Raw genomic sequence first — 72089 nt, 5'->3', positions numbered from 1 at the left:
TGCTGCTAGCATTCTTGAGTAGATTAAGCTACAGGAGCCTGTAGTTTGGTATCCATGCTACATTGAGTGCCTATTTCGAGGCGCTCGGGACTTTGTCGCGCCGTCCTGAAAAGTTCAACTTATTGTCACGGAAAACCTATCTCCTCCTACAGTTTTTAAGCTACAGCAATGAGACATATACCATTCGATTTGTAATAAAAATATCTATCGAACTGATGATCACTTTTTTGAATTTCAGTCTGGTTCGTTTTTTATATGGGGGAGAAGGGGGGGGAGGGGGGAAAAATGAGAAAAAAATGAGAAAAATTGGAAAAACGCGTATAAAAGATAAACTAAGGGGAAAATGAGAAAAGTGATCATCAAATCTCTAGGTATGGTCTTTACAAACCGAATGATACGTGTCTCGATGTTTTAGGATGATATTTGTAGGAGGAGATAGATTTTCTAAAGTACCCCCTTTTAGCCGTTTTCTATGAATTTCACGTTTTCTATATATTTTTTCGAAAAATTCATACGAGCAAAATGTTCTTATATTTACATTTTGCATATGTATGCGAAGTTTCATGATGATCGGATAATAACTGTAGAAGTTTTTCCGGAGGTTAGCCGGTCCCCTTAAGCTGTTTATTTTTTTATCTTGAAGAAGAGCATCTCAGATGATTGGTATGTACTTTCCCATTAACCTAATTTGAAATGATATCCAATATGAAATGATTTGTTTGTGTTCTCCTCCACCAGTTGATATAAATCTATTGATGAAATATCTTAATTGTTTTTCCTCCATCTTTTATTCAGTATTGTAAGAATAACAGTTGTACCTATCTCTTGATAGCTTTTTGATGAAAACTACCTATATCAATAGAAATAAGTTTAAGTAACTATTTAATTGAAATTATATATACAGGGGTTGGACAAAATAAGGGAAACACCTTATGAACACAAAGTATATTTTAGTATGGCGTATGTCCATCTTTTGTGGCAAATACAGCCTCAATTCTCCAAGGCATTTATTCTTACACTTTGTGAATTATTTCCAAAGTAATTTTAGCATATTTTTCAATTAAACCCTCTTATACCCTTTTTCAGTTTGATACCAGTTTAACCCTCTTTTGGTCTTTTTAGCGAATTTTCTCATTTATGGAAAAAATGCACTATTGTGCTTGCCATATCCAGCCGTCCGTCTGTCTGTCTGTCCGTGACCTCAAGTTTTTGTAGACGAGAAAATGCGCTCTCTGTCACTCACTGCAGTGAGTACTGAGTTATATTTTTTTTTCTTAACCCTCTTTCTTAACCCTCTCCCAATGTACACTCGGCCAGAGGTTAGAAATAAGGTGAACAAAGACTTCTCGGAGAAAATAACATTTTATCACTGCTTGCAGGACAAATTCTGGAGGTTTTTACCCCACTCTAAACGATATAAATTGCTTTGTTCTGTTAGATGATAGTTGCATCTTAAAAATGCCTGGTCACATCACTTGTGTGTATTCCAATTGAATCACATATAATACCACCGGTACCTATATTAGATTGGAGTCAAGTAATGCTTTCATATATATGTTTTGTATTCCAGGTTCCAGTATCGATTGCGTCCTGAGTGTGGGAATCTCTCAGTGAGACGAGAAACTTGTCACTTAATTTGGCAAACTACTCAAGCAAAGCAAATTTTAGGTATGTCAGCATAAGCCTTTTTATTTATCTTGTAGGTACTATCAATAGCCAAGCTGGGAAATGAGGCAACTTGCATGCCTGTCTGTGTGGTACACCTTTGGGGTGTTTTGTTACCAATTTAATTACTGTCACATTTTTCATGATCTTCCGATCCAGCTGACACTAATTTATCAATCCTACTGAACTCTATTTGGAGAGTTTTTTCTAACTATATTCTAGCATGAAAATTCTGAGTTTCCATTGCCAGCATTAGCGCATATGCTTCAGTCATTATAAATATTTTATCAAATCTTCCAATGTATTGCCTATACTTTGTATCTTTTCATATGCATTTTCGGCTATAAAAATCCCTCATTGACCAGTTATGAATTTTCTGGAATAAACATTGCCAATTTGATGCATCTTGTGTTTTGTTGAAACCAGCAATTTATAGAATTACTTTCTGAGCAATGTTGTTAATATAACAAAAAACGATGCACCAAAATTGATCTTTTTTCTATTTTTTCTATTTCCAGCTTCCTTGCTTGAAGTGAAGGACATCAAAAGAGGCAAAAATTCCAAGGATTTTGAGAAGTGGCCTGATGAGAGCCAGCGCCACAGCCCAAGCAAATGTTTTGTGCTGTCGTACACGACTGAATTCAAGTACAAAACTCTTTCGCTGGCGGGTGAGGTCCAACTGTAAGACATGAGTTCATTGAGGCATGAGCTTTTGATAACAATTTTGGCTTTATTATTGGAAAATATTGATTATGTAAATTGAAGTGTTTAGGCTAGGAAATATTGCCCTCTATATGCTTTTTAGTGTCTACTCTTATTTTGAGTGGAGTTTCAATTTGCAAGTACCTATTAGGATTTTGGTGATGGCCCAGAGTGATGAATTGTCCTTCAAGATAACCTGGGTTGTGCCACCCAACCATTGAGGGAAGGTAGGAACAAATTACTCTAAAAAGTTGCAACAAATTATTCACACCTGCACACACAGTTAATTTCCTTTTATGCTTGCTAATCCTTTGACAGTGATGGCCTACAAAAATGGGTCTTAACTTGACACTATGTCACACTCCTTTATTCTATACAAAATGGTGGAAATGGTATAGGATTTATGTTTTATTTTCTGGAATTGGGGTGTGTTGTGACCTTTGGTCATGACCTTTAAATTGGTCATGCACGCTACATAAAAAAACTTTTACTAGCATCAGAAAATTAAAAGTTCACACTCGCATGTTAACAAAAAAGTTCAATTAAACCATATTCACAGCAGTCCTTAGAAAAAAAATTCTTTTTCTTATTTTTGAGTTGGTGAATGGTGCATAATTAATATTGATATTTCATATGGCAGCGCTGTCAGAGCCAGAGTGCCAGGACTGGCTGGTGGGCATACAGTTCCTAGTGCAGGAGGCCAGGGAAGCAAGTCACAACACGCGTCTCGAGCGTCTCCTCAGGACCGACTTCTACACACTTCAGAATCAAAACTTCAAGTAAGGCTCCAGCTACTCAGTTTAGTGTTATACTGTGTTATTCTCATTCTCTTGTGAACGATGAACATCGTTCACTAATATTTATTGCTCGATTAATCCTAACACTTGTTCTCATGCGCATTTTGTTACTAAATTATTCTGTAGCGTCTGGCGAAGCTGCGCCAGTAACATTAGAGTCAGACCTTACTGCAGTTGGAACGACGTAGTACAAGGTCAGGTCTGAGCGGCTGTGAGTCAGTTAGTAAGTCGTGTCCCGCCTTCCCTTCAGCGAGGTTCTCGCCTTGACTCACCTCGCTCCGTTGCTCCACTAGCAAACTTGTTCCTCAACGCTAGTTTATGTGGCTGTGCTCTAAAAGTTTCGTCTGGCAGTGTGATGTCTCTTGTGCTTGTTGTACTATTTTATTCAACGTATCGCTTTTAAGTGTTCTTTTCTGTAATAAAAGTCGAGTTTTATCCTTGAAAACTAAAGCATTAATCAACGACCTCCCAGTATAATTCAACGTTCATCAAAGTCATCTTATTTTAACAAGATAAATTCCTCGTTTGGCCATAAGGCTTGAGACATTCTGACAAGATAACAGGTTGCGGTAAAACGTTCGGTGACACTCTGGCTTATGGCTAGATATTTTTTTCGACTGGGTATCGCCAGCTAATGTTTCTGGTAAAGTGAAGAAAATCTTTGAAACGTACTGAAAAGAAACGAGTTAATCGTTTATTTACAGAAATATTTAAGTAAATTCCTAACTCCAAGCACCCGAGCACGCAAGTATCATCGCCGATGTGAAGTTTTTTCCTCAAAATGATTTGGAATTGAAGCTTGGAATATAGTTTGGCCTGGATAAGAAACTCGCATGCTCCTTAAAACTGCAGGCGGCGACCTGTACAGTAATTCATGGTCTGGAAGAGTACAAGATAGTCACAAAAAGCTTAACATAGAAACATTTTAAATATTAGCAAGTGTTTCAGGGTGGGAGTGCGCGAGGTACGGCAGCTGATCGCGCGTCTGCACCACAAGGAGCGCGAGCCTCGCCTGCGGCAGCTCATGCAGGCGGCGGACCCCAACCTGCGCGGAGACCTCATCAACTTCGACCAGTTCTGTGACCTGGTCAAGCTATTCATCTGGGAGGAGCAGGTCGATAATTTATCACTGTAACTTATATTAACATCCCCCAGGTAACAGGTACTCAGAGTGTTCAGGGATAATAATCTAAGGTCATGCTCTGAAAACATCACCTTTTGACCGCGACCAGATGCCGTCCGCCAGCAATAACGAGAAATGAGTGAACAATGAAATGCGCATTGTTCTTTTGTACGCATTGTTCTCTGCACTATAGACCTATACTAGGACTAGGAGAACACATGTGCATTAGTCCAACTCTGGGAGGAGTAGGTTGAGAATTTATCAATGTAACTTGCCTTTTCCACGAGATATATGGGCAAACATCTGTTCGTTACTAACAAAAATTCTGAACCTCATTTTTTTCACCTATTCTATTTCTTTTGCCAATTCATAGTAACGATTTCAAAATTCGCTCTTGTGCATACATTACTGATATCCTCTGTAGCCGCACTTCAAATTGTCGCCATTCACACTTCAAGAACTTAGACACCAGAGTGCTTTAGCTGATGCTTGTTTTAGTTGTAACAGGAACTACTAGATAGATTTCATGCAACACAATTTGTAGCAGAGTGTTGAGTCTTGGTCATTTGTTTGTAACGCGTTATACAATCTTCTCGTCATCCAAGTCTGCTATGTGTGTAGCGAGACTGTTTGCGCGTTTTTACTTGATTCGGTAAGAAAAATTCCATGATGACGTTGTCATTGATAATTGATGTTATTTTTGGCATCATAATTAATTTTCATGACGAGGATAATGATGTATTAAATTTAAAGTGAAGTAATCAATTTTATTCAGAAGTTTTTATTCACCAAAGATAACACTATAAGCTTCATTGGTAGAACTCCTGATATATGCTTAAGAGAGAGGGTAAAATTATTTATATGCGTGCTCAGTTGTTTACATATTAACTTTACTCTCACTGTTTTATTTACTAATCATCCGAATCCGAAACTCTCGTTATTATAGCTAAAATTGTCAGCATAATTTGCGAAGAATTCGTCAAGAATCAACTGTCATCTTCATTACAGGTGTTATCCTATTGCTTAACTTTGTGTTTTGTAAATGTGCAGCGGCAAATACTGGAGCACTGCCACGACCTGTCCAAGTACTACAAGAAGCAGGGCCACTGTTCCCTGCAGCAGTTCCAGAACTTTCTGGTCGAGCAGCAGAACCAGGACCCGTTGACGGCAGCACAGATCATCCGCGACGCTGTGGACGACAGGGAGCGAGATCTGGCGCAGCCCTACCTACAGCCCGACGAGGTGTGTTGTGGTCTGGCGCAGCCCTACCTCCAGCCCGACGAGGTGTGTTATGATCTGGCACAGCCCTACCTCCAGCCCGACGAGGTGTGTTGTGATCTGGCACAGCCCTACCTCCAGCCCGACGAGGTGTGTTGTGATCTGGCACAGCCCTACCTCCAGCCCGACGAGGTGTGTTGCGATCTGGCACAGCCCTACCTCCAGCCCGACGAGGTGTGTTGCGATCTGGCACAGCCCTACCTCCAGCCCGACGAGGTGTGTTGTGATCTGGCGCAGCCCTACCTCCAGCCCGACAGCGCTGTGAACGCCTCCAATATTACCTCAGAAAATAATAGCTAAAGCAACTCTCCTTCAATTGTTGACCGTTCCTTTCCTCACTCGGCTAACGCTGTTAAAATAAAGGTCTTCTTAGCCTAGTACTCCATTAATTTATATCCTATGCAAAGTTTATCCTAATCACAGGATAGACATCACCAGAAGCGCATACATACGTACGTGGTATACCGCACATACCTTGAAGTATGTCTAATTGATATCCAAAAACCAATTATACATGCAAGTCTGATGGTATTTCTGTTTTTCCAGTTTTTGCAGTATCTATTTTCTCGGGAGAACCAAATTTTCCAGCGGAATGAGCCACAAGACATGACCAGGCCTCTTTCTCACTACTTCATAGCTTCGTCGCACAATACGTCAGTAGCTTATTATTTTGTATTCTTTATGCTAATGATAGAATTCTTCATCATATTTATAACATATTGACTCTTAATTTACTCTTATGACAAGTGCTAGAATGTCAATTCTTTCCATTTAGCTTTTTCGTGCACGGTAAGTTTAAAGACATATTGGGACACGCAAATGACCGCTTCCACCTGAAATATCCAGTCACTTTCAACACGATAATTAGCTTGATGACGCTCCCATCTGCTGACGCAGGTACCTGGTGGGGAAGCAGATAGGGGACGAGTCGTCAGTTGAGGCGTACGCCCGAGCGCTGCGGCAAGGCTGCCGCTGCATAGAGCTGGACACGTGGCCAGAGAAGGACGGCAAGATCTATATATACCACGGCTACGCCTTCACCACCAAGATTCTCCTTAGTGACGTACTCAAATGCATCAGGGACAACGCTTTCTTCTCCTCCCCGTATGTGGTGACCTTGTCTTTTATCCATGTCTTATGTGTATATGTGGTGACTTCCTTGTCTCTTATCCATGCCGTCTTATGCTTGCTTGTAACTTCAGATTAGAGTAAGTCGTTAGTTACACACCTTGATCGTCAGTCAGAACGCTAAGACTTACGAATGTTTGTGAGAAATTTACGATAATTTTTTCAAACCGTAGTTATAAGCATGATTCCTATACAACTCGTGCGAACGTAAAAAGTTACCTCGAAATTTCTCACACACGCTTCATGTATCTTGCATCGAGGCATTAATAATATTTGTAATTTCCCTAATGGCTGAGTGTGAAAACACTTGAGGCAAGGGAAAACTGCTACTACCCTCATTCACTGAACTAATTTGTGCATTTGTGCAGCTACCCCGTAATATTGTCCATTGAAGATCACTGCACACTTCCGCATCAGCGGGAGATGGCCCGCCTCCTGCGGGAGGTGTTCGGGTCTGACCTGGTAACAGAGCCCCTGGTGCCAGGGGAGACTCTGGCACCTTCTCCTCAGGACCTCAGGAGAAAAATTCTTCTGAAGCACCGCAAGCTTCCTGACGGAGGTCACGAGAACGGGGCAGTGGCAGCCTCGCCGCCCTCTGATGACTGTACGTTGTTGCTGGGTGGCCCTTGAAGATTACGGTGACCATTCATTTCTGGCTTTCCTCTTGATGAATGGGTTTCTAGATTATGGAAGAGCTGAATTATAAAATTTTTAAGTACCTATCTGATGTTATGAGTAATTATATTGTTAGCATTTGTGTTAAATAAAATCAAGTTACTTCTTCTGACTGATCACAGCATATGAAGCAGTTAAGTTATCATTGACTGGAAATATGCACCAATGATAAATTACGGTTTCAAGGTAGAAAGTTTGTGTCTTTTACGATTAATTTGCAAGCTAAAAATTGAAGCAATTTCAACTTTACCTGAACGTGTGTGTTTGTAAACTCCATTAACTAAAAACATGCCTTTATTGCGCTCTGCAAACTTTGCTCATATGTTCAGCATTCGTGAGTGCGAACAGAAATTTGAGGCATTTTATCATGCGTTTCTTATTAAGTGAAGATGATGTTGTTCAGTGGGTCTCCACGACGCTGTGCGCCGCGGCCTGCTGTACAGACGCCACCCGGTGTGTCCAGCGCAGTGGCTGCAGCATTACTTCGTGCTCTCCTCCACACGCCTCTACTACAGCCACGCCTGCGACGACAGCGACGACGAACAGGACAACAACTGCGCTTCTGAGGCTCAGGTAGCTGCTCCTCCGAGGATCAGGTAGCTGCTCCTCCGAGGCTCAGGTAGCTGCTCCTCCGAGGATCAGGTAGCTGCTCCTCCGAGGCTCAGGTAGCTGCTCCTCCGAGGCTCAGGTAGCTGCTCCTCCGAGGCTCAGGTAGCTGCTCCTCCGAGGCTCAGGTAGCTGCTCCTCCAAGACTCGGAGTAATTCTTTATAATCATCGGCTATTTGTTCTCCATACTATGACCAACAATTATCTCTTTACTTGCAATACGTTATTCACTAAATTCTCAAGCAATTATCACAATTCTGAAGCAAGTAACTTTTTTTGCTTCTGCCTTTCTCGAGGTCATGGTTTGTATTTTTATGCGTTCACTTAATAAAGATGCAGAATAATGTTGTGGCAAAATTGGGACATTGATTGCGATGTACAATATATAATGAAAAACTGAACGATAATTACTAGTATTAGTGACGATTAGTTAATAAAAATAATTGAGGTATAATCATCATCCTATCACCCTTAATATCCTTGAGCCCTTGACGTACCTACCCTGCAAATAAAGTGGTCATTTTCTTATTAAAAATCAGCGACAATGTCGTTAAAAAGCGGATAATAAAAGTAACTGGTCTGCCGCGGCTGTTACAGGCAGACAAGTCCCCCGAACTGCGGCACGAGAATGAGGTTTGGTTCCACGGGCGTAGTAACGTGACGCGCGACGCTGCTGAGGAGCTCCTGAAGAAACACAGGAGCCTCGGCGACGGCACCTTCCTCGTCAGGAAGAGTGAGAACTTCGTCGGGGACTACACCCTCTCCTTCTGGTGAGTGGTACTCTCTGCTTCATTCATTAGCATCCATTAAATCAATGCTCCTGATAACTAATAGTGTTTATATTACTTCTTCTCCCTGGTACATTCGTATTTATTATCCTTTCAATATGATGAAATTTTACTTCAAAACCTGTTTCTGTTGCGTGCATAAGGAAACAATTTCTAAACAGCGTGGTAATTATTTTGTTTATACTTATGATAGATTGATTGAATAGGTGTACTTACGGTTTTGAACTCTTTTCGTCAATCTTTTATTCTTATTTGCTGAAAAGCATTCATCATTAATAACCGGACTCTCTTCACCCCGGGTGGTCTTACTTATGCAATGTATACAATATATGTATACCTCTCATTTCGACCTCTATGGCTTATGTTATAGGAGTGATACTCTTTCTTTTTATCTTCTATATCATATCCCCATGTTTACTAGTCAACAGTCTGAGTAAACATGGAAGAAGATTACAGCTTACTTATTCATGTGTTCGACGTGCGCGACATCCTTGAGCAAACGTCACGTCTGCCACGCCGCACCCTAGCCTTTCTTCTCAATGAAATCGCCGGATTTGTCGCTCAGAGATTTCAAAAGCAGCCGGCATTTATTTCTGCCAACTTCTTGTGCTCAGTATATTCTTGACCTCCTCTGAGGCCATCTGCCATGTCTAGTAAATTTCCTAATCTTTCAATCTCGCAGATTCATTCTTATTCATTTGGGATTAAAATATCGCTCGTTAATATCGGCTGCGTATCTGCCTCGAGACAGTCAATAAAGCGCTTTTTCGCCAAATGGCTCGCTAGAATTTCTTGCTACTAATGTAGTAACTAGGAGTCGAAATGAAACGCTTTGGCATTTAAAATTAAACTGCGGAAAATCAAGGCACATAACGCGAATAAAATCATTCGTTGCAGAAATAAGACATGTAAATAAATCCAGAACTTGACGTTTATCTCTAAGGAAAATCACTCTTAATTCTTAAGCGCAGAATTGAATAAACAGCTTCGAAATTAAAAGTCTCCACCTGCTGTTCGAACTTTCCTACTTAGCCGAACAACGTTGTTGCATGCTGCGATCCCGTCGAGTGGTACGGTTGCTATGCCGTGACTGTATCGATCACGAGTGTTGTCTGCCGTGATGACGGTCGTATCATTTCAAGCAGCTGTACTGCGGTTATAGTCCTGTAGCTGTAAATATATAGGCACGTCTTTTCGAAAATTATCTAAAGTTCTGCATGGCCGTAGAATTGTTGACAGCTATACTCCGAAATGGCTGTGATGGCGTTCACTCTAGTGATATTGCTCTGAGCTCGTGGCCGTACTATACCCGCTGTGCTCTCAACCATACTTGAATAATCGTGTTGTCGGCTTCATAATCGTTTCACGTCGGATTACGTCTCGTATGACTATTTTCATACAATCGTTATTCAATTATAGGCAGTGATGCAAGATAAACTTCAGAAACTTTTATTGGCAAGAGAATTGACTTGAATAGAGTTCTTGAGGGCCTGCATTCTCGCAGCCGAGGAACGGAATCTCTTCATCATATTGGTAAATCAATTTGATATGAGGGCTGGAACCGCGTCTAGAGACGAACTGCTGCAAAAGTTGGCATGGAAGCGGCCGAGTCACCACCAGCTACACACCAGCTTGTAGTTCATACTGTCAAGAATGGATTTTACGTAAATTTTCAGTATATTAAAAATAAATGCGGAACATTAGCAAGAGCGGAAAGCAGTGAATTCAATTAGTTGGTGGCAAATAAAATGTAATCACCTGAGATAATATTGCCGCTCAGTGTGCTAACGCACTCTTAGGGAAGAGTTGAATTTAAGGAAAAAATAAGAAATCAGTAGAAGGAGGATGCTTCAGACGGAAAGACAGTTAGTAAAGTTGAAGATTGGATGGTTTGAAGTAAGATTAAAGTTAAAGCGACTTGGCATAAACTCCACGACAGAGCTTTAGTTAGAGCCTCGTCAACTCAAGTTAACAATTAAATTTGAATAAATAAGATAATTGAAGTCTGAAGCATCTCACACGAAAATTAAGCATTGGCCTCTAGCGAACTTAACAAAATGAAAGAAAATCGGGCACGCAAACCAAGGAATAGACAAATCACAGTTCTAGGGAGATGATTAGACTTAGGGTTGAAAATTGCTGATGATGTATATATAGCGGCGGCTGACGACAGGTAGTTTGTAGGTTCACAAAAAAGGTCTTAATGCCGCGGAGTCCCAGTTCGAACTTCTGACTTCGGAATCCCGGCCCTGAATTAAACTCCCTAACAATAAACTTACCCTAGATTGAACGCAACAATAATCTTATTCTAATGAAACAAAGTAAAAGAAATTAACAAACTAAGTAACTGTGGGTAATTTCCCACACTCGTGCTGTCTTGGCATAGAGTCACGGCCGGCGTGTTCGTTGCGTTATTTTGGCCGTGCAGAAATGTGGCTAAGTCGTCGCTGCCACTTGTAGGTTATTGATGCTCTTACTGGAGTGGTATTTGTATCTACGATTCATTGCTTCTCGCGCATCTTAATATTTGTACATGGACGTAAGGCCGGCCCGTGGACGCTACAGCTATCACGTCTGCTAAGCAGTTGTGGATTTCCTCGTCAATGTTCGATGTAAACACGTTCGGTCTCACGGTCTCGAAACAATCCCGTCTTATACATACTACATCACTTCAACCCTCATTCCTTACCATCTCAACAACTGTACCCTAACTTTCATTTGAATTTATTCCTATAGTCATTTATTCATTGTTTTCAATATTAACCACAAATCGATATGGTCCGATTCTGATGGTGCAAACCGATTCTGATGGTGCGCATGGGACGAATGGACGGAGCTGCTGCAACACGGCTTTGGGTCGCAGTAGCATCGGCAGGCGTGTTTAAAAATGCAGTGCTATAATGGCTTCATATACCTGGCACATAGCCCTAGTTGTGCCGTGCATCATAAAAGTGAATGCGTTATAACGAGCCGACATTTTAAGCCTACTTTTACAGAAAATTAGTTCACTTAGTACGAGTCGAAACAACACAAATATAATTAATCCCAGTAATCGATCACAATTGCGGATTGTGTCGACTAATGAGCTTGTTGAATTTTTAACAATGATAATAGCTGTGTCAGCATTGATTAGGCCATGTTGGCCTGCTGCCGATTCTTCATCGCCCCGCCTTCTCGCTGAATTGACCAAAACTGTTGCGGGAAGCTGGGATCGAACCCGCACCTCAATTCTCAGGTCCTGATATTCTAGAATCTAGACTGTAGACACTGGCCGGGCCGCCCTGACCAACGATTACTACAATTTACTTCCTAGTAAATGTCGTTTGGTTTAGTGACTTGTTCGGTGTGATTAGGTTTAAATTGTGCCAGGAATGCCGGGAAATTCTACATATTCTGAAGGTTTTGTTGCTCTGAGTTTTTGTCAGCTAACCCTGTTGACCACATCGTTCTAATTAAACGTACAGCTACCAGCGGAAGGACTTAGAGCTCGAAAGCTATCCATTCACAGCTTAATGGAATGACGTGCAGGAGACAAATAATAAAAGCTCCCTGCTCATGAGCTAAGACATTCCCATATTATTTTAATTGTATTCCCTCCTAATGGCTCTTCCGGCCCCTGCCTTCTTAATATATACTCTTCTCGCTACCTCTGGATTATTGATTTAATGTATGAGAATTAAAATATCAGCGAAAAATTTCCTTATCGGACCTTTTTATTTCAATTTATTTCTACGTTGCATTTTGTAATTGTTGCTTCAAGGTAAGCATTGACTGTGCGCAGGTTCCGCGGCCAGTGCCATCACTGCCGCATTCACAGCAACCAGGGCGCGGACTCTACGCGCTACTTCCTCAAAGAAAACGAACTCTTCGACACGCTTTACGATCTGGTGCAGCACTACAAGATAAACCCCATAAAGCCTGTCCATTCTCAGGTCTGCTTTCCCTTGCATATATCAGTAGCTTTATTTGAGGAGTGTAAATATTGAGAAGTTAGAATGGCACTGGTGATGCTATAGATGTTCTGCTCTGAAAATAGGTCCTGAAGTTATAATTGTAAATTTAATTTTATCAGTGTCACTTTTTTTTAATTCCACTTCGTAATGTTAGGAACTGAAGGTATAAAGCATGCGACACGTTTACAGCACCAGACAGTGAAATTCGTTGTAACTCTTTCTTAATTTCACTGTTATTAATTTTGAAATGAACGATTGTAATTTATTGTAGATGATTCTAAATTTCAAAAATATAAAGAAACTAGCAGGATAGCCCGGCATTGCTTGCTATAGTTTATCTCTTAAATTTCAAGAATCTGCTTATTCTGAATCTCGTCATTTCTAATCCTGTTAATAATAGACCAATTGTTTGCTAAGGAAGACAGTTCAAGCATTTTACCTATACTGAGAATGCAAAACGCAACAAAATTTCCATGTAAAAAAGTTGAGTTTGAATGTTTCTGACAAAAGTTTCACCAAGTTACAAGTTTTCATGAACTGGCATCTTCGTTGGATTTTCCACCCTAGGAACATGTTATATGCGTGACTTTCAAGTTAATACGCATTGTTCTTTGTAGCCTTTCGCACGGCCTCGATTCTTCAGGCGAGTCTTCAGTATGAAAGATATGTACTTGCGAGTTAAAACGCATTAACTTGGTCGAAATGAATTTAATTTGACACGTTTGTTGATTTTTCTAACGAGCACTATTTCAGTGTTCTTATTGTTGTTTCAATGTTGCATTTGTCACTGGTGCAGAACATCGTGACGACTCTGACATCGTCGGTGCCGCAGCCAGACAGCCACGAGCGCATGCCGTGGTTCCATCGTAACGTCAACCGCCGCGCCGCGGAGCTCTGCCTCCACCGCCTCTGCAGAGACGGCGTCTTCCTCGTACGCCCCAGCACCAAACGCGCCGGCCAGTTCGCCATCACATTCAGGTATAGCGCTTCTCACTTATCAAATGTACAGCGAATGGCTTGCAATAAATTGTTTCTCTTCATTGCATCACGAGTTTCTTGCAATATGACTACGGCAACTCCGTACATTATATATACTCGTGTGATACAATCGGCAACACACGCCTATTTAAATCTTTTGCTTATTCTCTTTTGATCAAAAGCTTTATTGCCCAAAATCAATCTACACTGCTTCGTCATTCACGTCTGCATGGGTATATACCGAAAATGAGGTTAAATTGGACTATTTTTAGCGCTTTCGTATTCGAGTTGTGAAGGAATGTTTCTGAAGTTTTTTCTGCGTGAATATAATTGTAAGGCAGCACCAGACATGTTGCAGGGTGAATATAATTGTAAGGCAGCACCAGACATGTTGCAGGGTGAATATAATTGTAAGGCAGCACCAGACATGTTGCAGGGTGTGCGAGGAAATAAGACACTGCCGCGTGCAGCGGGAGGAGGGCGGGTCGTTCTCGCTGGGCAGCTCAGTGTTCGAGTCCCTGACGGAGCTGGTGCGTCACTACGGCCGCCACAGCCTCTTCAGGAACACCAAGCTGCGCTACCCTGTGCCTGCGTCCGTCCTGCAGAGCGTCCTCAGGATGGTAGTGTGCACTGCATGGGCTTGCTCATACAACTTCTTCTGTATTTATGTTTATATCAAACTCTGCATGAAATGATAAGGAAAACACGTTGATTGGTTTTTTGTTTTCGTTTTTTTTTTTTTGTGTGAAATTCTGTAGGCACTACTAAAAGTGGTTTGTTTGTTAAATAATATTTGATCTTTTAGGTGAAGATAATTCCTCAGAGCCTGAGGATAAGAGCCTCACTGACGGTGAGGCTCACGGGCGGTTCCATTTCTAATAAATAAATAGGCCGATGAATTTAATATTTTATTAACTCCACTCGCATGTAAATTGTCTTGGAATTTGTATTTTTAGTTCCCTTATTATTGCATCAAATAACCATGATAAAAAACCGTTGCCGACGCTCCTAGTTAGGTACCCCGAAGCCAATTGTTCCCTTGTAACATAAACCGTGTTGGCAATGAATGCTCTCAGAACTGCCTCATATCCTACAGGATCCTATGGAGTGTGCGGAACCGCGTGAATCCGACTACATCAGCAACGTGAGTTTTGTGCGGTATTTTTATCTTGAAAGCCTACTGTTTTATTAGACTGGCTTAAGATTAAAGAGGACAGCTTGATTTTGAGCTAGCTTTTATACTTGTTTTCTAGTGATAATATCTGATCACCACTTTGATTCTGTTCTCTCTTTATTGCTCGTATTCTGATGGGAATTCCTTAATTTAGTCGTATTGTGGTGTAGCATTGACTGATAGTCTGTGAATATCTCGACGAATCAGTTTCAAATCTAAAAAATTCTACTAAACTTACATCACGAAATCAGTTTATGAATTCATAATTGTGGAAAATGATCTCAGTTTTCAACTATAAAATCGTTTAAGTGTTAGTAAACCAGGTAGTCGAGCTAATTCGATGTAAAATTACTGTTCGTCTCTTTGACATGACGGCAGACTCCCTGAAGTACCAACTTCGTTATTTATTCTAATCTTGTCGCAAAATACTGCTCTTCTCGGTTCAAAACGTACACCTAATAATTTCTTACATTTGTTACCTGAAGTTATAATTAGCTGCTGAAACGTGCAGATCCGCGTGAAGGCGCTGAAGGAGTACAGCGCGCGCAAGGACGACGAGCTCACGTTTGTCAAGCACGCCATCATAGACAACGTGAACCAAGTGTACGATGAATGGTGGAAGGGTGACTATGGCGGTCGCATCCAGGCCTTCTTCCCTGCCAGCCATGTTGTCGTCCTGCCGCCTGATGCGCCCCATGAAAGTGTATGTTCGCACACTTACATTGTCGCCTAACACGCTGCATGAAGTGTAGTTTATCACACTTACATTACCGCGTGACACGCTGCATGAAAGTGTATGTTCTCTCACTTTACATTGCCGCCTGACGCGCGGCACGAAAGTGCAGCTCAATCTCTTAGCTCAATTGACTGTTTAAGTTGTAGTCATTATCAATCTAGAGCATTGTTGTTCTCTAGAAATGTATTATACTCTTATCCGCGTTTTAACGATGTTATGGGAAGAATCTTCACATGTTATCTTTCAACCTCCACACGTTATCAGTCCTATCGATTTGATCAACTATGTATGCCATGATTTAGTTTCAACCAACAATCTATCAGGCTAGATTCGTTGAAATAAACGCGTTCAGCGGTGATGGCCGGCAGAACGCTGTCATTGCTGTGCGTGTCGTCTGGAACATTTAATTTGTCATGCGAGCAAGTCTTACCTGTCTACGATAAAGTATTTGTCACGTACGCTATGCTTCAGTTCTGCTTTGCAATCGACTGTGATACAATTGAGGCTCTGACAAGAGCCTGCATCAACAGGCTTTCACTTTTTATTCTTTTTAAGCTTGATAACAGACTTCAGCGCTGTGGGCGGGTGTGGTCAAAATATAACGTGTGTTGAAACTTTTGAAGTTCATTTGCTGCTTTGAAATTAGGTAGTATAAAAATTAAGCGGTAGTAAAGTTTTTTACCATAATTTATCTATAGTACTTTTGTACTGAAGAAAATTTATTACGTTTTCTTTCATGAGACCCAACTTTCCGTAGAATTGGTACATTCAAATGCCACAAGTAACCGAGATCGCTAGATGCTGCTTTGAGAGATCACGCAGAGTAGACTCTGATTGCAAGGATGCAATGGCATGGAAGCTTTTACATAGCATTGCATATCTTTTGTAATATTTAAATTCTATTGAATCTCTTGAAAAGACCTAATCATCTAAATTGAGCAAAAAAATATTCTAAATTTTGCATCTTTAATGCAGTATTGTTTTGATATCCAATTGATTATGTATGACGTTGAATTTAGGTGGACCAGCATCTCCTGGGCACGCTGCAGCAGGGCTCTATAGAACTCCTGGGGGCGTCATCCTCCCTCGTGCACACCGCCTCCTCAGGACCTGTTCAGGCCGTCATCAAGTGAGAGACACGAGAGAACAGCTACCTCGCTGTTCGTTGTAGTCAAGTGAGAGACACCAGAGAACAGCTACCGAGTGAGACCGAGACGCGGTACAAAAGTTGCTGCGCTGTTAGTTGCTTGGTTACGTTTTCCTTCCCGCGTTTTGAGGATTCTGATATCAAAAATTGAAACTACTTTTATTGAAGCTAATAATTATTTATCTTTAGTACAGATATTCTTACATTACGAGTTTGTTCTATTCTATTCAATGAAACGGTATACGGCTTGTGAAAACAGAAAAATAGATGCCGCAAATTCATACTCCAAAAATAGGTGAACAAATAATGAAGTAATGACACATTATTATGAATGAATTATTACAGCATTCAAAGTGTATTCGTAACCCTCACCGTCTAGTGGGAGCAAGTGCTTGCCATGAGTTGGAGGCACGATATTTGACCCTCGTAGACTAGAGAAGGATTAATTCTACCCCAGAACCTTTCAGTGATTCCTACTGTATTGTATTTACCTTAAATATTCTTAGGACCATTAATGACTGACATTAATTTCACATGTTAATTCCATTTAAAATTCTTAGCTTAGGTTCAAATGTGCTTTTAATTTTTATGCATTTTCTATGTTGTTATTTCTTGTTTTTTTATGAAGATCTCTCGTGACTTGCGATATTATTGCCACTCTGAATTATGTTGAATTTAACGTTACAGAATTGTGTCTGGCCTGAGTGTGCTGGAAGTGGGATTCGAAAGTCAAGCGGAAGCGACGGAGTGGCTGCAGGACATCCGATCGCTGGCCACCAGAGACGACCCCATCGACCTGGTCAGTGTCGGTGCCACAGGCAGGACATGCGGCAAGAGTTCTTGTTTTGGTGTTTAGCAACACTTACGATAATGGGGCTAGCGTGAGGGTCGTCTGCACAATGTTGATGGAGGGACCTGAGTGAGGCAATTTCGTGAGTGTTTTTTTTTCTGGTATAGAAGCCTGCGGCATCAGTTTTACATGGAATGATCCAATGTTAATTGTGAAACTAAAATTTAACATCGCACATGTTTTCTATACTATATTGGAGCGTCAGTCTCCGCCTCGCTTTGACCATTGGTTTTTAATTTATATTGTGCCTGTTATTTGGTTCGTATTTAATTTACGGCGGAAAACTTTTTCAATTCGCTATTTCAGTTGCTTTATTACCTGCATTCATTTAATGTTCATTTGTCCCTTAAGTATGTAACGGAAGTTCAGTTTTTCAGCCGCGTCTGTTTCAACCAGTTTGGGAACATAAGAGTTAGCGACTACAGAAACAATCAAGTTGCTTGAGGTCTTCATACAGGGAAGTCTTCCTGAGCTCACTCTTTGCTCTATTGCTCCTGCAATGACTTTGTGCATCTCTCTACAATATAATTTCTTCAGTCGTCTCGAAGTATCTTATCGTAATTTGTATACAATCACGTCAGGATAATGTCAAGCTTTGCTACTGTTCTTGTCATGAGGTTCGTTAAGATCCATTGAGAAAAAGATTCCTTTAATTCAGCATTTTCTTTAAATATTCTGTATGATCTTTCAATTGAATTTATCCACGGGCCGACATATTTGTAACGACCAACGACCAGTAGGTATGTGTGCTTTAATCTGACGGCCCAGGTGGCAGTAATGTTCCAACAAAGACCAAGCCGGCTGATCTGCTTAAATAGGTATTTTTTAACGTAGGTTTGCCATGTGCATGGAATGGAATTTTGCTTCAAGATAGTTAGGAATTCCATGAAATCGAAAAATCGCGCGAGAATTTTAATCGAACTTCCGAGGCTAAGTATAGTAACCCAAGAGTGCATGATAAAGTGCGTCTGAGAGCTTATTCGGAAACGATGCTAATTGCTTGAATATGTAAGCAAATTCACGCACAGCATTATTGTCGCCATCTTAATAAGGTCCCCCAAGCGCTTGTTAGGACTCCATTCAGCTTTATTGCCTATAGCGCTCTTTGCACTACTAAACGGCATTTAAACCTTTAATTGCCTAGTCTAAAGAGAAAATATTTCCTCTGTAAATTGTAACTTTAAACTTAATTTAAATTAACTTAATACTATTGGCTTGTTATCAAGTATATGGACTTAGCGTTTATGTTTGCTCAGCACGTGCGCGCTCGTGAGCGCCAGCAAGACGTGGCGCGCCAGATGAGCGACTTGGTCGTGTACTTCGAGGCGGTGATCTTCAACAGCGACCAGGCGTTCACGCGGGGCGGCGTGCACAACCAAGTGTCTTCGCACAGCGAGCTCAAGATCGAGCGCTTCATGTCCACCAACCCCCAGAAGCTACTTCAGTTCCATAAGGTTATTTCCACCTTACTGCTTGTCTATCAGTTTATCCTTACGCTGCTGTAGTCTTGTTAGGGGACTATCGCTTAAATGCAGCTTACTATCGCATGATGTAACCCCTTTGGTGCTTAGCGTTGTGTCGCACGGAGAGGAACACGGACCTTTCACCTACTCCTTACACTGTAAAGAAACAAAAGCTGCGTCTCCCTACAGAAGTGCAGTACTTTTTTTTATTCTTCTCTGCTCTATGTTTTCGTATAAATCATTTCAAATTTTTCTGGTCGTATCCCATTGTACTTGCTACCAAGGACCTACTTACAAATCACTGTCTGATATCTTAGCAATATCGTGTTTTCAGTGCCACTTTTGTGAACCCTTTTGAGAAAAAGAACATGCATGTGAACAAGCATACTGCCGACTGAGCTTTGAATAGACGCCAGAACATTGGTCTGATTGAAATATCCCAATTTTTTTTTTTCGACTGAAGCATGTTTAAGTGGCTGAAATTAGAGAGTTTACGCCCAACTGGGCACTGCTTCATGGCTATAGCAGTTTCAGTTCCGTTCAGTAATGTCGCACAAGATAATCTAGAAGCTGGTGCTTCGCCTTTTGCATGTACACGTACAACCGTTCAGCGATTATTCATATGCTGCGTTCGTCATATTAACTGATATTAATCGAAAACAAGTGTCAAGTTGGCAATTCGTTCTGTAGCTTCATGGTCGACAACGATGATTATTTTGGTGTGTCAAAAATGTTTTTTTTAATTGAATCCGTAGAGTTTATTGAAGCAGGTTCCAATCTTTTGTTATGCTTGTAAATTTTATCTACTGGAAATAAGTAACTCATCCATTTGTAGGTTGGCTTTAGCCGCGTGTACCCTAAGAACACACGTGTGGACTCCAGCAACTTCCTGCCCATGCCCATGTGGTGTCATGGCGTGCAGCTCGTCGCACTCAACTACCAGACCGGGGGTAATAATTTCCCTGCACATGTACATAAGACTTATTCTTTCGCGTGAGCAACCATTTTGATGCAAAATAGCAAAAATTATAAACAAAACGTTTGTGAGCTACTCAATACAGTGTGATTCGCAGAAACTTCCTGACTTGAAAGCTCAATAAAAATGAACTAGTAAAGATATCGATGATATATAATTTTATTGGAAAAGATGTTACCTGAATTTTTGTATCACTTAGTTTTAAAGATGAATTAAAAATAAATGATGGCCCCCATTGCCAATGTATTCAGTTAGTCGATTTTTGAGGTTCCGTTCAACTCGCTGAAGCATATTGACGAGTATGTTGGCGATAGCTTGGCGTATGTTGTTCTTCAATTGAGTCAAGAGTCCTTGACAGTCATTGTAAACAATTGATTTATGATAACTCCATAAAAAAATACTCTGAGCCAAATAGTTGAATCGGGCCGGCCAAGGAAGGCAACCTCTCAAGGAGTAGTAATAATGTAACAGCCGCTAGAAAATTACGCCTCGACAGCAAACGCACGCTGCTCACTTGTTCAATGCTTAGTGGCAACTGACTAGGCGAAACACAAAACTTCATGTCCTTGCCTTTCATATGAAAGAATCCCCGCCCTTTTCCTACAACATCTGGCTGCTTGGTGCGAAATAATAAACAAAAAGTTTCCGTGAATCACCCTGTATGTTAATGTGATCTAATAATGATCTTATTTGATTTCCTCATAATTTCGAGATCGTATCAATACGAAACTTCATTGTTTCGTATTGACCTTCCACAGCACGGGTCACAGTTAAAAGATTAATTTACTAATTGGTTCGACACCTTGCGATTTCCTTCTATTTCCCTCTAGTGCATGCCACCGACGTATCGTATGGCGTTTTTGTTGTTGTACCCGTGTTCATATTCGTCGCTCTGTAACGTGGACGCTGTTTACTTCATACCTTATTCAGCTCGCTGTCAAATGAGGTCTTCCGTCACGTGTTGATGTATAATTGTTATTTAGGAAATTGCCATCCGCTTATCAAGAATCATTAATTGATTTCCCTTTGTACATAGAACGCATTATTTGCAGACAAAGGCATGCAGTTGAACCACGGCATGTTCCTACAAAACGACAACTGTGGCTACGTGCTGCGGCCAGACTGCCACTTCGACGACAAGTACAATCCTGCGGACCCGTCGACCCTGCGCGGCGTCGCGCCTTACGACATCACCATCCGGGTGAGCCAGGCGCATCGAGCACTTGTCTTTTGCGACTATTGTGATATTAATAAATGTATATGCCTGGAACTAGGTTACTGCATATTTATCTATCGTTTCGATAGGTTTATCTATTTGTTGTTTGATCTCAGTATATCGTATACAAGCACTAAAATTCATTTCTTTTTTTAACATGAATGCTGTAGGACTTATTTTACCCTTAATTGCAGTCGCATCAATGTGACTACTTGGGCGTCATTGAGAGTGAGTGAAATCTGCTTTAAATTGACAAGCTGTTATTAAAAATTCATTAACCGTTCATTTCCCATGTATGAGTGCCTTTATTTTTATTATTTTTGAGTGGTCAGTGACTGACGTAGTTGAATACTTAACTTGGGTATGTGCGGTGCCCTGAATTGACTGAGATTATTGTGATGTTTCAACAGGTGCTCGGCGCTCGTCACCTGACGAGGAGCAGACGAGGGATCATCACACCAATAGTGGAGGTTGAGGTCATCGGCTGCGAGTACGAGACCAACACGCGCTTCACCACCGTCAACAACGGTGAGCTCAGCAGGGGCACGCGCTTCACCACCGTCAACAACGGTGAGCTGCGCTTCACCACCCTCAACAACGGTGAGCTCAGCCAGCAGCACGCGCTTCACCACCCTCAACAACGGTGAGCTCAGCCAGCAGCACGCGCTTCACCACCCTCAACAACGGTGAGCTCAGCAGGGGCACGCGCTTCTCCCCCGTCAACAACGGTGAGCTCAGCCAGCAGTATACACTTGCTTCTGAATGCTTCCAAGGTTTAATATGAGGTACCGTTATGCATTCATACACGTTACGAATTTTTGTATAGTTCTAACTCAGTATGAAAATTTCGAATACATATTGGGCGGGTAAATGATCGGTTTTGACTTTTGAATCACCTAACGTTATTTTTGAATGAAATGCTTGCAGTGAGCAACGGGCTTTGTCCTTCCTGGAATGAAGTGTTCCAGTTCCGCGTAATGAATCCGTCGTTGGCGCTGCTGCGCTTCGTCGTCTACGAGGAGGAGGTCTTCTCAGAGCAGATGCAGATTGCTCAGGCCACTTTCCCGGTAAGATTGCTTACGATCTAACCTTAAATATTGCCTGCCCATTACCATTTTCAAATCCTCTATTTTATTGTCAGACCCTAACGTGCTGTGACACGGTATCATCATATAACTTTTGAGCCAGCATCCAGTTGAACTTATAAGACTCCATGTGTGATCACAACACGAATCCCGATCACTCCACTGTTTTTAGCGCATTTTCTCATTTATGGAAAAAATGCACTATTGTGCTCGCCATGTCTGTCTGTCTGTCTGTCTGTCCGTGACCTCAAATTTTCGTCGACGAGAAAATGCGCTCTCTGTCACTCACTGCAGTGAGTAGTGAGTTATATTTTTTTACTCTTTATGTGCACGAAATTCAGCCATTGCTCTGATATAGCAAGAAAAGCAAATTCTCATGGAATGGCAAATAATAGGCAATCTGGGCCTCGAAGTTGACGTAAATGCGCTACTCTTGAAGGATGTTGTGCTACCTTGTGGGTATCCGCACATGACTTCAGCAGCCTTTCTTCTTTGCAAATCCGAACCGCCCTCAAACAGTACCTTTGTTACCAGATTGAAACCCGTCCCATTGCAATGTTAGGAGTGTGTACTTTAAGAGCAGGCACTGTCTCCACCATTACCTATATCACTTCACCATTACCTATATGTCTACTAACACGTGTTCAACAGAGAACCACCGGAATTTCAACTCAAATCCAGCGTGCTTGCTTTCTTACACACACCTTACAGTACATACACTTGAATGTCCCAAGCCAGTAAAATACATGAACAATCTTCTTAAGTTGTCCAACTATATCCACGACTTCGTTCAATGTGACATGCCATCTAGTGTGAGATCTGTGTCAGTATTACCTGCTATTCTCTCATAATTGACAATGAATAATGTAATTCTGAATATCCTTCATTGTATGCAGATCACCTGCCTTCGCACGGGCTACCGCAGCGTGCCTCTGAAGAACAACTTCTCTGAGGACCTGGAGCTCGCTTCTCTGCTAGTCCACTATTCCTTTAAATCTGAGGTGATGATCTGTAAACTAGAGACTCTTTGTAGCTCGGAAGTATTAGAGTTAACATATCCATATCTGTGAATTATTATCACCACTCACCGCCCGACTGCTGCTCAGTGTTGCAACTTGCAATGCACAAGACGCTCAGTATGGAAGAACCTGTAGTGCAGACAATCCAGACCAGTGATGCACTGATTCATTCAATCACACGTACTGTGGCGTAAATTCGTTCGAAATTTAACTTCAAGGTTGAACATGGTTCTGTCATATTCCAAATATAGTCACCTAGCAACTGTGAAGCTCAAGTTTCAGAATCAAATTTCATGCCGACGATTTTGGTATATTTTCCGGCAAGTTCTCATTTTATTATACTGACCAGGTAATTGAAACAAAATGCCAATCATCCTGATTCTCATCGAGAAATTTAGAGTTCTAAAAGCTCCAGCTTGTCTACTTGATATTTTAGCTTGAATACACATTACACAATGTACATCGCGCAGTACTTGAGTATTTTTCGTACATTTCACACTAACTCAAAGATGCAACGACCGCAGGCACCGCCGGAGCTTTCGAGCAGCGACGCTGCGACGCACTAGAGCAGCGCAGCACTCCAGCAGCGCAGCACTCCAGCAGCGCAGCACTCCAGCAGCGCAGCACTCCAGCAGCGCGGCACTCCAGCAGTGCGGCACTCCTGCAGCGCAGCACTCCAGCAGCGCGGCACTCCAGCAGCGCGGCACTCCAGCAGCGCGGCACTCCAGCAGCGCGGCACTCCAGCAGCGCAGCACTCCAGCAGCGCGGCACTCCAGCAGCGCAGCACTCCAGCAGCGCAGCACTCCAGCAGCGCGGCACTCCAGCAGCGCGGCACTCCAGCAGCGCAGCACTCCAGCAGCGCAGCACTCCAGCAGCGCGGCACTCCAGCACAGCGCGGCACTCCAGCAGCGCGGCACTCCTGCAGCGCGGCACTCCAGCAGCGCGGCACTCCAGCAGCGCGGCACTCCAGCAGCGCAGCACTCCTGCAGCGCGGCAAGCGCGGCACTCCAGCAGCGCGGCACTCCTGCAGCGCGGCACTCCAGCAGCGCAGCACTCTAGCAGCGCAGCACATTTTGGTCCTGGTGCTTCGTGGAGATTTTACTTCTTCATTTAAATATGATGTGCCGCCAGGAAGAGTAAACAATAACCTTATTTGATGAATTCTGGAACACGTTATTCTTCCCTCCTATAATTTTCTTGACTTCTTAAGCTGGAGGCAATAGTAACTGACTTGACTTGTAAAGCTGGAGGCAATAGTAACTGACTTGACTTGTAAAGCTGGAGGCAATAGTAACTGACTTGACTTGTAAAGCTGGAGGCAATAGTAACTGACTTGACTTCTAAATCTGGAGGCAATAGTAACTGACTTGACTTCTAAAGCTGGAGGCAATAGAAGCTGAAAATTCAATTTGTGTGAATTGCACATTAATTACGAAATGAGACTTCAAGGATGTTAAATATAAGCTGTTATAACTTTGTCATTCGAATTACTGGTAAACGACAGGAATTCTGCTTTTGTATTGTTCGGGTGATACATTAGTATCATTCCTACTACACTGATGATCCTACGAACTAAACTACACTACGAATTCACCATCGGCAAGGTCGGGATTGGCAATTTGTTATAGCTTTATTTCCGTGTACCTACCATTGATAATTTTAAGAAGTTTATGTATGAAACTATTAGGAGTGATGCAGGGTTCAAATGTATGTTAATGTTGACAATTACGCTGTAGTGGCCACTGTGCGGTTGTTTTAGAAATTCTTGACTGAAATCAAATTAAGCCTCATGTAGAATGTAGATGATACTTAAAACTCGTACCTCTTTTTATCGTACATTAAGGAAAGTGTTACGATGATGACTAAAAATTATGAAGTTGTTAATTTCACTTGACACTTGGCTTAGTTTGTGTGCCTTCATTGACATGCTGATAATCAATGTCACTCGTTCTATAGCTACTTAACAACCCCTAGTTCAGGACGACACGTTCTAAACATGCAGTGGGAGGGGAAGCTCTCGTTAAAGAACACTGATGACATTCCTTGATCATGTCCAATAATTTTTATTTGTGCTTTGATTTTCTACCGAATATTTATAATTTGACATGAATATTTTTCGTTTTTTCGTTCACTGCGCAATCTCACCTCATCACTTTTCATCATCCTTTGTACGTTCTGAGATCTCGTCCTCCCTTTCTGTTGGATAGTTTGCCAAAAATCAGTTATTTTTGCATAGTGGAAATAAAATATATTAAAAAGGGCCGCGTGTTTGCAGATCATAGTAAACTGATTGGTTTTATTCTAATTTCTTGTTTACAGTTTGCTTCAAGGCTTTGGACGTAAAAGTCTAATTTAATTTTATTCGTTAATTTTACTTTTTTCTAATGTAAATAACGTTTACATGTTACTAATGTTTTTCGCCCCTCAGGGGGACTTCTGACATGTGTCTGTGCTCGTCAGAAGTCCTATGGGATTTCCTGAGCGGGGGATTGCTCCTGAGCGCCCCACCGCTGAGCTCGCGGTGTCTGACTGCGGGCTTCAGTTGTGGGGTTAAGTTATTATGTAGGTAGGATTTCTTGCATTTCCCTTCTCTGTCTCTCTCGTGCGGGCGGCCGACGTCCCGTGTAAGCGACCTTATGTTCGAGTGTCTTCGTTTCTGTTGCTTTTCACCTGTCCCTTCTTGTCATTTCGTCTCTGAGATGCTAACGCTGCTTCCTTCGAGCCAGCTTCATCGGACTGGACAATTGAGACCTTCCGCCCCCTTGTAGGTGATGATTGACTTGAGATTTTGAATAATTGAGACCTTCCGCCTCTTTGGCGATGTTATATTTTGACCTTCGGTGCGACATAGCTTGAAAGCTGAAGCGCTAGCAAACCATTATACCACTATTACTACTAATGTTTTTCGCATTAACTATGGACGTGGAGAAACGAACTGTCGTTATCCAAAAAAAATATTCTGATTCTCATTTCACTTAAATCATTCCGGCTTCGTATCTCTGAGTTTGTTGTAAACGTTGGTCCAACACTACAACCACATTTTAGAATTTTCACCTCTTCTTTAGGCTCCTCAAACCCGAATCTCGCAGCTCTATTCTCGGTACCCTTGACCAGTCGACCGACACTAGGGCATTTTTGTTGTAGTTTTTATTTTGAAGTCTTCATAGACTCGTTGAAGTATCGATCAGGGTCCCAGGTCTGCATTTGGATTTCTTAAAAAAATGCAAATAACGAAACTTCCTCTGCACTTAACTCCCATTAGGATGCTTGGAAATATAGTCGTTCTAGAGAATAGTTAGCGTAGATGCATTAGTAAATTATTTATTTTATTTATTAGACCCGAAACGTTTTATTTTTAACCCGGAATTAATATAATTTTCGAATCTATTTTTTTACCTGTGTGAATGAAAAAATAAAGTAAACTTTATTCCATACAGGATGGGTGGTAAAGATTCTGCCTTTCGATTGGAAATGGCAGTTTTTAGGTGCAATTTTTGTTTATTGAATCTCATTAGAGAGCATACTGTGCTAGATTTACGTTTGTTGTCATCTTCGTGTGCTTATTAACCAATTAATTGATAAGATGCCGTGGTTACTGGCAACTTTGGCAATATATCTCTACGCAATTTAATTATACGACAGAGAGCCTAACCATCAGTATTAATTAATCTATGTTAACAAGTTATTTGTAGAGGAAGTTCATCTTACCGTTGCCGGAGTCGTGGTGGCGCTCCTTGTGTCCTGACCCGTCAGAAGTTCCATAGGTCATCCCAGGGGCGTGGATTCTGAGCGCCCCACCGCCGGCAGCTCGTGGTATCTGAGTTGCGGTCTCAGCTGTGGTCTAATCTGGGCAAGAGCAGTCGTAGCGAGCAGCCGACCTCTGGCAGGAGTGTCACTTTTTTTTGTTCACCTCCTGTCACTTGATCAGGATTTCTTAATTGAGAAATTTTTTTTCTTTTTTTCGAATGAAACTGAATATGGTGTAGGTTTGCCATTGTTAAAATATTATGGCGGATTTTTAGTTTTAGGTAAAATTCTTGGTAAAATGCTAACTAAATATTAACATCCTACAAAGCACGTTGAATCACGGTTTGTATTCGTACGCTTTTGTTGTGTTTTTTGCAATTGTTATGAAGCTCTTATTGTAAGCCAACTGCTCTTGGTTCTTTTATTTAATAATTGTTTACAGCGCGCCAATTGTTTTTCTGTTTACTGAAACATGGAAATACTGTCGGAACCTTGATGTGGCTGCGACACTTGGAGCGCCTGCGTGCGGATGGAGCTGCCATCTCCAATGGAATTGAATTATTTCGTTTCTCTTTGTTGGTTGTGTGATCAGAGAATAAAGATATCCGCTCGTAGCCTGCCGAAATGTTGGTTTTTACTATCCTCAACGCTGCTGGAAAGAGGTACGTACACCAGTATTATTTTATTATTTATTCACCAGAAAAATCATTTTGAAGTGAATCCTTAACTCGACGAATTTACGTCAGCTGAATGAGCGAGCCGAGGTTGTGTAGGGTGAAAATGTTTCGGAACATGCTACCGTAGGTCTGAATGCAACCCAATAAACGTTTCCAATGCCACAACTATGATACATGGTGAGGAAAGGAAATAAAAACTCGGTCAAAACGCGGCGTGGGATTTGACGACGAAAGTAATGGATTAACTAACGCTCATTCCAGCATTGTTACCAACAAATCATCACAATGAATTATCTCGTCTGGTATAGTTTAACATAATCTAGGGTTCAAATATTAGTGCTATTTATTGTAATGGCTTGTTCAATGTTGGATTGGCTTGCGTTGTGACTTTATTTTTTTTTTTTTTTTTTACTTTTTTTTTACAGAATTGATTTTTTGCAATGCCACTAAATGCGATGCTGATTATAATTATTTTCCAATTTTTACTAATAATTGTTTGTTTTAGGGGCCTAGTAACATTAGTTACTAGTTAGTTGATCAGTAAGAATTTTTTTAGCCTTTTCCCATCTCGGTTGAACATTTCTGTTGCAAATTTATCGAGGTCATCGAAAATAATTCAATGGTGACCATTGTAACCTGTTGAGAGTAAACCTGAGGACGCAGAGAACTCAAATTCAACGCAGAGAACTCAAAATATATACTTGAGAGCCTAAAAACCTGCAAGTCTGTATAAAATCCTGAATAGGGAAAAACCTCTAGCTGCTTAACTCAAATTTTAAATGATTTAAAACAATTTTTTGGGTGTGCGTGCTTCAGAGTTGGAGTTGAGGGGGAGCGCAGCCGTGCACCCTTAATTTTGTGCCCCCTCAGGGGGGACTTCTGACGTGTGTCTGTGTTCGTCAGAAGTCCTATGGGATTTCGCGCGCTCCTTGGGGGATTGTTCCTGAGCGCCCCACCGTTGAGCTCGCGGTGTCTGACTGCAGATCTCAGTTGTGGGGTTAAGTTATTATGTAGGTAGGATTCCTTACATTTTTTTCCCTTCTCTATCTCTCTCGTGCGGGCGATCGACGTCCTGTGTAAGCGACCTCTTGTTCGAGTGTCTTCGTTTCTGTTGCTTTTCACCTGCCCCTCCTTGTCACTTCGTCTCTTTGAGATGCTAACGCTGCTTCTTTCGAGCCAGCTTCAGCGGTCTGGACATCTGAGACCTTCCGCCTCTTGTGGGTGATGAATAATTGAGACCTTCCACCTCTATGGTGACGTTCATCTTGACTTTCGGTGCGAGATAGCTAAATAGCTGAAGCGCTAGTAAACATTTGGCCACTAAACTAACTAATTAATTAATTTTGTGCACCAATAAGCCCTGAATCGAATGCCTTGCATCTCTCCGGACGTACACCAATCAGCCGTGCACCACTCGGCTTTGTCCTCTTCCGGCCTTGACCACCACCTGCCGTGCACCATCAGGCCGCGGATCGAATCTGACTTCCGGGCATCGTTAAATTGCGTAATTTTACGTTCTTAGGTTAGGTTTCAGATAGCATAGTTCTGTTCCAAAATTTATCGTCCTTCAACATGTGGTCGTTCGACCGAGAGCTGGTTCGACCCACGGCCTTGATACGGACGGCTTGAAGTGTTAAAGGCTACGTTCCGGAAGGCAGCAATCATTATGGTCCATTACATCCAGGGCAGCAGTGGTGGTCTTCGGCAGGCGACCCGAGTTGAGGTTCGTAAACAAGAGCTTCAAGACGAGGCTCGCACTTGGCACAGCGCCATGGTTCATCGTAGCGTCGGTAACCCCGTCATTACCGGCGATTTCTGTCAACCGTGCGGACGCTTGCAAAGTCAATGACAGGGACTCCTAGGGTAGCCGAGATTAGGACTACTGTTGTTCTGACTTTTAAATTTTGGGCTACAGCTTCATCCAAAGATAATGACACTTTCAGAAATTGAATTAATTATTATTAATATAACTGCGGGATTTTTCAAATCGTGCGTCCAAATTATGTTCGATGGTTTCAAAGACCATGGGACAAAATGCAGTTTGAAACAATGCATTACCCACTAATGGGCATGCACTACTGCATTCGTACAACGCACCGGTGTGCAGTGTACACACATCCAAAAATGTCGCGCAGTGTCATCAACACCTTGGCAACACTCAGAGAAAACAGTTTGTCAAGATGGCATCGGGATGGTTTTAGTGCTTTCTTAAATAAAAGATTTTCTAACAGTAACTTCCAATCTCGACGATTTAAAACCATCAGGAATGTCGCTTTCCTAGTAAAACTGCCATCTATTAACGTCAAGATTCATCAGTCGGTCCACTAAGTCCCTGTTAAATAATCCTGAAGTCTCCAAGTAGCCGTCAGTACAATTGAGATAGCACTACCTAGTACCTACCTAGCATGTACGTAGCATATCTGACTATTATAGTCGACACTCCCTCACCTCAGGTCGTCGATCCCACAACTCCATGGCCTTAACTCCGTGGACTATTTTGCCGAGGGCGCAAGCGAACGAACACTAATCGCTCCAAATGCGAGGGTAAGTTCAATAGTACATGTGGGAGCAGAAGGCCGCTGTCAGTTATCTCTCCAAGGATGTTATAGAATAGAATAGAAGTATCGGCACTGGAGAAATAGGCCCATGGCCTGTTGCCGATTCTTACACTTTTCGTGACTTGATTGGCAAGGGATCCGGCCTTTGGAAACCGATCTTTCCATAACTGACTATTGATTGAGATAGCTGCTGGACTTCTTGCCATGGTCCGTAGGGTGCTAGGCATTATCAGACAGACAGACAGACTGAACATATAATAATAATAATAATAGCGGTTTCAGCGTTTATTAGGCGGTAGGCCTGTCGCCGATTCTTAACATCGCAGAACATTCACAACATTTTGCGGTCTCGAACTCGCCACTCACTGCTACAATTCTGCTGTGCTTAACCGCCCGGCCTCCTCGCCGATTCTGACCCGAAACTGGCGCACAGAACTGAGATCGAACCATAACCTCTCTGCGCCAATCCCGGTACTCATCTGCATAGCTTTGTCTAGTCTGCTCTTGAAGGCGTTCATACTCAGAGCGTCAACTATGCTATCATGGAGGCTGTTGCTCATGTCGGTGACTCGAAGCGAGAAGAAATGTTGTCGCATGTATGTGTTACAACGCAGTTTTTTAGTTTATAGCCGCGGCCCCTGGTGTTGGTTCTTGTTTCAAATTCTAGTAATCCTTCAGGGACCTTGTATAAACCATGAGTAGACATGTACTTGTATACCTCAATGAGGTCACCACGCAGACGTCGATAACTGAGGCTTGGAAGCTTAATTATCTTTAATCTTTCCTCATAGGACTTGCCTTTCAAGCCCGGAATTATCCTTCCTTATTGCACGTCTTTGAACAATCTCGACTAAATTTGTGTCCTTTTCAAGTTTCGGGGACCACACGACGTTTCCAAACTTTGCTGTTGCTGTCGTGTGATCGGGCGCACGACAGCAACAAACAACTGCTTCATGGCTTCTGCATCTAGGAACTCGAAAGAGCGTCTGATCAGTCCAAGTCGTTTATTGGCTTTATTAACTTGACCTTCAATATGCTTAGAAAATTTCAACTTAAAAGCTCAAAATAATTATTTATTAGTGCTTCACAAACATTCTTTCGGAACTGCCTCAAAATCTCATTCAATTGGCCTTACATTTGTCCCAAACTCTTTTAGGAGAACATCAACAATTTTTAGGATATTTCTCCATCTTATTTTCTAAATGAGGGAGGTCGCGGCAAACTCTTGGCCCTCATGCATGTACGCATCGATTGCTGCAGTGAAACTGCAAGTGTAAAGACGTTCAGCGAGAGGAATTTTACTCAAACTGTGTTCGCAATAAGAAGTTCTTATTCAACTTGCTCCTCTCGTACAATTTTGTGATCGTAGTGCTTCTTCTTCTTCTTACTTCTTCAATTTGCGGTGCAAAAAATCTAGAGTCTGATTTTGGATTGTACCACCGTAATGAAATTGAATACCAATCGGGATTAATATGTAGTCAGTCTTGTTGAATCATCAAGTTCTCGTCTCAAGTAACAAAGTATAGATAATTTTCCAATATTTTAATAAGTATTCGCGTATTTTTATCTTTACAGAGTAGTAATATTTTTGATGATGTTATATACAACTCCTCATATTGTTACACAAAGAAACACTCCCGTTCAATGTCATACTTCGAGAGCAGTCCTTAAAGAAAATTTTTACTCGCTCATACATGATTTATTTCTTTCTTACTATCTTCTATACAAGTAAATCCACCAACATTCCTGAACCATTACTTTTGCTCCCTACTCTTGGTCCCGTTCAACCCAATCGATCACATACTCGTTTAATGCTCTGCATAATCTCAAACTCTATTCGTGTGATGAAGACTGCCGTATTAATTGATATATTTCATGTGGATAGTTCGAGTCTGTCAAAGCATACCATTGTCTCCAGACACCGATCCGTCAAACTCCAATCAACAACTCAACTGTCGTTTCATGATACGAGTTCTAATAACTATTAATGCATTATAATCAAAGACTGCGACTATATTTCATAACATTTGTTTATAGTTTTGCAATCTACTGAGGCTATATTTGTTATCGAGCATGTACATACATGAGGTCGAAGCGTTACAAACTCATTGCATGCTAATTTTTGTTATTTAAAAAAATTGATTTATTTGAAAAGCACTGCCCCATAGCTTTTGAATGAATTTCTTCTTGAAATACTTTTCTTTTTGAAACGTTGCTTCTAGTTTTAAATTTATATTTCTATATACCAGTAATAGCATAAACACTTATGCAGAAGTGTTTATGCCATTCACGCGATACTTCATCACGTACAAATGTCGAATGTAGACACTTTCGATACCTTAACTGTTTCTTCTTTGGCTGACACGCGATTGCATGCATGTTAAAACCGCAATCAATTAGCCTGTACTATTTATTCATTCTTGTGATCTTGTGATGAGTTTAGGACGTCGTAGTCCACGGTCACGCTAATGCGCCGCCTTCCCATCGACCCTTCCCGCCTTCATTCCATCGACATGGACACAAAAATTGTGGAGGCTATATAAATAGGCAATGAATAAATTATATAATTGCTCTCGAACATTACACAAGGTAAAAATCAGAGAAACAATCGAGGGCTGAAATCCGTATAGTCATATAAGATAATAATAAAATTCACGCGTATTTTTCTTTTGGAAAATCTAGTTACCAATTGTATTTGAAGTATTTAAATGTGGCTCAAGGACAATGTTGCTTAAACTGATACGGAAACAAAAAAAAAAAGCTGAAATAACTGCGCAATATTTACCCTTATCACTAGTTTTGCGTAATATTGTATGAGCGTATGAAATAAATTTGTGCAATTGTAATTGATTTTTTAAATTGTGATAACAAAGACTGAGATATTTGCCGTCTAACTGCACGAATTTGAATTGAATTGCTCCAAGCTAAAATCAAAATTTATCAGTTTGATGCCGTTGAAGATTTTCTTTCTTTGCGATTTTTTATAGATCAAAATCTGGTCTCTATAATGATTTTGCTATGTATTTTACTTATCACTTGGTGATAATTGCTTTTCCCGTCAATCACTGCATTTATTCCATCACTATCGTTGAGCACAAGTGTGTGAATCAATAGAAAGAATGTGACTTTGAGCTTCTAATTAAATTTTAGAACTTATAATACCTGTTATGAAATTCAGCACCTTTCTTCCGCTCGCAGTTTGTGGAAAGTAACAGAAAATTATTTGTATCTAATTTCATTGGATATATTACACATATGTACACTGGTCTGCATTAATACAAGGGTATGTACGAAAGACGAAGAGACTGTACGATGTAGACAAGTCAGGGCTGTTGGCACGCTCAGCTGTGGCTGCGGGCCAGTGCCCAGAATAGCGGCTCCGCCCGGCGTAGTGCCACAGTCGCGCGGCAGTGATGAGCCGAGAGTCGGCCGTCTGAGGTCCGCTTACTCTGCAGTGACCGCGTCCATTACAAGGTGCTTATCGCCACTTGTAGAAACGTTGCAGTGATAATGAATGTCGTACTTAGGATTATTTCTGATTAATAATAACAAGTGCTAGACAAGCATGTTAATGCAAATCCTATCATCAACAATGTTTTTGTTGTTGGCAACTCGTTTGAGTCAAGATTTAGTGTATTTTTTCGCGTTTATTTATGAATTTATGTTGAGATGTCAAATTTTTTTCAATTGTTGTTTATTACTGCGGACATGCCGTGTGCACTGCTTAATTGGCTTGTTGTCGCTCGCTAAATGGAATTACAGTTCATTTAGGATCAATTGATACCAAAATCATTGTGTGCGCGAACAATTAAATGTAAAGATATTTTGATGCTTATTGTTGAAAAATTTTTTGTACAATCCAATCAATGTTATTTTACACCTGCAACTTGTGGAGGAACATACATGTGCAGGGTTCGTGATAACTTTTAATTAACAAGCCAAACGTCGATGCACCACACCATAAATCAACTTTTATTCCAACCCGCTCTTTTCATGTAATACTGAACACGCAGGCGTTTTATAATAGCAAATAATAATAAAGCACATTTAAACATATTGTCATACCGTAGTATCAGTTACCTATTGAAACACGATCAAAAATCAACATTAGGTTTTTGGGTGCATCAACATCGAATAGTTGAAGCGATCAGTTAAACATTGAATGGTTCAAAATGAATGTCACGAACAAAAATATTACGGTGAAACCCTGAAATTCGACCGTTGCGGAAGATGAAATAAGAGTAAATTGAGACGAAATTCAAGGCAGAATTGCGACCCTGAAGTCATCGGGAATTTGGGCAAGTTGACGCGACCTTCGTTCATTCGTCATAATTGACATTAATCTGCTGCGTTATTTAGCTGGTGTTGGAAAATTGTTGGAATATTTTTGCATTTTAAGTGCATTTATGTGCATTAAGGCAATTCATTCGGAAGAAGCAATTCATTTCAGTTGGTAAAGCTTCATTCGGATGGAATTGACGTCGACTTTCGAGGCATCACTGTATATATAATAAGCTTCGATATAACGAACCTTGTAGAAGCCTAGAACTGGCTTCAATTGAATATCTCAATATGGTGTAGTTTTTCCATCTGCTACCTACAAGCTTAAACCTACAATTAAGATGTAGTCAATACCGAATATCCAAACCATATTTATAAAATGCTAGATTCCCCTCATTTATATGGTATTCTGATGTAACGCGATGTTCATTTTGGCACTTTTATAATATCGGCACTACATATCTTCTAAAATTTACTGCTGCCACAAGCAATGAAATTCAAGCTTTGAGTTTTGATCATTTCGAGGCCTAAGTTTTCTAGTTGCCGGCCATCGTGACCGCTCTGCGCCTGTTATATGCCCTCCATTGATGGCAATAATTTGGTCTGAGCTTCTCCCTCGCGCAGGCATGCACTTGAGTGTCAATGGCAAAACTTGCGTCACGCTCTCTGTCAAGCTGCGACCTGTACACGCATGAATGCGGGGTACGTTAGTGTTATTCGTAGGACGAGCAATGATTCCTAAAATTTCTCAAACCAATTCTTTTTTCCAGCGATATCTCATACGCGCCTAATCGATAATTTTATTTATTAAATAATGAAACTAGTTCTAAATTTCAGAAATGGGATCTATCTTTATTATTTGTCTTTCGCTGTCCGCAAGTATAATAATTTTTGACATTTTAAAATCTAATATTAATTGCATGATATTGCATCCCGTTACATTAATTCCATCAACATGCGCTTAAATATGTTTCCCCATTCGAAATGCTACTTCATGCTGTACTGTCTGTACTTGAGAAGAGTTTAGATCGAGAGCCAAACGATCACAGATGTCGGATTGACCAGTTGTCCCAATGCCGGTCGGCTTTCCGAGTGCTCGGATTCACTTAATTACGCGTAGATTGAAATTATTAATATATACGCCGAATATTGCTAATCTGTCTCATATGCACAAGTTCACGTTCACTACAAAAATGGTATTAACAAATTACATATCCCTAGTTCATGATTAAATTTCTTGGATTTCAAATCATCTTGTTTGACATTGAAACTTGCGATTTGAGTAGGACCTTTACGATTGATTGATTGGATCAAAGTGTTGGAAGGTTATTATGGGTTATTATAGCATCTTGCCTTACATAGTACTGGCTTTCAGTCAACCTATCATATCCGAGGTATGTGGTAACACAACATACTACATTCTCTTGTATAAGAAAAAACACTCGTACTTAGACTAATAAAATTATGTTTCATATAAAGTTTAAATCGCAAGCGTTGATCTTGAAAGTCTACTTGAAATTATGACATTCAAATTGAGCCAGTAAAATTTTAACGAGTAAATGTTGTCATTGGCTCAACAATATTACAGAAGAAAACTTCGAAGCGAAAATCGACATCATGACAGTAGTTTGAGTTGCAAAATTATTCCCTACTAAAAATCAGACTATGTAGAATGATTCTATGATTGTTGTGATAAATCTGATGTAAGCCATGCTATGCATGTAATTTATTTGTCGATTGCACGGCATTGATGTCTCCATATTAAGCAAAATTCGGATCGTTCCTCGATTTTGTGCTGTAATATGTAATTATTATTCCTCCGCTAAGATTCATTCAATGTCTAAAAGAGAGTAGTTAATAACGTTATGACAATTAAATGAATTGAACAAACATAACTGTTGTCTAACTTTAGCTTTAATAAGAGTACGTCGGAAGTGATTTTGTACTCGTTTCTGCTGCATACCAAAAACGCAGATTGACCCTCCAGCTTCCCGCCTCGTGGGTCTCAACACAACTCAACCCCGGCGTGAGATTCTTGATATTTGAGAATTTTTCTAGTTGACCGAACTCAGTATTATCTTTACTTGTATTTTACAATAATAATTTATTGCGTACTTATTTATATGAATATATCAATAAAATGCAGCCACTGCTTGTCAAGTGCGGTGTGCATGCAGGTCCGAGGTTAACGAAGCACATCAGCGTTATATCTGATGATCGCACGAACGTTCATTGCGGCCTAAATATCGCGCTAAACTGGGTGGAGTGCCGCTGTATAGTTTCATGCGCGAGCGTAACTCCCACACGCGAATGGCAGCGTCGCCTAAAAGCGACGGCCGTACCTTGTACGGCGAATAAAGGTCACAACCGTTCTTGTGGATCGTCACATCACGGCTCTTTATGCAGTCTTGCAGAGATTCTGTAATATTGCTGGCTTTAAGTTACTCTGTGAGGCATCTTTAACATCCGCACAATATTTTATACAAAATGTTTGCATTGATCATCGTCCGGAAAGAAAGAAATAATTCACATAAATCATTTGTTGCACGGGTATCGCCACTTTTAATAGTAATTGAGCTATTTTAGTCTGGCTCGTGTAAGCCATACCCAAGCTTGCGTGAATTTTACCTTGAGAAATCCTTACTGGTTCAAGTTCGTTTAGATATTATGCCTACCGAAAACAATGCTATTACATATTAGTGCACGTCGCAGGCACAAGCTGCTGCTTCAACATCAATGCAAGCTTCACCAACGATCGTCATTCTAAAGAATTCTCAAAGAATCAGTATGCACAAGAATAGCTGCATCATGTCAAGGCTTAAAATCTTTTAACTTGTGGAGCAACTTTCTTCACACCTGCCTGCTGACGTCCTGCATAGTGCAGACTTCAAACTTTCCATTGCCATTACTTTTTGTGAGAGTCCATGAATAGTAATATTATTCGTACGATTTTTGTATACGTCAATGAAAAATATTGGTATAAAATGCAGACCACTCATGTCCATGTATCTGATTGTCTAAGTTGAAACTAATTTTTCGCTGCACTCAAATTATATATCGGCTTTTCTGCAACGAAGTCAACGCCAGGGCTTTAAAAATGAGCTCAGACGTCTACACACCCGTTCAACATTTAAAAAAGCCAGAACACAGCTTGTTATTTGATACGTGGCTTTAAAAGATAGTATAAGTCTGCTATCTTATAACAGATTTGACGGCGATGTTTACACTAAATTTAAAAATGTAACTTCGAATCTGCTCACTATTTACTCGAACATGCACACTACTGACAATTGTATGCCTGCACTATTGATGTATACGTGTGCAATATTGACTTGTATGTATGCCCTATTGATGTATATGTGTACACCATAGACTTTTATAAGTGCAATTTTGATTTGCAAATACATGGTGCTATTGACTTGTATGCACGCACTGTTGACTTGTATGTACGCACTATTGACTTGTATATACGCACTTTTGACTTGTATGTACGCACTATGGACTTGTATGTACGTACTATTGACTTGTATGTACGCACTGTTGACTTGTATGTACGCACTATGGACTTGATGCTTATTCAGAGGCTTTATATGAAAATCAATTGAATTTACGGATATTTCAGGCTCATTTATAAGCAGTGATAATCTCGTCTTCAAGTTGACCAAAAAATTTTTGAACAATACAATAATGTTTGAACAAATGAAATGTTTTCTTTCAATTACAGTAGGTAAGTAATTCCGTTTATTGAAAATCAGGTTCTCGCTCACCTGAGATTCTCGCTGCAAGTTAAATGGCATCATTATTTTATCGTTGAAATCAGTTTGTTATTTGGTCACGAAATGTTTTCATATCGTGCACTCGAGTTTACACGCAGACTTTGTAACTCTCTTTCCCATTGAAAGAAATCCGTTGATATTTAATTATGTTACAGCACGTATCACTCTTACCTCACTACCAGCCAGTGCGTCACACATCGACCACACGGTAGCATGACAGGATCAAAAATCAAGCCATGAATTGGAAGGCGGAAGCTGTTACAAACTTCAATTTAGACCAAATGTAATGTTGAGTCTAACAAGAATACTAAACAACTTCTGGCCATCACTTGTGATGCGACTCACTGGCAACTACTTTTGTCACCTGCTGCTTTCATCAGTATGCTATTTAAGCTTCTGATTGGTCAGGTTTTCTCCTCGGATCTTCATGTTTATCACATCGCGTTTTTACAACACAACGTTTTATTTGATCAAATAGGGCCAAGTGATGAGTGAGTATCGTTACGTGATCAATTAATGGTTCATAATTTATTCTCGAATATTTTAGTGTCACAATCATAGAGCATGAGTGAAAGTGTGTGCACTTCGTAAACATGAACAATGCTGTTAATTCTCAAATTGTTCGTCTTCTTCTATATGCAAAAGAATAGATTCCATGCAGCAGAGCGTTAGTGTGTTAGTAGAGCAATAAGTGGGATCGTAAATCGCTTATCTATGTTAGAAGATAAGCAAGACAGAGGGATGTACTGTGGCGGCTCAAGCATGGAGTAACTCAGGAAGATCGTGTTTCTGATACTAATTCCTGCTTTGACGATTGCGTTTCAGAGCGGCTACAATGCGGGCGCCCCGGAGCAGCCAGCAACAGGGTGATGAGGAAACTTGTGAGCGAGGGGTGGGGGGAGACGAAGAGAGGAGTGATGGGTGCTTCAAGTTCGCTGAACAGGTACACATAAATAATATTATAATGTTTCGTTTTTCGCAATGAAATTTGTTACTTCGACTACGAGCTTGATTTCGAGAGTAACTAAGTAGTTTCTTAATAATTTTAGTGCGATTAAGATGTGCTATAGAAATCTTTGTAGTATACATACGCATTAATAAAACCTAAGAAAGTGGAATATCATGAAATAAGTAAGGCTTATAGGAACTAGAAATTCAAATAATCACTCATACAGAGCGTCATAAAAAGCGAATGCAAGGAATAAATATTCAATTTTGTTTCAAGGACGAACAAAGAATAACTTACATCAGGTTTATTGCTGGGATTCAAAGCTCTGTTATTTACCAATCAGTACTGAGATTGCATAATCTAGTATAATGTTTGTAATCTTCTTTAGGCATGAACCCATGTTGTTCTAGTTATTTACGACTTATTCATATCTGATTAAATGAAGGTAGAATTAAAAATCATTTGTGAGCAGTTTAATTTTGTTAAAGAACGATGACTACTAGCCCTTAAGAATATTTCATATATTTCGTGTCGACGTGCGTTATATGGAAAAATTAGAGTTTAGAATTATGGGATGTGCTTGGAAATAGATTGAGCAAGATTTTATAAGTTCAACTCTGAATTTTAGCTAGTACCATTGGTTAAAATAAATTAATGCTTAAAATCGAATTGAAACTATAAAGGAAATCAGGTCGTTTTATATGAAATAAAATATTGTTTATGTAGATTGTAGAATACGAAATCAAATGTGCCATTCTATAAGATAACTAGTTTTAGTTCATGAATGTCAACATGAAACTGAAGATCAGAGAACAATGTGTTCCATTTATCACAGAGGGGCGACTATAGTAATAATGAAAGTTTTGTAAACTGTAAAAACTTTTCATATATGTTTTTTTTAATATTACATTGAATATTTCCATGATCTGGCATTCTATAAAGTTCATCGTGTTTTGCTCACCTGTCTTCTCGCTGGAAATTAATGAATTGAAAGAGGAACGCTTCGAATTAATGATAATTTAGAAGCCCTAGACCTAAATTATAATCAACACGGTTAATCGACAGACTAAACTTTGATGATTACTTGAAGTGGGAGTGGGACAGACTAATATCATTGTAATGAGAAGCGCTTGTTCGAGCTCAACCTTTCTTCGGGGAGTCCTTGTACACACACGTATGCGATGAATTATCCTCAATAATTTACGTATTTAACTGCTCAAGCTTACTTCTTAGTATTGATAACTTAAGCTCGTAATTATCTTGCTTAATAAGAGCATTCTGAAACAAATTTCACACTATACATTTGGGCGTAAATTTTACTAAAAGACTAATCGACAATATTCCATCACGTTTATGTTTTAAATTAGGTATCGGTTATGCGTTCATCTAAATTCATCGTCGCTTCGTTTAAGATATGAAGCTAATTTACAACCATCGAATTGTCACCCGCAACAGGTGCTGAGAGGCCGTCAGCTGCGCCTGCCAGCTTCTTTCCAGAGAGCCTCATCGCTGCCGCGCAGGATCGCTCGTTCTGTCACCCCTCAGCCAGAAGCTGAGGAGACTGAAGTCCGGGCGACGGCTCGCACTGACTTCCGTTCTGGTGAGTAGCACCAACGACATTCACGACATAATGATTACTAATATGTTAAGGTAACAGTGAACAGTTTGATGGCAAACAGTCTAAGCTACTGGACTGCCACGAAATAATTGATATTACATACCAAGACGGCATTTTTTTGGATGAGGTAAGGAAATTATACATACATAGTTTTGAGTTGAAATTGAGAATTAGACTTATGATACAGAGTAAACCCGATTTCAGAAAGCAGCGAAGCCGGATTTAAAGGGGGAAAGAAAAGAGCAGCTTCAACGTCGCCCTCTAGGAATGAATTTCATCGGTCACTAACAACAAGAATCCCACGTCAGCTTCGTTCCTTCCTACCAGCACGCATGATGGCGAGGTACAGTTTACCTCCTCGTCCCACCCGAAAAGCAGGACCAGTAGGTAGAACGTGGGTTAAAGTCTATGATGACATAACTTACATGGACGATACCTCTCAAGAATATTACCCCGTTGTTGGGTACAGCGGAGCTCCCATGAAAGTGCCCGAAGCCAATCCTCTCCCAAGGCCCCCGACTCCACCACCACCGTCGAGTCAGCGAGCCACAAGACGCTTGTCACCGACGCCTTCGCAACTCAGTGAATACGATAACGTCCCTCGATCGCAAGACGAAATTTGTGTTCCAGATGCTATAGAGATGAATCCAGATCTTTCGCCCGAAGCACGAAGGAGAGATGCAGATCGCGAACTCATTCAGAGAGAACTTTCTCTGAAGCAAGTGGCCAATGAAAACAAAGAAGTTGTTAGTCAGGAGCGTCCTACTGCACGGAAGCGAGAAAACACTCGTTTCAAAGGACGTCGTCAGCGTCGTAGTGGCACACCCGTAGCTACGGACCGCACGAACGGCTTCCACGATGAAGATTCCCAAGATGTTGCAAATCGAACTTTCGAAACTATCGAATACATCAATGGCGAGGCTAAGAAGCCATCACTTGTTGAAGACGAGTACATTGTTCCTGAATTAAAACAATCTCCTCCACCCCGTCCGAAACGCGCAACAAAAAATTACGAAGGTGTGAGTAACTCCGGTCAGAAGAAAATTCAAACTCCCGATGTTGAAACTGTTAATGAAGGAGACGCCTGCGTTGAGAATGCCGGTGTTCAAGAAATGGAACCATCGCGTCCTGCGAGGGGGATAAAAATCTACGAAACCATCGAAGCACCGAGCACAGGATTTGCGATACAACAAAACGGAAGACGAGACGAATCAATGATAATAGCTCACCAGGCAGAAAATGAACCTAATATTGCGGAAACTATTAAAACCGATAAAGAATCGTCTGGAATTTCAACAACACAAAAGGAAGCAGAACCTCTTAAACCCACGAAACCGAAACGAGGCGTGAAACTTTATGAAGATGTTATTCTTCAAACCAAAGAGGTGGAGAATCTTGTTTCATGTTCCCAGTTACTAGAAGCGAATGCGGCTAACGAAGGACTGGGGCCAACTAATGCGCAACCCTCGTTTGAAGGTCAAATATTGGAAAATAATTTATGCAAAACTCAGGAACCCACAGGAGAGATTTCTCCTGACAATTCAAGGTCAGAGCCTGAGAAACAAAAGTTAAACAATGAGCATTCTGGTGTATTGAATGATATTTCTAATTCAATTATAAACGCATGCGAAGAAAGGCCAAGAAAACCAAAACGAGGTATTAAACTTTATGAAGATGTGATCCCAAAAATTAATAATGTCAAAGTTGTTTCTGAATTTGTTGCTATCGAGAGTAAGAAACTTGTTAGCAGTCAAGATAACATCCCATCTAAACCTGACAGAGGACACAAAGTTTATTCTTCAATTATTTTGCGGGATAAATATGAAAACGTAGAAAACGAAAACGAGTGTGTAAAACAGTCTCACGAGACGACTCCTTCATACGCAACAGTTCAAAAGAGCAAGGACAGTCAAATGAAAGATGTAGTTGATGCTTCTCCTCCACCGATTCCTCCCAAGAAGAGAGCAAGGCGCGGGGTGTCACCCAGTGCAGCGTTTCATGTTATTCCACCACGCCCAGCAAGGCATTTGAAACCAAGGGATCGATCCGCTGAAGCCATACGACGTTCTAAGCGTCAAAAAACTAATGTAAATGCTAACGACTCTACTGATACCGATCCTAACGTTCCTCCTCAGAAGCCAACTCGCGGCCATTCCAACAAAGGAATTTCTAAGTCTGGAATTAATGTTGAACCCATTATTGGAAAAGTAATAATCGAAAGTGGTAAGGTTCCCGAAATGACGATTATTAGCTCCGACAGCAAAAATTACGAGAATATTGATTTTGTTGACCCCCGTGTAAAATTCAAGTCGCGACAGCTACCTCCAATTCCTGGAAAAACGACAGCTGTCTCTGCTACTGTACTACACAATGCAGTGCCCCGAGTTAATCCTGATTCACCTGCTGTTGAGGATCTGCCTCCAGAAAGTGAGACAAGCGTAGTAATCACGGCCTACGATGAGTCATACGCCTGTAACGATGCTGGGAACTCAGACCTGACTAGCGCTCCCAGGGTTAGTGCAAACGAATCGAGTGTGAGAGGTGGTTGTGCTTTAGTTCGCTCTGACTCGAGCCTTGACAATATGTTAGAAAAAGATATCGATCTCAATTTGACAAATATAGAGTCATCGTTTGCTACTCTAGATACAGTTCTGCAGTCGTTAAAATCCTATACAGGTCCACCTATTCTTTCTCGGACGCAGTATGAACCTAATGTTAGTGATAACACAGTGAGCAAAACGTGTTCGGCCAACACAGCTAACGAGAGCGATTACTCGAGCACTACCACCGATAACATTCAAACGGTAGTGAAGGGCTCAAATGACGATAACGCAGATATTAGCAGCAAAGGTGACGTGAAGATAGTAGAAGCCTCATTAAGATTTAATGGTCAGTTAGGCGTTGAATGTAGCGATCAATGTGGAATTCCTGTGGTGTGCATTGAAAAGGAATTTATTGCTGAAGACTCTGCTTCGCTCAGTGCAAGCGAGAAAAACGAGTGCGCGCAAGCCTTGGCTAATGATGAAAAAGTTGCTAGTGCCGTGCTAGTTGAAAACTGTGCCACTGAAAACGAATTACTTGCTGAATTGGTATCGATCCCGTGTTTATCCTTTGAAGACAAAGACAGACTAACTGACTCTGCTGCCCTGGGAAATGAAAGTGAACCGTTATCTTTATCTACTGAAATTGTTAAAAGCGATCTTAAATTGTCTATAGCTGCCGAAAGTACCGCAGGTTTTGACGAGTATGTTGCAGAAGCAATGTGTACTGGACAGTCGGATTCAGTTTGTTGTCAAATAAGCCCCCTCCGAGAAGGTGCCAGGAGACTATCCGTGGCAGCTGAAAGCGTTCTTGTAAATTTTACCCCCGAAGCAACCGAGGACTTGAGTTACTTAGCTTCCTCCACGACAGGGACGGTTATTGATGATGATGATGCTCCCAGGTCAAAAAATGAAAGGAAACTATCCATTGCGGCTGAGATTATCGCCAGTGATTTTGATGAAACAATTGATGTTAATGAAGCAATTCCCCGAGCTCATATTGCGGACAACATTCACGTAAGTACGCACGATGGAGGAAATTGCATATTGTCAGTTGCAGCCCAATCTGTGGCTCTTGAATCAAACCCCGAAACAATTCAGGAACTAGGAACCGCTGAAAATACTGAAAGCGAATCCTTTAACTGTTCGAGTCAAATTTCTGCTCCTGCCGTTGCCACTTCATGTGAAGAATCCTCATTGCACGGGAGCGGCCGCAAGATATCTGTTGCAGCTGAAACAGTTGCTTTGGAATTCATGCTTGAGAGCACGCAGATTTTCGGCGGAAATAGTTTGATTGCAGAAACATTCAATGCGACTCCAAGAGATGATAGTTGTGCCATAGCAATTGCTTCTGTCAGCGTTACGTCTGGAAGCTTTGCTAACACCGTTGTTAATTCATCTAACAATAATATATCATGCGTTCAGTCACAATCGACGGATGAGCCAACTGAGGCACCTAGACAGATTTCAGGAAATACCCCAGAGAAAACTCTGGCTTCATCGCCAGAAGCTGGTATTGGTGTTGGAGTGCCGGTCTTGCCGGATGCGACACCTTATTACCTATCTAAGGAATCAAATGAAATTTCAAATCTTGTTGAAACCAATGCTTCAGATTCATTAGGTGGGAGCCAGGCGAGTATAACTGACGATGATTCTGTCATTAGCGTTGTAACTAAGGACGACCTTGCTGCACGCGATAGAAATGGTTCATCCCCGTCAACTGATCCACTGAACAATCCAGCAATTTCTGAATCAGCTCCGACTCATGTTCCTGCAACAGACGACTCCAATATTGCTGAAGGTGTGGCAGACATCAGTAATCGTTTAAAAGGTATCAACAATTTTCTCGACAGTCTTGTTCGTAACTTTTCGCCCGAAAAATGTGACATTGAATCTCTATTGGACGGAGATTCTACTCAAAACCTGGACCCTGATACTACCTCGTTTTCCCGTGATCATGATTCTGCTTGCCCTTCTTTGCCTGTTAATGTATCTGTTGCCCCTCCTGTCCCTATGACTAACAGTGACGATAGAATGGAAAGTAAAGAACCAAGTGAACTATCAGAATCTCATAACGACTTTACTTTCGTCGATATTGCTCTTGTACAAAGTCCACCGGAGCCAATTTATCCTTCGGATCTCGGAATCCCTGCAGCACTCGTGACCACGGCTCCCTCGCCTTCAATAATTGGGGCATCCGCTGCTCATGAAGCAGTAGCTGCAGTGCCAGGAGGTACAGTTAGTCTTGATATATGTTCTGATCAGACGTCTCTGACATCTTTAATGGAAAGAATTTCTAGAACAGACGCTGACACAACCACACGTGATCTGACGAGACGTGATCTCGCAAACGAATGTATCTTCACGACCGAATGCACGGATTCTACCGAGCGCATTGTTGAGGCTGAGCAGACTCAGCAGACAGTTCCCTCTGTGTTCAGCTTGCTCGATAGCGGCTTAGGCTTGCAAAAGGACGTTGCAGGAGACGGAGGTTCGGTTTTACTTTTTATTGACGGAGAATGGCATCGGTTGTGAGCTCATGAAACTCTACGACTCTTAGATGGTTAAAGTTTGAAGTTTAGTTCGTAGTATTATAAAATAAATTTAATAATGGGTCTTGTGAAGAAGTTACTAGTTACCTAAATCTTTGTAACAGTGTGTTTGATTTGGTTGTATTACAATCTTCGATTCTTAGAAGTGTTTATTTAGAAGCAACTTGTATATCAGTTAACTAAGAAGTTGCGAATCGCTTTTATTATTTGTTTGTTTTTGTAGGATGTTCTTGAAGAACAATGTATTTGTTATCTGATATACCTAAGTTACTTGATGCTTGGGGCCCGGGTTCTTTGCGATACTTTCGTGAACCTTTTTTGTATCCTCCTTTAATGTTTCGAGCCTCTTGCATAGAACGCTACCTGCTCATATTTCGGCCTTTAACACTCCCTGCTACTCTTGACCAACTCTTATTACCGGATGCCTCAAAGATTTCGACTAAAATTCTTTCTAAGAATGCAATTAAACTTATCATATGTGATTCTTCTTGAACCTGATTTTTCGAAGCTTTTATTTAGTGCGACTTCATAGCCTCCATACGCTTTGCTTTTACATTGTCGTCGAGATTTCACGGTCTTTTATCCCTATCGTTGCCAGTTGAACATCATTGATCATAACTTCTTTTTAATTAATTGTGAACATCAACGTTTCTTCACTTTTACGGTTAACTTTTTTGATGCAATATCTTTTCATCATTAATTCAGATCGTAAGAAAATTAAAACCAGTTGTTTTTCAATTGCACAAAAGGAAGCGTACTATTTTCAACCATATGCTAGCTACGCGGTGCTGCTTACTGATCAGAAATTGAAACACACTGAACACTTCAAGCGAATTTCAAATCACAGCAGGAAATGCGTGAGTTGAGAGACAAGTTGATAATGAATAATATGTCTATTGGTTGCCGTTTGAATTTCGGCTATATCACTAGAAGTTCGTGGTGATGAGAATCCAGAATCAAGAAATGTACGCACAACTATGGCGATCATAACATTGTAACCCAACACGAACACTCGTGAAGGAAACCTTGGTTATTCGACATGCACACTTCCTGGAATTTCGTAGGTGTTGCCATAATCACCAAGGAAAGGAAGCTGTTTTCCTACATGCTACGTGTCGCCGTATATATTTCCGTTTCGTGAAGTCGCTCTGCTGGTGGTGATTTTCCCTACATAGCGCAGCGCTGGTGTTGTCAGTCACTAGCGCGTCACTGCCATGAGCAGATGTCAAGCGCAAGCGTCCGTCTCCACTGTTTACACAGCTGTGAGTTTCGTTTGACAATAATTCCTAAAGATAAAAGTCTTGTGTTTGGTGCTACAGTAAATTGTTTAAACTGCCTGACTTGACGAAATGTGATTGTCTTCTGAGTGATCAACGTCCCTTGACGAAACTGCCAAGAAAACATGTATATAATGAATACGGAATTATTTACTTCATGACTTCGTGGAAACTAATGAATGAATTTGAATTACAGAGATTAAATATATGTCTATAAAATCCTGAGCAGAAAAATTCACATGTTCCTGTATGATCACTTTGATCAGTGTACCCCAACTCCTATATAACTGCCTCCCGATACTTTTTTTGCAATCATTTCATAAATTTGAAATCACTTGATTACCGCTTTTTTTTAACGTACGAGCTTGGTTGTTATACTTCTCATGATGTTTCAACATTCACTTCGCATTTGAGAATTTCGGTTGTTGTGTGAAACCTTTGCAACACTAACTCATTTACCATAACTTCCATGTGCTGTGTCATTGTTTGAATTCATATTCTTTACCAAATAGAATAGGTTTTTTCCATAACTGTTGCCTGACCATGTTGGTCTAAGTTCCCAAGTAAACAAGGTATATAACTTCTCAAAGCAAGTCCTTTATATTTATTTATAGGTACACTAAGGTACTATATACCTACTTTATATATTTTTACAAGGTACATATACTTGCAAAGTCGTTTTAACCATGTCATCTTGACCCGCCAAATTATTAACTAGGTATATACTTCATAATAATTAACAGGTACATATTTCCCATACCAAGTCCTTTTAACTATGTCATCTTGACCCGCCAAATAATTAGCAAGATATTTACTTGCCATACCAAGTCCTTTTAACTATGTCATCTTGACCCGCCAAATTATTCATCGTTAACCTGGTGAAGGCCCTAAACAATTCACGAACGCTACTCGCCATGATGCAAAGGTTACGATCTCAAACTGAACCTATAAATACCTAATTATATTTATCAAGAATTCGGGAACTTATTCTGAATGAATTTCAATTGTACAATTGCTGAATAAGAATTTTTCGCCGCTGTGTGGTCCTGATAGGAATCGCTTTCTAAATGAATGCCTTGAATCAAAATTTTGGTCGACAAAAAACTGATTTAAGGTAAAAATAAATAAGTAAATTTAAAATAATAACTCTGAATACATTTTTCATTATTAAAGTAATACTTTTTACATATGATAAAGCTGTGAATAATAATAATTAGAAATAAAATGTTCCGCTACATTGTCGCTAACATGTGAGACGATGTTATCTGCCTTTGAGAGCGCAAAAGTTGGTTTAGCCGCTAAAATCTGAAGGACGATAGCCATATTATTTATGACCGTATTTATCTGTTGTGCGTTATCAGTCCACTGTGGTTCAATTTTAGCTTGTAGAGACCTTCATTTCAAAGCTCTTATTATTTATTGCCATACACTTCAAAAAATTACATTTAATAATCTGAATCTTGCCTCTTGGACTTCTAAAAATTTTCAAATTTATTGTGCATGGGTAAATTATTATTATTCTTTTTGGCCCAGGAACTTGTGAGATTGCGATCAGTCAATAAAAGCTCACTTTGTGTAGATACGTAATCCTGTTTGGACAGTGAACCATCTGCATATATTTAACTAGAAAATATTTTGTTTTCGTCTCATGAACTAGAACTATATACATTAACAATAATTAAATTACCACTTACATTTTAATGAGAGACGCATTACAATTAGTCTAATTTCTATGCAACACATTGACCATTCACATTTGTCTTACTTTTCTGAATGATGAATGTTGGAAACCAGCTTTTCATACAAGACTCATTGTTACTGAATTATTAATGAAAAATTCGCAGAACTGTCGATGTGGATGATTACAATGACTAATTCCCTTCTTAATCAGTTTCCTGTGTGGTGTTTCTTCTATCTGAATTCGCAGCGTTCAGCTGCACCCACGTATGTTGGCTGTATCTCTTGTTCTAAAAGGATTTAGATCTCAAACTTGTTAATTAGTGAAATAATTAATGTCGAAGTATATCAATGTCATGGAACAATGAAACGTATAGTTATTTTCGTAAAATGTATCTAAAAATCGTATGCCGAGAAAATCCTCACATCTTAGATTTAATTTTTCACGACTTTGCTCGCAATTTCATTAATAATAACTTGAGTAGTTTTACTTCACTCCATTACTTAAACCTAAATGTAATGGCTGGGATTGTAAAATGCAAATATAAACATTTACAAAGCGTGAAACAAAGATCGTATGTTAATTCGGTTTGCCCTAAAGAGGTCCATTCTGAACGTACTTGATTTTGTTTGACTTTCCTGATTGTTTCCTTGTGCGGCCAAGCCGTTTAATAGTAATCTTCTAATGTTTTTAAATGCTCACAGTGTGATTTTTGGGGCGACACGTTTTACATATATACTTGTACATGATGCAAACGAGTTCTGTAGAACATCACCATCGAACATTAAACAAAGCGCCCATAGTTTCCATTTAAACTTGCAATAAATATCAAGGACGTCGCGATAAGATTTTGACTCGTTATCGCAACAGACTCGATCTCCAATGATTTCTAAGAATAGCAAGTCGAAAATCCTCTACAGAAGTAAGGGATTATTAGTTCTGATACCCACATTATTTTTTTAGTATCATTTTTTTGTCGTTGAATCAGTTTTTTTTTTATTTTTTTTTTATTAGCGATTCATCAATTCACATAGGTTAAACTCCATTGATTACTTGTGCTTAATGCATGCACATTTTTTTAATCGGCGTGCAATGCACATCATGAGTAAAGCACTCTTCAACACGCTCAATTATATTCGACGTTTAAATTGTCGTAGGCTTGGCGCGCTATTTTCCACTAGCTCAATTAATGATATAACTCGCAATGGATAGTCCGGTGACTGGCCGGATATGCTGCACTAGAACAGCTTGCGCGTCTTACCTGACGTTTTCTGAATGTAATATTGGTTACGCGTATTATTGATAAACTGAACAGCTTGTATTGGGTGATATGGTTTGATTTAATAAAGACGGCCACTAGTTAATAATAACTAATTGCTGCACACTTGGATTAATGCGTGCACCGCCTCAAAATTACGTCGCACGCTGAACGAATAGATATGTGCTATTTCAATATTTTGGCTTCGGAGTTCGAACTATCTCCATCACTGAATGCATATTCTATTGTACGAATTTAACTTGAGATTATCTTTATCAGAATTCCTGTTCCACGCAGCTATCACTCTGGTGTTCTCATTCACTTAGATCATCAGCACAGATGACATGGAAATATACATGCATTTATCAGTCAGTATCTTAGTGTCGAGCTTATCTCTAAGTAACATCAAACTCTACTTATCGTGACCATTTAGAATTAATGATGTTTTCACATAACATTCGGGTACATGACTCTTTTATATAATACGATTTGTCTGATAACCTAAACATAAATTTATTTTCAAATAATGCGGACCAATTTTTTATTTCTGTTTCAGTCCATCTTAAACATAGCTGCAAATTAGTTTCAGTACTTTCACTTTAGTTAGCTATCAATATGTTAGTAAATCTAGGGATATTAATTTATATTAAAATTGCGATACATCAAACTATGTTTCAGGAGAGAAGCGTTACTTGTTGCATCAGATTAGATAATTACTTCAATCTCTTGTGGATTCTAACTTCAAGTATTGAGTGGGGAGGGCTTGCATTGTTAGTCCTTTTTGTCGTAAATTCGTGTGAATTGATTATGGCAACATGAAATCCTGATTTTATTGTGTTTATCCTGGCTCTTTAATTGTGTTGAGCATAAATTGTGTAATCCAGCCTTCGTTTTCCGAGGCCTCATAATTCTTCCGCTATAAATAGAAATTTACAGACCAAGTCCCGACATGATGGGTATTAGCAACCCATATATATCTCTATACAGAGTCGAGCTCCAAACATCCAACCCATACGTTCCAAGATATATTAGAGATAATCACTAGGATACTGTAATCGCTAAAAATTGTTTACTGGATTGCACGAGAGCTCAACTCATTCCGGTCATTAATACTCTTTCTTCAATTATTCCTTTCCATTCGCAACATGAAATTATATCGTTCCTTCTGCAACGTTATTTAATTGTCTGATGGTGCTCATCCCTGGGAGATTCTACTACTCTACTGTCATTGTGATCATAAGTCGAGTGAAGGACTCTCCATCAGCAAGCTTCCCAGCGCAGTAGTGATGTTTGCCGACTCTCACTCACATCAGGAATTTGTCCACATTATTTACCACCGATATTGTCCCATTCTCATCATTTAAACTTTCCACCAAATCTCTATAATTTCTGTGTGCATGGTTCTCGCAAGAGAACTGAAGATTTCTCATGGAGATCTGTACTTCCATCGGCAAAAGATACGCTATTGGAATTAAAACTCGCTTACTGTTTCAATGTAATTTTGAAATAATGACTACTTTTAAAAAATTATTTAGCGCACGTCGTTGCCAAGCTCTAGCAGCTAGCTGAATGATATTCGGAGTAATGCCCACGTTTCCTAAAAGAGACTTTTGTGCTCTAATATCAGATAATATATGCATTATTTACGCCAAGATAACCCATTATCGTAAGAAGAACAAATTCTTTTTGTGTACACCTCTGAATCGTTATGCAGCAATTGCCAATTAATTTATGATGCATTAATTAACCGATGCATCATGAGATCTATAATTCATGTCAAGATGAATCATTCAAGTTTTTCATTCAAAATTTTCAGTAAATCGTTCATCAATCATTCAACAAGTTTTACGAGTGGTCACATATTCATTCCCCTAATTAAACACTTTGCATAGAGTCGAGGGGGACTTTTTAGGCGTGTTATGGCGTTCGTATAGATTCAATGCCTGCAATCTTTGTTATTTCAAGCACCCTGCATGCCAATTTCAAATGTGATTATTTTTCACTATGAAATATTTTGCTTATCCAGTGCCTTTAAATCATGCTAACAAATATTAAATGTGTGCTATCAGTTATTGAAATGTACGGTACTCGTCAACTCACCTTTGCGTCATCGTTTTGCGTGTACCTTCTTCCTGCATGGTTTTAACGACAGAAATGTCTGTCTTTAAATAATAGGTGTGACTAATAGTTATGTTTTTAAAGGTTTTATACTTCTGTCCTCGTGAATATGAAATGTTTTCATATACATATATTATTGTTTGCATGATTGCTGTAATGATCCTGAAGTCAGGTTGAAGTTGTTTTAGTTTAACAATTTTTAATACCATCAGACTAAATTGCATATATCTCGTCTCTGCTTTGAATTATCTAATAATTTTCGTAGTAGGGCGCTGACTTTGCTTAAGTTAATATTTCCATTCTTCGGTTTTGATTTGTTTCATTTGATAGGCTGAATTCAAACTACGTGAAATTAGGCTATATGTTTATTTCCTGTCTTACTTTTATAAGGACAGTGGACTTAATTATTGACAGTTTTAATTTTGCAGATGAACTGTGTTGCTAGTAGATCTGCCATTGAAGATAGTCAAATCAATTCATTCATTGAACATCAATCATAATCCCAACAGTTTTTTCTTTCCAAGCTTAAATATCCTCAAGTTCAAGTAGAAACTTGAGTTGTACCTATCTATTAATCTTCAATCATCATTCATAATTTATGACTTTAAAATCATCCGAAATGCCCATGGAAGAGAACACGATTACGAAAAAAATGAAACCAGTTATTCCACCGAAACCGAAAACCTACAGCAGACCAACACCACCTCCTAAACCACCGAATCTCTGTCCAAAAAATTCAAGAGTAAAACTACAAATTTCTACGCACAATAAGAAGGCTGCCAGTGGAGATTCGGATGAATGTGACAGTGGAAAATGTTCAGTTGTGTCACAAAATGAATCCATAGTAAACGAGGAGCAAGTTTGTCATCCATTCAATCCCTTGTGTAGAAGTTCAGCCTACGTCGAAGCAACTGTTTCGTCGAAGGACGACAGTGAAAGTGGTCAGTGCAATGAAGACGAGAGTTGCGAAGCAGGCACAATCATGAATCACTTGTTGCCTCCTCTAAGCCAGCTGAGCGCCACGAGCAGCGACGACTCACGGAACGGTTGGCGCGACAGCGCTGCTCTAAGTAACGCTCCTTCACTTAGCAGTTCAGTGTCGTCCGTGTGTTGGGAAAGCATACGAGATCCTGCGCTCAGCGACCAATTAGACAAACTCAGCGACCTGGAGTGCTCTGGAAGATCAAATTCGGCATCCCCCCAACCCCTGTGTGACCCTTCTAGGTCCAGTAACCAATTCACGACACATAGTGATCGATCTAACAGCCTTGATACGTTGCCTGCTGCGTGTGACGCCTCTAACAGTGTGACCTCTACTAACAGAGAGGATAATCAAGACCATTCCGTACCTAGTTCTAGAAATAAAAAAATTTTTAATCTAGTTAAAGAAATGATGACTTCCGAGGAAGTATTTTTTAACGTATTGAAATTGCTCAATGAAAAATTTCGCCAATTTGTTACCGAACAAGGCTGTGTTATTTCAAATGATAATCATAATAATAATAGGTTGGCAATATCTCGATGCGGTCATATAACAGAAGAAGAACTCAACCGAATTCTAAATTACCTCCCGCAATTGCAGAATTTTAGTGAAGGCTTCCTGGCCGACTTGAAGCACCGGCTCACAGACTGGGATCAGCATCAAAAAATAGCAGATATAATCATCACCAAAGGCCCTTTCCTCAAAATGTATTCATCCTACATAAAAGACTTCGAACATCAGTGTACTCTCCTTGACGAAGCCTGCTCGAAACATCCTAACTTCGCAAAGGCAGTTCAAGCTTTCGAAGCCAGCGACGTGTGTTGCAAGTTGAGCATAAAGCATTACATGCTGAAGCCTGTCCAAAGGATACCCCAATATCGTCTCTTATTTCAGTCCTACGTTGATTTACTTCCTTCTACTTCGCCTGATCTACTAGACTCGCACAAGGCTCTCACCATTCTTGAAGGTGTTGCTGATCACGCCAATAACACTATCAAAATTGAGGTAAGACATTTTACGATTATTTATTTTTCTTTTATGCCAACTGCATCTGCGAAAGTAATAGGTTTTTCCACGGCAGCATATACAGTTGCGGCAAATATATGAAGTAATTTGACGAGTAAGTTAATATGCCACATGAAAGATGGCTCGTTGCATGGCGAATTGACATATTTCACGTTATAGTCCGATTGTGACTTGCACCATTTTGAGGGGCGCATGCCGGAGGCCAGCCTTGCCAAACTTCACACTTGGTTCATATTCCTTTCCATAGGTAAGAACGCTAGAGTGCATAACGGCATATGAAGTCAAGTGCACAAAGCCATAGCGCCGGATGTCCAAAGCCACAAAGAAGCTTGCCGAAGGTAAACATGGCCATACTGCATCTGGCCAAACCTCCTCTGGCCTAACATCTTCGGGCCTAACCTATACGAGCTGCAACCTTTCTCAACCCAAAACAAACCTGCGCGGATCCAACCTAACCTCATTGGCTGCAAGAAGTTAGAAAGGCGGTCTAAGTGTGCTGGTAGAGCCAGTCATTGGCTGCAAGAAGGTTGTGAGCCGGGACAGCGTGAATAGGTTAGGCCAGAAGAGGTTAGGCCTGAGTAGGTACAGCCGGATGGATAATTGCCTGCTTATGAGCGAGCATGCTGAAGCATTGGCTAAAGACCTACGGCTCTATTATCTTTCGGCAGTGTGTCGCTTGTCTGGATTACGGAGTTCAAGCGTAGTCTGCGGCTTCGAGTTTTGAGGCTTAGTAAAGTTAGTGCATGGTGGTAGCTAGGCGTTGGCTCCAGGGCTTATTTAGGAGTAAAATTTGTGGCCTACGGCTGCGCCCCCCTTATTGAGGTGTACACACAGTTACTCCTTGCTTCAATTTCGTGGAGTTCGATTCTTATTTACATTCTGAACCTCAGCTAGCGTTGACGCTATGTTTATTAATTTAATTGTTATTATCATGAGGATTTGCAGGAAAAGATTCTCCTGACAAAATTGCATTTCGTGTGTGGTTAGGTTCTTAGGTTGTGTAATTGCTAGTCAATAATCTCGAAATCTTTTGACAAGATTCTGGCTGGTTTTTTGGTCTTTTTTGCTGTGTAACTGAATTGCCAACGAAAATAGCGTAAGGCTAGTCTGATCGCGACTTTCCATCTAGATGGTAAAGAAACCGGGTAAGAAGTAACTACTTTCGAATTCCTAAAACAGCATCTTGCGTGCCTACCTGACTGTTTTAGGACAGCATCTTGCGTGCCTACCTGACCTGTTTATGTCTGAATTGGATATTGACTGGTTGTTATTGCAGGACAAAGTTTCGGAGCTGCTATCACTACAGCGTCGCATTTACCGCTGTCACGACGGTTGTCAGCCCGAGCTCATCAAGCCGGGGCGACAAGTGCTCAAGCAGGGTGAGCTTATGAAGCTCAGCAGACGCGGCATGCAACCAAGATACTTCGTGCTCGTGAGTACTCCAGACATTAACTGGTATTTTGTTAACCTAATTATTCACTAATGATGCTGTTACCCTGACGTGTAACTGGGATTGACAGAAATTTCTTTTCTAAAGGCAATGTTGTGTGACAATAATCACTCATATTAGTTGCGGAGCGTGACAGTGAATAAAACGGTAAACTAAGGTTAGCTTCCAATCGATTTGTCCCGAAGGTGTGCATTTTTATTTATTGTGTTACAACTCTGCGTTTGTGTGCTTATTTCCGTAATGCCTACTCAACTCACTAACATGAGCAATATTTGCTCCTTCCTCCGACTTGTGAAAGTTCCAGGAATTTTCAAGCTTGTCTACTACTGGAGTTATGATGTATTAAATGTAGTTTTTAATTTTCGTTTATAAATTATATTATAATTCTTGAGTAAACCACTGGATTGTTCAAATTTTTCCATCCACCAGCTGTATTAAAGTTACCCATCGTAACTGATTGTAACTAAGAAACATTTTTATTAAGCATTCCTGCCTCTTCACATACTAATACTTCAATATTTTCTAGTAAAATTTCAAGTTTTCACCGTGACCATAATGCTCTTGCGCGCCCGCACATGTAGTACGTATGGAAATTGAACCTCTGCGTTGTTCATTTAATTTATCGCAAGTGTTTATCTACTGGATGAATATTTAAACGTCATATTTGTTTTCAGTTGTCAGACGTGTTGTTATATACGTCGTACAGCAGCAGTGGCAACGCCATGCTGAGACTCAACACTGAGCTGCCACTAGAAGGCATGAAGGTTTCAAAACCCATCGCTGACGACTTCAAGGCTGAGCTCACTATACGCGCCACGCAACGGTCCTTCACTCTACAAGCAAGGTCTGGCCATGATTTGAATACTCAATATCCTCGAGATCACTTGCAAGGATAGATTTTTGATGAGATCACTCAGGGTTCATCCCGATGATGGTTACTGTAAAATTTATGTAGGTCTTAACAGAAGAAAAATTTCTTCATTGTTGAGATGCGTTCTTTGCGTTTGCTGCAGCCGCGTTATTTTTGTCGTGAATTGAACGCTGCGCAGATCAGACCAACTGCTTGCTGTGACGACAACCTTGACAGAATCGAAGTAATTTAGGCGGACCATACGTTTAGAACTTACGTTGCCTGCCGGGTGCTGAGGGTTGTTGAATGACTCCTGCACTAATATTTTTACTCTGTTTTGTCAGTTAATTATTGATTTAGGTTAATGGGTTCGAAATTAATGAATTACAACGCGGATTAATCCTTTTTCAATATTATTCCTTTAAAAAGTGACGAGTAGATAAGTTTTATTTACATTATTTTTCTGTAGGATGTCTTCATTGTGAAGTGCTTTAAATTTACTGCAAACCTTATAGCCAGTTTCCTAACTTTACTCGAAGCGCGATTTTTCTGCACTTTACTACGTACCGAGTACATAAAATTTTCCCGATGCACAAATGATTCAATAGCAATTTTATTTCAATGGCAATTTTATTTTCCTCTTTTCATATATTCCAGCAGCAACGTGTTAGCACTTTCGCAATACTTTGAAACAATTTTTAACAGAAAGGAATTTTTATCATCTTGCACGATTTGCTTGAAGTACGTGGCAGTTGTTTGTGTGTACAGAAATGAAGAAGAGCGGGACGTGTGGTTGACAGCTCTGAGTGCCGCCATAGACGCGAATATTGCTCGACGCAGCACCTTCCTCTCAGCCAAGACTTCCTCCTACGTGCCGCCCTCGACCTGCGAGCTCGGCAAGCAGGTCTCGTGCAGCGCTTGTATCTATTTGAACCTTAAAATAAAGCCTGTTATTTCGTTTGGTGATTCATTTTTAAATTATATAATGTTTATTTTGCGTTTATTGTAATTTATATAAATAACGCGATTAATTTTTACTATTCGCTTGCATGTAATGGTGAAATTTAATTTCCAGAATACATTATTATGTATTCTTCAAATTAAATATAGAAGCATTTTTGGAGCTTCGAAAACTTTTGTGTGAAAGATTTATTTAACATTTAGCAGATTTTTGCTGTTATTTACGTTCAAAGCTTCAAACGCAGTATTAATTTTAATTACAAATAATATATGAAGAATGACGGTTCACCAAATCTGTTATCTACTATAATTGAAAAACAGGATCACGCATCTATAAGCTTATTTTACGCGATCCCGTCAATATGAATTAAGTTTTACTGTTGCTAAAAAACTTATTTCAATCAAATACAGGTAATTCATTTATTTTTACTATCGTAATTACTGTATGAATTTCTGAGTTGTGTCCTTTATTTAATTTGGTCTCTGGCCAACATCCAACTAACCACCAAATTTATTAGATTGTCCTCATATCATTTATTACAAAAGTGATATAATTCGTGGCTGTCTCTATCGTATAAGAAGCATATTAATTTAAACTTAAGATGGTGACTTAATTACACCTCAATTTATTACTATTCAGTATCGTGCTTGGCTTGAATTCATACGAACCGCTGTGACTGCCACTAACCGACTCTCTCCAGGCGCCGATTTGGGTGCCGGACTACCGGGTGTCGATGTGCCAGGTCTGCACCGCAGAGTTCTCACTCACCTTCCGCCGTCACCATTGCCGAGCCTGTGGCAAGGTAACACTCTAGCAAGGGGAAGTTCTCAAGATGAATATTTAAACTAGCACAAATATCATATTATAATAAAAGAGCTACTTAAACATGATGTATGGGTCTTGATAACTTACTAGGACATAAGGCTGGTAGTCAGAGTGCGGCGACAGGTATTCGCGACAACGATGTGAAGTCTTTGTTTTGTTGTCAGATCGGCAAGTTACCACGTTCGAGCTTGTTGCATTTGTAAAATGATATCTGAACCAGCACACATCTGGGGGCTACGGGTAGCTAAGGCTTAGGAACCAAATTTTTATCTCAGGTTGACCAAATCTTGATGGCAAGGAAACGAAAATTTTATTTCAGGATTAGCAGGTAAAATGGGAGTGACAGAGTTTGTCAGGCACGAACACTTACTTTTTTTAACCATCTAAGTTAAATGGACCAAGTGTCCTTATTGGATGGTTAGGTGATCCAAGTTAAAATTGTAGTATGAACAAGTTTAAAAGTAAGGATGACAAAGTTTAATGGTAGGATGACGGAGTCAGATGGTATGGTGTGACCTTAAAATTCGATGAAGGGATGACCCATGTAAGGATGGCGAGGTGATCAAGGTTTGATGACAGAGTGACATATTCGTGAAGACAAGGGCACTAGGTATGGATGATAGGGTTACCAAGTTTTAATGTCAGGATGACGAAGTTGAAGTGATAAAATTATTATTTGAGAATGACCAAGGTTTGATGATAGTGATTTGATTGAAGAGACTCGCAGCCTAGGTAGAAAGATCTTAAAAGTATGTTTGGCAAGTTCGGATGAATATTTCAATTAATACGGATAATTATTTTAATTAATTTGGATAAGTATTTTAATTAATTCGGGCAAGTATTTTAATTCGAGAATTAATAGTGTCAGCAAAAGTGATAGCTGCAAGTTTATGCTAGTTGGACGACCACTAACCACTAACACTAACTTATTGCAGTCGAGTAGCGTTCCATTTATATTGAGTGTATTAGATACATTATTACTTACTATTCTTTATGTTTACGCAGGTGGTTTGTGAAAGATGTTCAAACAACCGCGCCCCATTGGAGTTCAAGGCAAACAACCCTGAACGAGTGTGTGACCTGTGCTACGAGAGTCTGCTCTCTGCCCTCGAGTCGCGATTAGAAGAGAACAAATCGGCTGCAGTAGAAGACCGATCTCCCAGTCGAGAGAACCCTGACAATTCTGTACAGCATCTCAAGAAACTCAAGTGCAGTTTCAAGAAGGGAGTGCGGGACTCGATGAGGGCGAAGAGCCTCAGGAAACCCGACAGACTACTGGAAGTTAGTTCATCGTGTTTTTCGAGTATGAAAGGAAATTTTGGCCCATTAGTCACTAGACTATATTTAAACTTGAGCCTTAATGTCGTTTAATCCTCAACCTCAGCCAAACGATATCCTCCCAGTACTTTGCTATATTACCTATCCCTACTTTTCCCAATTACCTCTACCTTCATCACACTATTATCTCTTTCTACTTCACACTATTCCCTCTTCCTACTTCACGCTATTCCCTCTCTCTACTTCACAGTTCACACTATTCCTTCTCTACCTCACACTATCCCCTCTATACTTCATACTATTTACTCTTCCTACTTCACACTATTCCCTCTCTACTTCACGCCATTTTGCCCTCCCTACTTCACACAACTTCCTCTACATTCCTCACGCTATTCCCTTTACCTTTATCAAACTGTTACCTTAACCAACGGCACAATGTTCACTTTCTTGCGATGTTGCGCCGTTCTGTTTCTTGCCATGTCGCATCTAGCCCCCTTTACTTACGTTGTACTGTCCGAGCCTGATTGTCAAGGCTGAATTTTGCTGTGCCGCCCCTGTAGGTGTGCGGCAGCGACGTAGGGTCACAGATGCGCGGCTACCTGAAGCGGCAGGGCCGTCGTGGCTGGTTCGTGCTAAAGGAGCGCGTCTTGTACCAATACGTCGCACCCGAAGACGTGTGCGCCATAGAGAGCTTGCCTGTGCTGGGCTACTCCGTCGATGTTCCGGTGAGAATTACTGTCATACGTCGCCTAGAGTCATGTCCTGCTAACTTGTTCACCTTATTACCCGAGCGACTGTGCTGCTCCTAGCCCGTTACCACTTAACATTAATATATGAGGCTAAACTAAATAATTAGATTTTTTTCACTCTTCCATAATCGGACAGAGCCCAATGATTGATTGGATACATTTTACTGTATCCAAAGTGTTGTTTTCCAAATTCTGATCGAAGTTTTTCAATGTATATCTAGTGCCTATTGTTTTGATCAATTTTCATCACTCGTCGTATCGAATGATAAGGATCTTATTTGGTAATCATTGCTGATAGAAAAATCTCTTATCGGCAACACATTAAATTTTCTTGAAGGAAAGATTCGATAAAGAGACTTCGGAACAAACGAACGCCACTACAACTGTCGACAATATGCTGGCTTATTCATCGGCGTGATGGCCGATTTAGGCTTACATGGACACTCTCATTTTTAAAAGAGTGAGACTGACATTTTCTTTCCTCCATTCATCATTCAATTTACGGAATACGGTGCTCGCGTTCACCGTTCATTGGCCATTGTTTTAAGATAAGCTTTGTTGTGTTGTTGTGTTCATGGCTTCTTGTGGTGCAGGACGCTGACAGTGGCGAGCTGCACTTCACACTGCAGCACCCTAAGCAAGACATCACATTCGTCGCTGAGACCCCGGAGCTACTTCAAAAGTGAGAAATATTTTACATTTCGCTATGAAATTTACGTGATTTGAATGACTGCTTATCTTGATTTATGAGTTCCTGAATAAAAAGGATCAATATGTTTACAAGCATAGCAGTACCATAGCTTTTAATCAAAATCGTGACTTCGAGCTAAACACGGCATCATTGACGCCTGCAATCTTTATCCTAAGATTCGTTATCATTCCGAAAGATTACTGAAATTGCCGCATATGTTTGAATTTAATGTGGATTTATGCTCGTACATATTCTCCTCTTACATTTGAAATAATTTGATACATGATCTGTCACCATCTGTGCAGGTGGATTAAGGCGATGCAAGAGGCCACAGTTTTATGATGGCGGCACAACTTCTCCCTCTTCACTCACAAACCTGCCAAGTTTTGTCTATCAAATTCCGCCTTAAAATTAGCCCTCATATTTACTATGTCATTCATCGCCCTAATTTGTATTAATAGGCAATCGCAATCCTCCCAGCATTTTAACTGTTATTTTTAATAACAAATAATTGAATAAATACAATAAAAATTTTGAAATAAAGTTTTGAGGATTGGGAATGATTATCGATTATTAACGAAAATCATGATATTCCCTTTTTAACAGGTTATTGTAATAATCAATTTATCTGAAATGATTAAAACATTACTGGCCATTGAACCTCTCTGATACACAAGTTTTCCGTAAATCTTTTTCTGGCTTTACTGCGTGAAAGCATTTTGCCACACTCACTGGTTAACCACGTGATTTTAAAAACCGTATTATGCTCAATGACGATGTATATTTTATTTTCTGTTCATTGTCTGTGTATAGTTTCGTAAATAAGACATTAATCATATCCTAGTCTGTGATGGAGGATGCCTTACATGTCATTCAGCCAGCCCGGAGGAGGCAGTCCGTGCTACGATTATGAACAAATCTGTCAGTTGGTTAGGTACGCTGGTAAGCAACTGCTATGTTGCGTCGGATCATTCTTAAGAATGGAAGTCTTTCCCTTTCCGACACTTTCTTGTTTGTCCTTGAGAGTTTAGTGTACATAGATTGTATCTTTTGGGATTAAACTTTATCATTTGAATCAGTAAAGATTTTGATTCATGATACGGTGAACTTTAAGCCTGATCGTAACCTTTTATTGCATACATACAGGGTGCGGCGCGGGAACTTACTTATTTGAATTGCGCGCCACGTGGCGGCCATTAGTCCTAGGAAGGTGGCGCCATGCGCAATATGGTGCGCGGGCTATGAAGTTTTTCGTCCACTCAGTTCAGTTGCGACCATGCAGTGGTCGAGAGAGGAGCGCGCGTTCGCAGTCTCTAAACTTTAAATGTAGCTCTTTGTAAAAAAGAAAGAATTAAAACGCTATCTTTAATACTTTTTACTTTGTGATTTTTTTAAAAGAGTAAGTTCCCACGCCGCACCCTGTATATGGTTAGCGGTGTCTTTCACTGTATTCCGAACTACGGAAATGCTATGTTGATTCATATCGTATCACCTCTATTTAACTTGAGCCCTTCAGCTCAGTACTCAATTCGAGTATTGAAAAATTTATTATAATTCTTAGCTTAACTTATGATGTTTAATGCTGTGCGGTTAGGCGCGATTCTTGCAAGTGGTTTGTGTTATATTTCTATGATTGTTTAACTTGCAGTGTTGGATGTGCATCTGTATATTTCTAGTCAATACATGCCTAACGAAATCCTGGTTTCATTAACCGACCGATAATTTAGCAAACCTTAGTTCCATGCAATTTTTTCATTGGTTATTTCTAGTACTTGCTCAAATCTGTGCTTGTAACCTGCGAGCATATTTCTTTACTACAACAAAGTTATTTTATTGCAATTTTTCTCATTAGATTTATTTCATTTGGTCAAGTGTGCGAATGAGATAATGTAGCCTTGAAAGCAAAATATCCGAATCGACCCTCTCGCTTCTTTAGGTGATAATTAACAAAAAGTTTTGTACACTTCTTACCCTCACGCGTTGTCGCCTTGCGACGCTAAATTTTTCTTTCCTAACATCAACTACTCAACGACTTGATTACGGAGACCTTCATGGCTTACCGCTACTACCGCCTTCTGCGGTCATCTTGCCTTCACTGTACTTAATTGAGGAAAGTAATTGCAGCTAAAAATAGTTATATCAGAAGTAATTTTTGGTTGACTTTTATATGTATATTCGGCATTGAGAGTTACTGAATTTAATTCCTAAATTTCCATCAAATTATCCGACGACCACATGTGTGATGTGCCTCGTTATTTTTTAGGTTAGTCTAACGTAGTCCTATTTTTTCAGGCTCAATATCAACAACATTGAGAAAACATGTTGGAAAAGTTATTTTCCACAAAATTTATTAAAATAAAATATCTGGACATGTTTTGTAGGTTAAAATTAGAAAACGGAACTAGTAGGTTGGTGCGAAAATGGCTGGAGTAGTTAGTTGAAAGATACACGTGGCACTGAAACAAGATTCCCCAGCGTCTATGATGTACAACCTTTTGCTTGATACTGGTCTTTCGAGCAAGCTAATCCTAAAGTTTTAATTATAGAAAAACTCTCGGAATACTATTATGTGCACAATTGTATACATTTTTGGTAACCCACTTAGTGAATAAAGTTGTTGAACTGAAACGTCTACAAGGGCCCATCGCAAATTCTGAGTCAGAGAACCACTATTTAGCCAAAGCAATTAGTACGAAAGATCACTATAGTCTATAGGCCCTAATGCAATGGCTCAGCTGATAGGCTCGACAATGTAAAAACTTCTACAAGGCCATCAGCAGTAGAAATTTTTGTTCCTTGCATGTATTTTTGCGCTAAAGGCAGTAAACAGTCGTGCATTGAATTTTAATTGATACCAATGCGTAACTTGACTGAAATAACTCGGAAGCGTCATTTTTTTCGATGTCCTTTTCACAATATGCTGCTGGCATTAAAATGATGCCTGGTGCGAAGCAGTATTATTTTATTCTGTGCTCCAACTGGAGTATCTGTTTCTAGTAGAAAATCTAGACTCTTCTACTAGAGGTCGGCGGTATAAAATGTTCCTGCAAGTCACCGCGCAACAGCACTTCGTGAAATAATTCTTCATCAAAGCCTTGGATTAGATATCCGTATCACCTGTGCATTACTGACTGATTATTTGTATTTAGGCCCTCTTGTTTCCACGCAACGGAATACTGCAAATACAGAACGTCGCACCCTACACAGTATCGTCATCCCACTCATTTGTCAGGACACGGAGATTACGATTATCAAGCATTTCGTTATACGAACGAGGGGTTAATATACTTTTTCAGTTGCAAGGTTGCTTCATCTCCACTCTACATGATGGTTAAGGCTTGTGGGTGCAATAAATCACTTAAATCACCAGCTTGCTAAAGGACGTCTCTTAATTACGTAAGCTAAATGTCGCGGCGTCCCTTGGTGGGCTTATGTGTGTGCGACGTCTGCTTATATAGACCCTAAGATCGCGCCAAAAGGTTGTTCTACTGTGGTGACCGTCACTCAATATACGGTCTGCAGCCATCTCCACAGACGTATAGGTGACGGCCCCGGCTGGCGGAGTCTAAAATAACGGTCGCGGTGAACTCCGAGACGTTCATACCGCTACGACTCCAATATAATATCGTCAGAAATCTATGAGCAACGACCGAAACTTTGCTTATTTCTACGGTCAACATTCATTGCTACAGTTGTGACATAGCCGTAAGACAGCACGACAGACAAGAAGGCCTTCAACGAATACGGATCCAACAATCATCACCTTCAAGAGCGAGCATTGCATAGCAATTATCATCGGTACAGTCATCAGCTCGGTTCGGATATGATAAGGGCCTATAGCCATTATCTCGGTCACTGTCAGTATCGGTACGGTCACCATCACCAATGTCAGAAGTAGCTATGGAAATGAGCTTGGAGTAACATCCTCATCGGCGATTAAGAGTACGCCACTGTTCCGAAGTTCAGTCGTTATATAAATTCTACGGTCAGACCGGCCATGATACATCAGTCTAAGCGCTAAGATTGCGGCTATGAAGACTAAGTGTGAAAAGCGACCGCTGGGATGCGCGGCTACGGCTGCGGTACGTACAGCCGCTGCAAATACGGCCGCAAACGTTTGCGTGAAGTACAGTCGTTTACGACAGGCGTACTACTCAACAGAACTTCAACGAATCAATGTTTCTGGTAAAAGAAGGAGATTTTAGTGAGGCAAACTGATAGATTTTCAACGTTGATTGGTTACAGATTACCTTATAGCTGTTCTAAAGATTTTTGTTAACGTAGGATATGACAGGAATTCACTAGTTTAATATTAAATGTATCATTGTTTCATTGCAACCCTTTCTCTGTACTATTTTGCCGTACCTAACCTATTTCATACAAGAACTTGTAAACGCGAATACTCTCAGTTAAACCTACGACGCTCCGGTCGCAACCAGACTGAATAAAAAATAAATAAATAAATTTATTTATAATATAACAGTAATAAAATTATAGCAATGGGACTAAATCCAAAAATACCCTTACATTTTCAAAACCTAATCACATTTTTCTTATTTATGGAGCACAAATTTACAGACACTCGACGAAGATATCCATTGGTTCCGATATTTTATTTGTATCAGCTGGAATCGAGTCCATTTAATTTTACAATAAATATTTTCATCGTACTGATTTGCCAAAGCCTGTGTTCCGGTGCTGAGATTCACATCGTCTCGGGAGCACTGGGCCGGTCGCGTGGCGCGAGACTGGAACGTTTCCAGTTTCCCTCACCCGGAGTGAGGGGAGGTGTCGCTCCCTCGCCTCCTCCTCCCCGACTTTCAGGGATGGAGATCCAAAGAAACCCTCATGACGTCACCGTCTTCTCCAAACCCCAAAATAGCGACGCAAAATCTACCTCTAACTTTCGGGAATCGCAGAGCTTTGCACGAGTGTAAATTCTGGGCAATTAACTTTTATTGCTGACATTTATGCTGGATCAGAAACAGCTATGGCTAGCAAATGTTCAGCTTGCCCATAACCCTTATCGTTTCAACACTCAAGAGACGACTCAAAAAAATTCAAACTTTTAGAGTTCAGTATGATTCCCACTACATTTCTTGCCTTTGGGAAGATTGATTATTCCAGAATCTTGTCGTACTAATTCCAGGATGGTCCAAAATCAGCATCAGCGTTACATAACAGCGGGCGACTGTGGGCTAGCCAAGATAATCGATAGAAGAGTTTTCAAGAAGCGTCACTATCCTTCCTTTTCTCGAAATCATTTTCGCCGTAATGACTATTTCGCATCGCATTTCAACTACAAAAATACTATGAACAACTCAATTATATTCAAATTCTCGGCCCCATCATTTTAAAATTGATAAAAGATTTCCTAATAACCCATTTAACCTAATAATATATCAATATTAGAGGCAGCATGCAGCCTCCACCAGCACATTGCCAGCCCCGCGAGCTCCAGCTCGGGTCGATGCGGCCGCCCCTCTGCCTGCGCGCGCCGGCCGCAAGTCCGTTCATGTCGCGCGCGTCGCGCTGCTCATTCACTAAACTCGCTGTACGCAAACGTTGTCAAGCGACTCACAGCTTTCTTGGATGGTAGATTCGCTGAACAAAGAGAAGGACTTGCGAGATGAATAGTGGGAAATTTGCTAAACGAAGAGCAACACCTTATGAAACAATAATAAATAGTTGTATGAAATTAAGACTATTGTTAGATGACTAGTAGAAAATTTCAATACGATAAGATTTGCTCATTTAAAATGGAAAATTTACTCTAAAAACACCAGCGAACAAATCAAAAACGTTAAAAACGTTCACGAGCGAAAAAAACTTGTTCAAGTTCAATGATTCGAATAACAAAGGAGAAGAAAGTGAACAAATAAATGAACTGCGAAAATTTTATCGTCGTACGTAGGAGATTTGCATAACGGCAGGAGACAACAGATTATCCTCATGTCTATCCTTCATTCTCATGTCTATCCTTCATCCTCATGTCTATTCTGCATCCTCATGTCTATCCTTCATCCTCATGTCTATCCTTCGTCCTCATGTCTATCCTTCTCCATACCAACGATCAGCTAATTTCGGGGCATGCTAAGGCAAATGAAAAACAGAGCTTTAAATTTTCACGCGCTATCATGGCCTTCTCAGTAAAGTTCTGTTTATAAATGGATAACCAACCAATCAATCATTTCAGAAATTTCCCTCTAAAAAATGTGAGAAAAATTTTCTTTGATTGATTGATACTACAAGAACTATATTGATACTACTATAAAAAAATTATTTCTTTGATTGATACTACTAAAACTAGGCAAAAATGTTATGATTTTAAAAATAAATACTTCTAGGTTCTTTTCATCGTGAATCCATACCTCTGATTGCAAAGTATACCTTTTTCAATTGTTCAAAACAGAAATAGACAAAATTTGGCAAAGAAAATGACTGTGCCTAAAAAAACTGGACTCTACGAATTCCAGCCCTCACTATGAGTGAGGGTCGCACAACCGAGGGGAGTCTACCAGCACACCCAGTTTATGGGTCGCTGTTGGAGAACTTCCGGGCGGAGCGAAAGCGGAGTGTATAGGACGTGTGATTGATGGGCGCTCTGTACTGACGCCTAGCCATAGACCGGCCGAGGGCAAGTGAGGGGTGCGTTCGTGCATGGCCGAGGGCAAGTGAGGGGAGCGTTCGTGCATCGCCGAGGGCAAGTGAGGGGAGCGTTCGTGCATCGCCGAGGGCAAGTGAGGGGAGCGTTCGTGCACCGCCGAGGGCGAGTGAGGGGAGCGTTCGCGCACCGCCGAGGGCGAGTGAGGGGAGCGTTCGTGCATCGCCGAGGGCAAGTGAGGGGTGCGTTCGTACACGGCCGAGGGCAAGTGAGGGGAGCGTTCGTGCACCGCAGAGGGCAAGTGAGGGGAGCGTTCGTGCACCGCAGAGGGCGAGTGAGGGGAGCGTTCGTGCATCGCCGAGGGCAAGTGAGGGGTGCGTTCGTGCATCGCAGAGGGCAAGTGAGGGATGCGTTCCTGCACCGCAGAGGGCAAGTGAGAGGTGCGTTCGTGCACCGCCGAGGGCAACTTAGGGGAGCGTTAGTGTACCGCCGAGGGCAACTTAGGGGAGCGTTAGTGTACCGCCGAGGGCAAGTGAGGAGAGCGCTAGTGTACCGCCGAGGGCAAGTGAGGGAAGCTACGAGCTCGGCCGACTGATCCCTAAATTGATCACTTGGTATTCATTAATTATTTGCGTGTTTAAAATGAGTGAAAAATAAACCCGCTTTTCTCTGGAGTCACGTGAAATATTTGCCACTTGCTTATTATGTTCAACTCTGCATAATAACACAAGCGAACCTTCGATTATCTGTTTTGTGCCCGTGTCTCATGAATTATATAAACAGAATTATTACCCATAAAGGCTATGGTAATCAGGCCATTTGCCTGCATCACTCATTGTATGAAATACGATAGATACCAATTATAGTCAAACGAGAAAGAAACGTGTTATTTCGGTGTTGTGTGACGCGGTAAACATAACACAGTGAGCGACAAGGCCTGCATGGTCTCTATATTAAATGCGGGCATTTAAGAATTATGTTTAAATTCGTCGCAAATACCACGCATTGGCAATTTATACGTCGCTATTATCTGTTATGTTCATCATAAGTTTAGTTTGTTTGCAATTTAGTTGATTTAAATACGATGATTACGAACCGAATTTAAATCACCGAATTCATCCCAAATTTTCCGAGAAACCCAACCTCAATGAATAAATCAGCCCTGAAAAAATCATAAATTCTTAAGCATTAATTGTCACGGGATGAATCTTAGAATCTTGTCTGAGCACAAGCAGCAAACTAATCCTACTTATACTTCACACAGCCGTTCACTAAGAATTCTGTGCGGTAGTCCCTTTCTAATAACATTATATCTGTTTCTTATTCAATAATTTGCTATTAAGAATAGCAAATGCTATATTAATGTCAATATCCACACCGGAGAGCCCATTTACTTACCAACTCCTCTAGAAGAAATGACTCATTGTCAACACAAGTATAAAACAGTTTCATAATCTGCTTTACACAACGGTATTTCACATAAGGTCATAAGGGCTGCAGGATGAGATTTTCTAGCATATGAAAATTTTATTTTAATTTCTTTTATGAGTCGACCAACTATACATAATATTATTTTGCACACTTCACAGTGAACTCAGCACGTTCATAGCAGTCCCATCACCAGGCCACGACAGCGGATGAGCTGAGTGCAGCTTATGCATTGCGAGATGGTTTGCTCTTCAGCAGCAAAATGCGCCACAACAGCAATTTAAAACTTTTTCGTAAAGAATTTTTTCTTAATTTTTTTTTCATTTTCATTTAACTTTCCCCAATACTAGAGATTTTAAGATACAGTTATTTTGAACAGTAATGTGACGTGATTTCAGGTGCTGGTTATAGCCACAACTTGATGTGTTGGTAACGTAAGATGAATTGCTAATATCTGCAGCATTCTCGCAAAAACATGCCAAGGTTCTGGAATAATCATACTTTGGTTCGTTACTTAGCATCACTCTAGCATTAGTTAGCAAGCTCTTTTTAGATGCATGTTTGGGGTGAGGGCCTCGATATTTCAGCATACCATTTCAACTAGGATTAATGTGCGAAATGTTTAGTCTGAAGCATTTATTGCGAGACTCCTTGTCATGAGCAATGCAGCTGTTGCGGTAGTTGATTTTAAATTGAATGATCTTTGTAGATAAATCTTTCTGGGTGAGTAATTGCAAGAAAATCCTTCTCATCCTGAGATATAAATATCTTTTAAGGATTTTTTTAAGCAGCATGACCATATTTTTTAGGCAGCATGACCACACTTTCGAACATATTTTATTACGATACTGAGATCGCTCCATTGTTCTTTATCATCGCGACCTCTCCCAACTCGTGACAGCCCCGGTGAGGCCTGGATCCAGGCATCACCGTGTTCAATTAATCCATCAAAAGTAGGCCTAACATTCAGTAGAAAGGCCAACACATTTTTTAGCGAAAATCGAAACCGAACTAGGAGTATGTCATAGAATTGCTGGAATGAATAACCCGGAATAACCTTTCATTGCAATTTTATTGGTGAAGTGCCTCAAATTTGTACAATTTAAATAAAGTTTGTAATTCGCATTCATTACTAGTTCATTTGGAAATTGAAACCTGTGTTATTTACTCAAATTAATTTGTACAATTTTGGTGCATTCCTGCACACTGAATTTAATTTTTACAATAAAGTTGCAAAATGTCACCTTTCAATTGCCACCTGTCAATTTCACCTAAATGAAACATCATCACTGAGCAGGTATATTTTTATCATTTATTCAAGCTAGGGATATCCTTGTTTGCCAGTAAGAAATATCATATTTCTTACTCATATTTCATATGCGTTATGTGATACATCAGAAAGAATTATTTTTTTGAAGTGGCAACATGAGTCGAAAAATCATTAATTTCCTTCCGGAACCCTTATGTTATAGTTAGTCCTCAATCGTCGTTTACGAGTCTACTAGAGAAAACTTGCCGATTTCAGTGAAGTTTGTTGCTGTTATGCATTTCTGTTCGGCATTTGTCATGAAGGTGTTTCGACCGACACGGCCTGGCTTTCATAGTCTGCTAAATATGGCTATAAAAAATAACACAATATTCATTCATTTATATAGCCTCATCAAACATTTGCTATTTAAGTAGCGGAAAATGTACTCTTCAAGAATTGGTGCAAGTTATCTGTGGCCAAGAGATGAGATTTATTCTTTTGAATTCATTCATGAATTTATGAGATTTAATGGTGTTTGTTTGATATTTTTTTCAGAAGGGGACTAAAACGATTGCTTGGAAACCATCAAGGTTCGAAAAAAATCTATCACGGTGTTCACATTTTATTGTTTTTCCAATATTTTTGTGTGAGAATAGACCTTATAATACGTGTGAGAATGAGTCCGTTTAATTTCAAAATGAATCCCCCAGAGGTATGATACTAAATTTTCCGTCATTCTACTACGAGGTATGCGTCGGTAATAATAAACCTAATTCCTAGACATATAAAAAGAAATTACAAGAAGAGCAACATTATAAATAGAATACGGTAGCTATACCTTCTGACGGAATAGCTTCTCTATTGTTATGAGCAACAGCTGACCTCTCTGCTAAATGTTGATCAAGTTAAGGTCAACTAAATGAATAAATAAACAACTTGATATTGATTGATGTTCGTTCTCCCTAAACTATAACAAATAGAAGCGATAAAAATTGCTTACTACGTTGAACAAAGAACCACCCGACCCGTCTGTCTACGCTGGAGAATGGGGATGATCACGTTGCCTGATGTTCGATGCCGAGGCGCGTCAACAGCGCGCCATACGATTCACACTTGGCGCGCCTGACTGCACTGCTGCCTTCTACACCAGCAAGAACGCGGTCTTTCGACAGCAACTCATAACTCGGGACTACCAGCAACTCAGCATGGCTGCGTTTCTCCATGTTAATCTGCGTCTCGTGTTAGTTTGCGGAATTTATTTATAATGGCACAGACATTTGATACATAAAATGAGTACAAAATGTTATTATTAATAGAAATTCCTCTTTCTTTAGTCTAAGCTATGAGAAAGTCAACATTTAAATAGAAAGCCATGTGGAATTCTAAAAAAACTGTCTGTAGAGTAGGAAATCTTCAACAGTGATGCAAAAAGCAGTGCGAACGCGCCTTACGTCTGCGATGATTCAACATTTAGTTAAGTTGTCGTTACTATCACGACGTACAAGTTGATATTATCGTCGTGGTTGTCGAGGATGGACTGCGAGCTCACTCATAGCAAAGGTCTGTTCGTAACCTTGGACGAGCAAAAAGTACGCAAGTACTTCAAG

General features: G+C 40.3%; 3 protein-coding genes across 4 annotated transcripts in view; all 3 read left to right on the top strand.

Moving 5' to 3' along the window:
* The window catches only part of LOC108675741 (1-phosphatidylinositol 4,5-bisphosphate phosphodiesterase gamma-1), a 24535-nt gene extending 566 nt beyond the window's left edge, over positions 1 to 23969 (top strand). The window contains exons 2-25 of the mRNA XM_018163775.2: positions 1571 to 1668; positions 2184 to 2333; positions 3008 to 3146; positions 4113 to 4278; positions 5338 to 5529; positions 6112 to 6218; positions 6463 to 6669; positions 7062 to 7297; positions 7772 to 7941; positions 8573 to 8745; positions 12545 to 12695; positions 13513 to 13694; positions 14131 to 14314; positions 14791 to 14838; positions 15380 to 15571; positions 16624 to 16733; positions 17439 to 17550; positions 18858 to 19055; positions 19900 to 20014; positions 21093 to 21241; positions 21667 to 21784; positions 22184 to 22323; positions 23238 to 23342; positions 23885 to 23969. Of these exons, the coding sequence (XP_018019264.1) occupies positions 1571 to 1668; positions 2184 to 2333; positions 3008 to 3146; positions 4113 to 4278; positions 5338 to 5529; positions 6112 to 6218; positions 6463 to 6669; positions 7062 to 7297; positions 7772 to 7941; positions 8573 to 8745; positions 12545 to 12695; positions 13513 to 13694; positions 14131 to 14314; positions 14791 to 14838; positions 15380 to 15571; positions 16624 to 16733; positions 17439 to 17550; positions 18858 to 19055; positions 19900 to 20014; positions 21093 to 21241; positions 21667 to 21784; positions 22184 to 22323; positions 23238 to 23342; positions 23885 to 23926 (3484 nt within the window). The 3' untranslated portion in view covers positions 23927 to 23969. The remainder of the gene's footprint in view (positions 1 to 1570; positions 1669 to 2183; positions 2334 to 3007; positions 3147 to 4112; positions 4279 to 5337; positions 5530 to 6111; positions 6219 to 6462; positions 6670 to 7061; positions 7298 to 7771; positions 7942 to 8572; positions 8746 to 12544; positions 12696 to 13512; positions 13695 to 14130; positions 14315 to 14790; positions 14839 to 15379; positions 15572 to 16623; positions 16734 to 17438; positions 17551 to 18857; positions 19056 to 19899; positions 20015 to 21092; positions 21242 to 21666; positions 21785 to 22183; positions 22324 to 23237; positions 23343 to 23884) is intronic.
* A 9793-nt stretch (positions 23970 to 33762) lies between these two features.
* Positions 33763 to 46540, top strand: LOC108675758. The gene is made up of 4 exons (XM_018163789.2): positions 33763 to 33816; positions 39225 to 39342; positions 40804 to 40948; positions 41171 to 46540. The coding sequence occupies exons 2-4, from the start codon at positions 39235 to 39237 to the stop codon at positions 46039 to 46041; spliced, it is 5124 nt and encodes a 1707-aa protein (XP_018019278.1). The 5' UTR covers positions 33763 to 33816; positions 39225 to 39234; the 3' UTR covers positions 46042 to 46540.
* Positions 46049 to 61696, top strand: LOC108675769 (FYVE, RhoGEF and PH domain-containing protein 6). Of its 2 annotated transcripts, XM_018163806.2 has the most exons (10): positions 46049 to 47320; positions 53972 to 54376; positions 55674 to 55829; positions 56522 to 56691; positions 57466 to 57601; positions 58359 to 58460; positions 59489 to 59764; positions 60322 to 60486; positions 61104 to 61192; positions 61507 to 61696. In XM_018163806.2, the coding sequence occupies exons 1-10, from the start codon at positions 47273 to 47275 to the stop codon at positions 61541 to 61543; spliced, it is 1584 nt and encodes a 527-aa protein (XP_018019295.1). In that variant the 5' UTR covers positions 46049 to 47272; the 3' UTR covers positions 61544 to 61696. The 2 variants fall into 2 exon arrangements, with proteins under 2 accessions (XP_018019295.1, XP_018019288.1); XM_018163799.2 differs by lacking the exon at positions 46049 to 47320 and having other exon boundaries at positions 48490 to 54376.
* Positions 61697 to 72089: the final 10393 nt, after the last annotated feature.

The sequence above is a fragment of the Hyalella azteca genome, unplaced genomic scaffold, assembly GCF_000764305.2.
Source record: "Hyalella azteca isolate HAZT.00-mixed unplaced genomic scaffold, Hazt_2.0.2 contig14626, whole genome shotgun sequence".
NCBI classification, from domain to species: domain Eukaryota; kingdom Metazoa; phylum Arthropoda; class Malacostraca; order Amphipoda; family Hyalellidae; genus Hyalella; species Hyalella azteca.
Note: the sequence above shows the minus strand (reverse complement) of the source record. Positions and strands in the feature narration are given on the sequence as shown.

Bases quoted from the DNA above. Each gene is read 5' to 3' on its own strand.
- LOC108675769 (XM_018163799.2), top strand. From the start codon at position 52,988: ATGACTTTAAAATCATCCGAAATGCCCATGGAAGAGAACACGATTACG. The intron at 55,830-56,521 runs GTGAGTACTCCA...ATTTGTTTTCAG, and splicing joins AACCAAGATACTTCGTGCTC to TTGTCAGACGTGTTGTTATA. The intron at 59,765-60,321 runs GTTAGTTCATCG...CCGCCCCTGTAG, and splicing joins AACCCGACAGACTACTGGAA to GTGTGCGGCAGCGACGTAGG.
- LOC108675758 (XM_018163789.2), top strand. From the start codon at position 39,235: ATGCGGGCGCCCCGGAGCAGCCAGCAACAGGGTGATGAGGAAACTTGT. The intron at 39,343-40,803 runs GTACACATAAAT...CACCCGCAACAG, and splicing joins GCTTCAAGTTCGCTGAACAG to GTGCTGAGAGGCCGTCAGCT. The intron at 40,949-41,170 runs GTGAGTAGCACC...ACCCGATTTCAG, and splicing joins TCGCACTGACTTCCGTTCTG to AAAGCAGCGAAGCCGGATTT.